The following is a 61,740-nucleotide window of genomic DNA, read 5'->3' on the forward strand; positions in this document are numbered from 1 at the left end:
CCTGGAGGTGTTCAAGGGGGGATTGGACGTGGCACTTGGTGCCATGGTCTAGTCATGAGGTCTGTGGTGACAGGTTGGACTTGATGATCTTTGAGGTCTTGTCCAACCTTAGTGTTACTGTGATACTCTACTGCTTTCTCCTGCATCCATGAGACCAAAATAGCACCTGGAAAGAGCACATAGCAATAGTGACAGAGTAGTCATGTTTGATGGTATGAAGTCATTTTCTAAGCTTTCCAAATGATTCACAGGACTTGCAATTTTTACTACATGAAGTCTCACCCAGCTTAATATGAATTCCAACCTCTCCAGCTCCAATGGTAACAGGAATAGCCATAGGACAAGCACTTGGTTTTGAGCCAAGCTGAATACTGCACTGACCATGAAACTTCAGTTTTCAAGCTAGCTTTGCTGAGGCAGCCTGTAAATAGAGGAAGATAGCAGCATGCTGCTGAGAGATAACATGAGCAGCACCAAGAATCCCTGCAGCACTCCAAGCTGGGAGATGCCCTGTACAACATACCCTCTTTTGCAGACAGAATGTTTAACCACCAGGTCCTGTCACTATAGCTCTGTCCTAGCTAACAGAGCCAGAACCCATCCTTCCTCTGGCATTCTGGTGTGAAGTGTTTGCTGCCTGGCAGGATGTGCAACCAGGTATGGCTAAGCAGACACTGCATAAGCCAGGCCTGCTTGTAAAGAAAGCACAATGTAACACAGGTCTGTAGAGGAAGAAAATATGCAACAAGTTTTATTCAGCATAAGTCCACCAGCACAAAGATTACAGGAGTTAGAAAGTGCATTAATAAAAGCTAGTCTTTACCAAAAAGAAAATATATTATTGATTCAAAATATCTTACACTTGAATGATGTAATAACTTATTCTGGGCACCTACTGATTAAGAGAAATACCAAGAGAATGGCTGCTTCACAAGGAAATCTAAACTTCCCCACTGAAGTCTGAGAGTTTAGTAGAGATCACTGAGTCCAGCAGTCTTCCTGGCTTTCTGCATTAACGCCCTCAGCTGGAACTGCTTGCGAGACAGAAGACGTACGTGCTGCAGGAGGAAAGAATAAGGAGAGCTGGCTCTTGGCAAGGGTTTGATACCATTGTAACTACATTGCCATACACATTCTCAAAGCATAACACCTTCCATGACCCAAACAGGATGTTAAGTTTTCTGGAAACACTAAACACATTAGAACACAATACATACATACATACATAGACTAAACCAGGTTGGAAGAGACTAAATGATAATTTCTTGGCTTAAAATGACTTGCAGATGCAATGACTATGGTGTATTTTTTGGGTGATTTTAGGTATTAACTCTGCACATAACTCTCAAAGAAGGAACATATACTGTAAGGTGAAGCCAGACTGATGCATTTCCCATCAGGCACAGCACAATGCTTGTAACAGTAGATAAACAGAACTAGCAGGCTATGCAAGAAGGAAGTTAAAAGCTTCTCTGTAGTGCGCTGTACACTGGATGTTTAAAGCAAAGCTTAGGTGGCAACCTGGGCAAAAGCTCAACTGTTAGAAAAAGGAAGGACCCATGTTACCCAGTGGCCCCAGTACAGACTATGAACACTTCTGCACAGTGACAACATCACCCTGACATACAAATGAATACTTCTATTCCATGTAAAAAAAAAAAAAAAGGTTTTTAATCTTTTCCAAGTAACTTGGTTTTAAGTCTGGTTTTTATTTCATGTGCCATCACCACGCACAGAAGTCCAAATGGAAGGGGATTAGATCAGACATGAAAACTTTCAGGTATTAAGGACAGCAAAGAAAGGGAACAAATTATCTAAGATCTCTGCTAGAGACCCCAAACCAGCTGGTTTTCCCTGCTACCCCCTTATGATTCTAACACTCCATTGGCTGCCTCAGCAGAGGCTTCCACAGGCTGTCTCAATATTCCAATCACCCTTACAGTTAGTCTCTCCTGAAATCAGCATGCAAGCCCAATGGAAAGCTGATGATAAATGACTTTGTCTCCATGCTGCTTTTCCAATTGGTCTTTTATCTTAATCCTGCAATTCCTTTTTTGAAACTTACATTCATCATATAACTATTCATGTTCTTCAGTGAGCTGATCACTAACATTAATAAGCTGAACAAAAGAGTTCAAAGTCCCTGAACACATTTAAAATGAACAAAGTACAAATATCCCAAGAAACCTACCTTCAAAAAGACATCTAGATCTATCACTCCACGTCTCAGTGCTTCTCCAAGATAGAAGATGGTGTCTTCAATTGCATTTTCCTCTGCATATAAGTTCAGGATCTGCTTGTAAAGTGGTGCTGTAGGAATAATAACTTCATCTATGTCATTATTTTCTGACTGGTTTTCCATTTTCTCTAAGGCAGAACTGAGCTCCTCATCCTTCTTCTTGAGAAGTTCAATGTTCTTGTCAACTTCAGCCTAAAAACAATGAAGATGTTTACTTCTAAGGTCACCACTGACATCTTTCATAAGGAGGATGGGGCAACAGTGGAATACTGTTCCTCTACTACTAGCAATGACACCTGTAAGACACATGCAGCACAATGCATCTTATGGTCACTGCTGTGTCTGAACACATGCCCCTCAACTGGGAAAGAGAATATATATCTCATAGAATCATGGAATCAATAAGGTTGAAAAAGACCTGAGAGATCATCAAGTCCAACCTGTCACCCAACACCTCCTGACTACTAAACCATGGCATCAAGTGCCACATCCAAACCCCTCTTGAACACCTCCAGGGAGAATGACTCCACTACCTCCCTGGGCAGCACATTCCATTGGCCAACCAGTCTCTCTGTGAAGAACTTTCTCCTCACCTCAAGCCTAAATTTCCCCTGGCACTGTTTGAGACTGTGTCCTCTTGTTCTGGTGCTCGTTGCCTGGGAGAAGAGACCAACCCCCACGTGGCTCCAACCTCCCTTCAGGTAGTTGTAGAGAGCAATAAGGTCTCCTGTGAGCCTCCTCTTTAGCATTCCCATTATGCTTCATAATTACTTGCATGCTTCTGTTCACTACTAGGAACATTCAGATCCAGAGCAGTGTTTCATCTCAGCTTACCACTTCTTGGTCCAAACGAGTTACCATCTCTTCCAGTTTCTGGTGCCCTTTCTTCAGGTCCTCTTCTGTCCGCTTCAAGGCGTTGAGCTCAGCTTGGGCACGATCCATTTCTTCTTTCATCCTCCATCTCAGCTTATCACTGACTGCTGAGATAAGAGATGCTCGAATGGTATCCTCACTGATAGTTCCATCTCTGCTGGGCCCTGCACAAGAAAATTCACAAGCAGAAAATGAAATCTCTCCTGCACTGGCTTCAGTGTAAAGCCAGCTTGACACCAAAGAGTACTTCAGCAATACAAGATGGCAAAATAGATTGTTCCCCATCATAGTTTTCAGCAGCAGTGAAGAGACAACAAGGGACAAGCATTTTATTCACTGGTTAGGACATCCTGATTAAGGCAAACAATTGTAAATATACCTGTTCCAAATCAAAGCAAAAGAGGTCTGATTTCACTTCAAGAACAGCAGTGTCATGATTTCAGTCATTGCTTACTTTACAAAATTAACTATTCCCTAACAATAAGCCAGAATCATCCATCAGTTCTGCATTGCTCCCACCCCAATATCCCTCACTCTGGGAGGTTTTATACAAGGATCACTTTAATGGCAAAGTAGGACTGAGAAAAATCAAATCAAATCAGAGTACACTTAACAATGCAGGTTTACACAGACGTGCCAACAGATAGGAAGGCACATATAAATACAGCTCAGACAGATTTAATGTATCTTCTTACAGAGCATGAACCCCTAGCATTTTCTGCCACTTCTATAATTAGCCCAGCTTGGGGAAGATTTTATGGCACATAGTGATTGAATACACAGAGCACTGAAACCCTTAACCTTTACTAGGCAGAGTCTGGTTTCAGAAGTGACCTTACAGAGTCATCAAACCAGCTGCATCAGAAAGGTAATTAATGGCAGGTGATTGAACAGAAAAAGGACTGTTTGAAAAACCAGCTATTGTGTAAAACTTAGGCTGCTTTGCTACTCACCAACAGTAGTCACAGGGGGCTGAGAAGGGTAGTACTGAACGCTGGTTGTTGCTGGAAATGGAACACCACCCGGGTAAGGATAGTTTGGGAAGCTGCTTTGACAAAGAAAAGATACACCAACGTTATGTAACTGTTTGTAAAACACCATCCAGGTACATTGACTTTGAGAAGATAAGAACAGTTAACAGGATGACTGCTGAACTGCTTTAGGTAAGCCTAAAAATGTGCCAAATAGGGCTGCAAGATGAAATTCCTTCAGAACTTCTTAGCCCTGCTCTGAAGGATGAAGGAAAGCAAAACTGCTAACTTGGAACTACTGTGAGACAACATAACAGGACAGTCTGCATAGCAGATACATTTGCTATGACTTACAAGCATCTGCATGCAGCTAAGTATTAATTATGGCTATAAGCAAACCAAATGGTCCAGGAGAACAGGCAAAATATCAAAGTAGTACAATCAGTGACTCTCCAGAGAACTGCAGACTTAGTTCTTAAAACCTTTCTGCTCATTCATAAGTGATTGCATAAAAAGTTCTTTGGCTGGTTATTTGTGTACAAGCATTAAGAGCACTTGAAATAAAGATATTTAGGAAGAAAAAAGAAATGCCCTAAGAACTTATCAAACCCCTATTTGTCACTGAGAATCATAGAATGGCAGGGGTTGGAAGGGACTTCTGAAGATCACCGAGTCCAACCTCCCTGTCAAAGCAGGATCATCTAGGGCAGGTCACACAGGAATGTGTCCAGATGGGTCCTGAGAATCTCTAGAGAAAGAGACTCCACAGCCTCTCTGGGCAGCCTGTTCCAGTGCTCCATCACCCTCATTGTAAAGAATTTTTTCCTCAGCTTGAGGTGGAATCTTCCATGTTCTAGTTTGTATCTGTTGCCTTCCTAAAATGTAACATTCTGCCTTCCTAATGCTTACAGGAGCTTAAAATGTGGATGATGAAGATAATGATTATTATTATTTAATTAAAAATGCTCTATATTACAGCAACTCCTCAAATGCTCCCCACAAAATCAGGACATAAGCATATTCACAACAAAAAGGGATTTACTATGATGTGAAAAAATGTAGGTACCCACTAGGAGGCAGCAATCAGCATCTGGCTGTTTGCTAAAACAGAACTACAAGTCTTCTGGAATAGCTTTATTCTCAACTATTACATGATGTACTTAAAGAACAAGTCTTGGTTTGTATTAATGAAAACCTTTGAAAACCATTTTGTGCCCTTTAAATTCTCTTAGGGTGCTCTGAATGAAGTCCACATTTATGCTGGAGTCAAGGGTTGTATTAATCCAGCAATTCAGTGCTCTGAGTTGCCAATTACCCCAAACAACACTAATAAACCCCCCTTAACTGTCAGGGTACATTTCTTTCTATCCCATGTAAACATATGAACCTTATAAACCCAAGTCTGTGAAGGAAGGTAACATCTGGCAGCTGGGCAACAATTTGCAAAGCATGTTTATCACCCAAGTACATTGTATGTGAAGCAGGCAACACCGAGCTAAACCTTTCCCTAATTCTCTTTGGCTGTTCACAAGAATTCAGTCCTCACTTTCACAACCCCTGCTGACACAGCAATTACACAACAAATCTACCATAAGAAAATGTGACTAAGAGTGGATACTCTTCACTGAAACTCTCTTCTATAAATGAGGATGGTTTAGAGGGGTTCTTACCTTGGGTTTGGAGTGCTTCCTGCTGGATAGGCTGGTATTCCACCTGCAATGCCTGGCACATAGGAACCTAAACAAAAGAATCATTTTGCCTGGTTTTACTTTCCAGAAGTTTCATATCTATTAAGATCACATATATAGTAAACTGCATTAAGATGCTTTTCAAAAGGTCTCTTCCAACCTGGTGTGGTCTATTCTATTCTAAAATATACAATGCAGGCCATAGTCTCTACTAAAACTGTACCTGTACTGACACCCAGTGTTCTTGGAACATCAGAAAAGCAGATCACCTCGTGCTCTTACAGGTAGGCTAGAGCTGGACAAGCTAAAAAGTCCCAAATGTTTACCTTCAGCCAGCTATCCCTAATGGTCCCATTTATGTTTTCTATCCTGTTTCTCATGTGTTAAGAAACCAAGACTTCACAATTTCCAGCAGAAACCATTTTTGACTAATGAACAGTACTCCACCTTCTCAGATGGAACACTATGATCTGATTAAAGCTGCATTGCAATGAAACCCAGCACTGTATTCCTGGGATTTTCTGTTTCTCACTTCCCCTTTCCCCCCTACCATCTATTCCAGTCTTTAAAAAAAGAATGCCACCAGAGGTCTAAATAAATAAAATATTTTAGAAGTCTTGAGAATTAAAGAGATAAACAAACAGTTATCTGCATAATCATCATCTTTTTTTTCAGGGTAGCTCTGAAAAGTCACTGGTTGTTCTGAAGGACCTAGGGAAAGCTGTTTGTGTGCTTTGTTTTGTTTTGAAATACAGTTATCTGAATAATCTTTTCTTTTTTCAGGATAGCTCTAATAAGTCACTGGTTGTTCTGAGGGACCTGGGGAAAGCTGCCTGTTTTGTTTTGAAATACAAATGGAATTTTTCCCCTCCCTGCCAGAAGCCAAAACCCCACATTCTTCCAACAAGAGTTCACAAGGATGAAGTACAGCACAGGTGGATTCCTGAGCCAGCAATATAGGAAGTCATTCTAGAGTAGAATGCATCATTTGTTGACAAACTACATGAAGCAACAATCACTTTAGGATATTATTATGAGCAACTGTGGAAATTAGAAGCCATGACCACTTACTAGTTGGTGGACCTGTAGCCTGGTATGGTGAGTAGCCTGATGAAGCAGTGGGCCGAGAAAAGACCGGAGGCTCCTCAGCAAACACAACAATCATCACCTGGATCAGCTCCAGCAAGTCTGACTGGGGCTGTGAGGGTAAGCAAAAATCAAAAGATGGGTGATTTTGCCACAGAAGAGTTTCACAGGCTGCAATAACAAAGTGATGCCATTCCATCAGTTCTCAAAACCCAGCCTGTTATTTCTGAGGTTTAAACAAACAAACAAATGTGTATATTGAACTTCCTTTCTGGATTTCTTTACACACACCAAAGGCAGCCAGCTGCTATTCAAAACAGTAGAGCAAAATACAGCTGCACCAGCATTTACACTCAGAATTAATAGGGCAGCACATGGATCTGTAGCAAGTGTAAGGCAATAAATGACTGAAGGTGACTGTGCAATGATGAATTACAGTAATGTTTAAAATCCTTAAACCCACTCTCCAACAGGAAAAAAGTACAGGTCATTAAGTTTTCAGACATTTAAAGTTCATACAGCATAAAGCTTCAGCAATCTGAGAATTTCAAGTTCCCTATACTTACATATTTCCACTCATGCAGATAAGGAAGATAGATCTTTCCATTTGCATCAACATGCTTCCCAGTCTTTATTGTCATAGAGCTCGTGGGTTTCACAAAACAGATTGGGGGGTTGAAAGGGTATGTGTCCAGCAGCCACAAGCAGATTGGGATGTTGTATGTGTTACCTAGAAAAGACATTTGCAAAGATTTTAAGAGTTATTCCACTATCCTCTTGCATCCAGATTGATGAGAAACTCATAAACCAAATAAATTCAACTGCACAGAGTTAGAAGCTGAAGCCAAAAATCTACTAGCAACACCTAAAGTGCTCATAGTTACAGAATCACAGAATTGTTAGGATTGGAAGGGACTGCAAGGATCACCTAGCTCCAACCCCCCTACCACGGGCAGGGACCCCTCATTCTAGATCAGGCTGCCCAAAGCTACAACCAGCCTGGCCTTAAAAACCTCCAGGGATGAGGCTTCCACCACCTCCCTGGTCAACCTGTTCCAGTGTCTCACCACTATGGCCAGGAACTCAACATTCCTCAGAACAATTTCACTTGGATCCATAATCACCATTGTGCAGAGCTGTACAACACTGAAGCAGCAAAACTCAACATTAAACTTTTATCCAGCAGCAAAATAGCAAAGAATTTCTTTAAAACATTATACTTTTGACAAGTGCAGGATTTCAGGAAAACAGTGATCACAGAAGCAGTGAAGTTGAGCTAGGACAAATCTAAAGAGCTTTTCATGTAATTTGGGACAATAATGCTGCTGGTGATCACAATAACAATTGCATACCTCTGTAAGGCACAGGAATGGTTCCACTGAGGCTCATCAGCTCCCTTGATGAGCCATCATTAAACACTGGAAGGGAACAAACAGCATCTTTAAAGCAAACATCTGCCACATTCATCTCTGCTCAGGTCATTCCCCACCTAAGCATTAGTGTGAGTTTTCAGAAGTGACAGAGACAAATACAGCTTGAAATGTTCTGCTTTAGTACAGTTAGGGACTAGCAAATGACTGTCCACAGTCAGGTAACTGCTTATGAATAACACATTTCTGAGTAAGGAATGACTAATTAGTGCTAAACCACCTTCACTGCAAATAAAACTGTTTCCTCACTCAGGGACAAAGTAAACCATGGTGGAATCACACAAAGTGCACATCACACAAATGGCTGCAAAGGTTAACTCAAACTTATTTAAAACACAACTGTCACTTCAGGATTACAAAGAATTCCCTATGCTTGCTTCAAACAAATATGTCAGTGAGAATACTGGAAATTACTGGGCCACAGGAATTTCTGACAGCATCACTAAAGGTAGTTTTTCTGACAGCATCACTAAAGGTAGTTTAACCACACAGCACCAGACTGAAGAGGAAGAAGTGCCAGATCTCAGTCTTAGTTCACAACCTGCACAGGAACCCTATCCTCAGTTTACTGAGCTGCTGAATTCAATTTTCTCATACTTTCAATCCAACAGATTATATCCTTGGCTCAGTAAATCCACCTCTGCTAACAAGGCTTTCACTTCCCTGACTTCACCTGCAAGTTGCTAGCCATGCTTCAAAGGTAGCTTATCATGTACAACTCTTTTTGTTCTGCAAAGGCAGGCAGAACATGCTGGGACTTAAATGGGGGTCTATACTTCATTATGAATATTAACCTGAAAACCATCTCAGCAGCAATGTAACCATTTCCTTGTTGCTCCTTTTACTGCTCCAAATAACATCAATTATCTGTAAGTGGTTCTATGCTCAGCCTTTCCCCAGCAGCTTAGTAAGAGTTAGGTAACACACAAAATAGGCTTCTGGCTGCAGCTCAGAGCTATCTGGGATTCTGATCCCTATCATTACACAGATTTGTGTACACACTACTCCAGCCACAGTCCTTTTGCTATGCTTTTTGATTTCTCCAGTCACTGCATCCATTTTCAGTTCTGTCACAGCTTCTGACTTGCAGCTACTCAAGTTGAAACTAGTTTTTCTACCTGTTTGTGTACCTTCTTAATGCTTCTCAATCCAGACCTAGAAAGCAGAAGACTATAAAACCTCTGATGATGTATTAGTAAGTTAAATTAGCTCACAGATGAATCCCACAGGTTGAAAGAGGTGGTCAGGAGGATGACCTTAGCAGCTATGCTGGTTCACTGTGTCTTGTGAAACCATGCCCTCAGGCCCTGGAGCTGACCCTAGGTATCATCTTTGTTTAAAGCACTCAAATTTACTCAGAGTCTTTAAAACAGCTAACAGTGACTGTCATGACTCATCTACATTATGAATCCCCTCATCCCAATTTTATAGACACCTGTTTCCTTCATACTCTTAAGGACTGCCACAATTACCTTAAATGACTTGTTCAATGATTTACAGCTCTTTCCAAAGAGAACTCTACAACAAAAAACCTTTGCATGACAGCAAAGCTGAACCTGTAAGACACCAGCAGTCTCAGCACACCAACTAACGTGACATCACTGAGCAACAAACTAGAAGTTAAGCTGCAAAAAGCACCATGTTTTTCAGCACATCACTCAATAGTATAGAAAGCTTATTTTTAGAAAGCAACTGTGTTTCTAAGGAAGTATTAAAGAGCAAGAAGAGAAGCTCAAATTGTTTTCTAGTTTTATTCACCTTTTGCCCCACAAAACCTACTAAATACATCTAAACTATCAGCAATTCAGTAACAGATTTTCCCATGCCCAGACTAACCATATGAATCCATGACAGGTTTGAGGTCCTTGTACTGAGTGATAACACTGGTTGTCTCCTGTACAGTTAGGTCTCTATACTTGTACTGGAAAAGAAAAGAGAAACAGTTACTTTAGACACTAAATTGCCAGTGTAATTTCATTTTGTTTGCTTTTACCCAACAGATTCCATTTATGAGAGTTCACACTGAGATATGAGCCTTCTTCTCCACTGTTATTTTGGAATAAGAATGTATTTCTTAACTGAACACTGCCTATATAAAACTTACCAGACTTTAATAAGCTGTTAAGATGCTTTTAGGGTCCCTATATCAAGTGATCTGGGGAAAGCTACTGCATTTTCATTCATGTTCTACCACAACCAATAGTATCTGAGAGAGGTATGTGGACTTCTAAAACCCCACACCTCCAAACAAGCACCAGTGAAATTCTGAACATGCCTGATAACACAGCTGTCTAGCATCTGAACCTCACAGATATCTTTCACAGCACCTTCCAAAGTATCACAGTATTTGACAATCACTGATGAGTGTTTTCATGTAATTAAGCAACCAGAAGCAGACATTACAAGGTAGAATATTCTATCAGGGATAATATTGGTTTCATCCCCTTCCCTTTACCGGGGGCAGGGAGTAACTCATAGCACAAACCTATAAACTACAGATACAGCACTACAGAATTTAACAGTCTCAGAATTACAGTTCACAGGCAACAAAGGAGATGTTCCTGGGCAACACTAAGCTGGTTTACCATATGGTGAAACTCTTTAGCCTTCTGGCCATTCCTCCTGGTAACTACCACTCAAAAGAAAAGCTAACAATGTTGGCCCTTTGCAATGCTTTTATTATCATAAAATGTAAAAGCCATTTACAATCTTCAGATCTCTTAGGGAACACAGGGAGCATCCTCTTGTTCAACCAAGACAAAGGGCCCAACACAATGAAATGGCTGATGCCCAACATCATCTAGACAAATTAATTCAGGCATTACCCAAGAGCAAAGTGTGGTGCCACAGCTAAAGGTCACTTTTACTAGGACAAACACTCATGAGTTGTGAGCTTTAGAAACTAACTCTTCTTCCTATTCTCTACAGAGATTGACATGGATGCTACTCCTGGGCATGGTAACTCTCAGTTAATGAGCAGAGGTGATTATGTGATGCCCCTTCCCAAAACACCACCTTAGTCTACAAAAAAGCACTTGTGCTTTGGGGGATGCTGTGACTTATCTTCCTGAAATGACCAAGGTAAAGCAGCCATACAGCCAGTCTGCAAAACACTGCTCTGTGGGAAAGCAAACAACCCCTGTAGCAGGGATGCATGTGCAGGGAGGCACCCGTGTAGAGGTCAATCAGTGAGTGGGCCAGGGCAGCCCTAGGATGCTACTGTGATGGAAGGCTGCAGCAAAACATCTCAGCCCCTTCTGGAAAGTGGGTGCAAGACTGGGAGCATGCAGGGGGACGTAACAGAGGAGAGACAACTTTGCTAACATTTGAGTACATTTTTCCACACCACCTAGCAGAAGCGAGAAACGTGGCAGGCACTGTAGAGCAGGGAGACAGAGGTCTGAGAAGCTTTGGTTAGGCCAGCCACAGACTGGCAGCACATACCCACACCACCAAATGTGTTACTACAGTACAAGTGAGAGCACGTCACCAGCTGCTTTGAAAAAAGGGGGTCTTTTTATAGGAGTGCACCTTATGGTGCAGGCTATGGGCTCAGGGAGACTGGCATAATCACTATCAAACCCAGAAATGGCTTCCACAACAGAAGCTCCTAACAGGCACATGGGTTCAGGGTCAGGATTTAACTCCACTTTTGGCACGAGAGTCTCGAGTCAGTTTAGTCAAGGAATAGGTAAAACAAGGCTGGCCTGCCCAGCAGACATCCTGCAAGACTGGTACACAGTGGTTCACAGGGCTGCTAAAATCCAGATCTGATTATCCAGGGGGCTTTTAGAAATTAGGCCCAGCTGAATTTTTTATTTTTTAATAAATGAATTCCTACTTCTCTTGAAACTAAGAAAAGGAGTGCTGCTGCAATTAGTTTTCACACTCGGTGCTGAAGAGTTATTTAGTAGAGGTAAGCTTGTAACATTCCAGCTACTGCTACAAGCAAAATGAAGTGCTGCATCAGAGAGGCTGAGGGAGCTGGGGTTGCTTAGCCTGGAGAAGAGGAGGCTCAGGGGAGACCTTCGTGCTCGCTACAACTACCTGAAGGGAGGTTACAGCCAGGTGGGGGTTGGTCTCTTCTCCTAGGCAACCAGCACCAGAACAAGAGGACACAGTCTCAAGCTGCACCAGGGGAGGTTCAGGCTGGATGTCAGGAAGAAGTTCTTCCCAGAAAGAGTGATTGGCCATTGGGATGTGCTGCCCAGGGAGGTGGTGGAGTCACCATCACTGGAGGTGTTTAGGAAGAGACTGGATGGGGTGCTTGGTGCCATGATTTAGTTGATGAGATGGTGTTGGGTGATAGGTTGGACTTGGTGATCTCAAAGGTCTTTTCCAACCTGGTTTATTCTATTCACTATCAATTTCAGTACTCAGACCCAGTTAAGCACACAACACCAAAGTTCTGTGTATTAAACTGAAGTACAAAGCAGTTTCTCCCAGTGAGAATAATGGCTTTTCTAGATTGTTTCATTGTTTAAAGCACAGAGTGTACTCTCTTGTGCTTACTCCTGTTTTTTCACTCTCAGGAATACTAGAACATGACAAGGTAATCTTCTCTTGTATTCACACAGCAAGTAGGTGAGCATTCCCAGGAAAAAGCATCTCCTAGGAAAAGACAAGATCCTCAGGAAAGACAAGATCCTAGTCATCTCTACAAAGGTGAAGCTGATTCAACTGAATTCTTAGTTCCTAAACTGTTTTCTCCTCCTCCATTCTCAGCTGGCACATGCATCCTCCTCACTTTACATATCAGGAAACAGATCACAGGGAGATGAAGCTTTTCAAGATCACTCAGCAGGTATGCAAGTTACATGAAGTGCCTATGTTCATTCCAACTAGGGTTTAACTCTAACTATTCAACATGGGAAGCATCACAACAGCTTCCCTTTGTAGACCAGAAAGTGCAACTATATTTGAAGAAGAAAAAAAAAAAAAAAAGATAAACACAGTAGTGAAAAGGCAATTTCATACTCATCAGCCACTAAGTACACTGCCTACACAATTGGAGCTTGCCTACACAAAATCAGACAGCAGTATAAAATGGGACAGTGTGGGGAAAGAGCATACAGGACTACCGTTAATTCTGTTTCTTCTGTAGCATGGCAATGAATCATTTAGGGAAAATGGATGTACACACAATCAGTGTGTCAGCCCTCATTTTCAAGCTGCCAAAGCAATTTGCTTAGGATTCCATGCAGGTTAAAGACCCTTTAGTAAGACTTCTTCAGTTTTGATCAGATCCTTGCCTATCACATTTCATTTTAGAATTGTGCAAATACAATGACTGCGTTATTAAAACTAACATCACCACCCAACCTTAAGCCATAACTCCCCCTACGTATTCAGCCTCAGGGGGTTTCGCTTCAAGGCGCTGGACAAAGCCCAGTTTTCAGCTTAAGAGCGGCACAGCTACGCATGGCTCTCTATGATTCGGTGATTAATGATTTACCTTTAAAGAGATTTTCTTGTTTCCTTAAAGAAGGGTCATGAAAATCCCACCCTCGTCCTAGTCAACGAAGTTGAACCCGCCCTCCACCTTCATTTAAATTCAAATGACGCTATACAACCCAATCCACACCGCAGCTCTGATTCACTTCGACGCACGACCACCTCAGCTAAGCAAATGGTTTCTATTCAGCTTTTACTTGGCAATACCCCAACCCACAGCTAAACTTTCGTAGCGGTACAGAGACTGACGTATTTTAGGCTCTGATACACTATACAGCCCTTTACAAAGCATACTTCCCTTTACAAACTAACTCAATTTACAGTCTCCAGGTGACCGGACACAGTCTTTCTACCACTGCTTTGCCTGGCCGACATCCCTAACCCCTTGAGCTCCCCGTAAGCTGCCGGTCCCGAAGAAAGCCGCAGGCCGGCGAATGTCCATGACCGTCTGTGAGGGAGGAAAGGAAGCCGACCGCTCCCGGGGACCAGCGCCTCGGCTGAAGGAGGCACAGGGCCGCGCTCCATCCCCGGCCCACGCCAGGCGCTTCGGCCCCAAGCCGTGGGCAGGACCCCGCTGCCCCCCACCCAGCTGAGACTGCCACCGCCTCGGCCCAGCGGCCGCCGGAGAGGGCGGCGCGCCCGATGCGCCAGGCAAGACGGAGAACAGAGGCGGCCCGCAGCCACCCAAGGCAGGCCAGCGGGGAGAAGGGGCTCTGGGGGTCCCCGACCGCGCCGCTACCTTGGTGAGCATCTTCTTGAGCTGGCTCTCGGAGACCGCCATGGCAGCCGGCCCCTCCTCCGCTCCCGGTGCCGCTGCCACACACCAGTCCGGCCCGGCCGCTTCTCCCCGCCCCTACATAAAAACAGGAAGCGGCTGCGTGCCCGCTTCCGGCAGCGACAGCCGCTTCCGCCCGGCCGTGACGGCACTTCCGGGAAGGGGCAGGTAGTGGGGCGGGCCCGGGCTGGGCCGCGTGCGGGGAGCCGGGCGCGGCCTGCGTGCGGGGCCCGCGCTGCTGGACCCTACCCGGCTCGGCCGAGCCCAGCGGCTCGCAGCCGCGTTCCGCCCTGCCCGCAGCGACCCAGCTTCCCCCAAATACTGCGTGCATCCAAAATACGTCTGAGGGAACGTCTGAAAGTCTCTGTGCAGTGCAGTTTATTGTTAAAAAGTATTGCTGGGCGTTAATTTCGCGTGAGAACCTGAAGTGCCGTTTCCCACCACAGTGAATGAGCTCAGTCCTTTGGTTGGTTTTCAAAGAATATGACACAAACGGGAGCAGTGAGCCACATTTAGTCCCTTTACAGCATCAACAAGAAGCTAAAAAAGAGCCCCCGAAGAGTTTGCAGCTTTATGTGGTTAAAACTATGCACTAAAAATAACCCTTACAATGAAAAACACCTTGACTAGTCACTTCAGAATACGCTCAACAGATCATACACGCCTTGAAAAATAACCAAGCCAAACCATGATTTCATTCTGTTTGTTACAGAGTAAGAGAAAAAACAGTTCAAACCCCAAAGTCTAGTCATGATGTTGGTTGCATTTTGTAATACAGCAGCAAAGTTGGTCACTTGCAGCCATCAATGATCTTGTCCCATCACTGACCACAAAGGGAAAATGGAGTATTTCATGAAAATAAATTTTAAAACCATAAATCTGAATTACTGAAGGTTTTTTCCCTTTCTATTTTATCTTAATTCTGAGATTATATAAACTCAGAATTCCTGTTAGTCTGGCTCTGAAAGATACAACTGGAAGGCACAAAGGAACAGATCTGCTCCAGCACAGATCCTACTCCATCGGTATTTACCCAGTTACACCTCAAAACGACCATGGAATGACATTTCTAAACTCACACAGCAGGAGTGGAGTCCACATCTCTGCCTGCATTGCGATGCTGAGGTACAACCAAGATGAGTGCAGTCTTTTACAAGCACAGTGAATCAAGAAGTTATAACCTCCCCAAAGGCCTTATCTTAGAAAACATCTGCTTTGCCTTGCTTTTCTACCTTGCCTACTGCAAGGAGGGTTACAGGTTGCTTTCTCAAGTAGCTGTAATCTCCTCAGGCTGATGGAGAGCTCATGAACACCAGCTGGATCAAGGCCTGAACTCACAGGTATTTCTGCATGAGGTAACTGTTGGGATTTCACTCTTTATTTGAGGCCCACCCCATCTTCTCCCTTTCAGGAAGAGCATCTGTTCCAGTACTGCACAGGGTAAGAGAGTTGCATGTGTGTACTGAGAACTGCAGATGCTTGAGCACTCTGAACATCCTCACAGGATAAGAGCAAACAATCATGACCAGAAAGTCTCAGACATCATCAGAGATGCACCAAAAATTCATACCCATACTTCAGGTCTGGATACTGCTAATGTCATGCTTTTAGCACTTTGTAATAAGCAACAGTCCATTGACAAAAGAGCACCTGTGATAAGCATGAAAGATCAAACTATAGAATTGCATCCCCCATGCCCTGAGGAGCTGAGTGTGACCATATTCTGGACAAGCCTCTAATGCAGCAGGTGAAAAACATAAGAGTTCAGCTGGAGCTTCTGCAGAGCTGGATAAGCTGCTCTCCTAGACTGTCCCCTAATGAGCTGCAAAGAGCTAACAAAACCCCATGAATCAGGCTACAAGTAGTAACAAAAAACTACAGGCAAAAGTCACCTGGATTTAAGTAAAACATTCTTGCATGTTACCCTGCTCATTTTGGCTCCCAGAAGTGCACCTTTCAAACAAGAAATTACTGTGCAGTGCAGCACTGAATAATTTAAACCCAAATGGAGGAAGCACTTTTTGGAAGCAAAATAAAACACTTTCTTGTTTTATGTGTAAATCCATGTGTACCAAGCAAGCCTTTCTGCCTAGCAGATGCCCAGGTGCAGTGAGCAGACCCCGTGGCTAAGCTAGTGCTTGCTCACAGTTTCAGTTGCTGCTGGAGGTCATGGATTGATCCTGCACTGCTCTGCAGTTTCTCCTGCACTAGCGAATCTTCTTCTAGTTTGACCATTTCAATCACTCCATTGGCTCCAAGAACACAGGGTAGACTTAAAAATACTTCACTGTTTATACTGCAACATCCCTGAAACAAAATGCAAAGATGATTGTCACAGTTACTTATTTCTGCCCTGAAGCATAAAACTACACAACATGACTTGATTACAGGAATTAAGCAAGGATGTTCCATCACAGGGCATGCTTTGTATAGGTCAAATTGCATTTGGTTTAGATCCTGTGCAATGAGTTACTGTATAGAAACTGTACAATAGTACAGTACAAACAAATATTGAACCATGCCATATTTAGAGGGGTTTCCCAAAACAGATACACCAAACCTCTAGCATGCAGGCAAAGCTCATACTACAAAACAGCTTTTCATTTGCCAAATCCAGCTGCTCCAGGGGAGCTGGTCAGAAACCATGAATGTATTTTCCCTCTGGACTCTACCACTTTTGGGAGCATAATCCACTTTTAATATTGGTTTCAGATTAACATAAAAATTGGTTTTTGCTCATTTTTGGACTAGCACTGAAAGCTGTTGTTGGAAGAATGTAACAGAAGTAGTGCTTCTTGAACGGTTACTTTAAATGAGCTGTTTGTGCTGCCAAAATTAATGGTCATACCCAGGATAAAGAATATAATCATGGTGCCAACCAAAAGCTATTAATAACACATTTACCTTTGCCAGAGTGGATACAGAATGAACCTTTCTTTTGTCTTTCAGTATGCTGTCAGCCAAATCAGCAACAGAGAGCCCAACAGACCAAGACCTCTGACCCTTTCCCTTTAAAACTTCCATAGCTCTATATAAACCAGGAAAAGGAGAAAAAACCAATGAAGTTTAGATTTTGATTATTTCTATTTTGGTTTACATGTAAAAGCCAAAAAGACAGGTTAAGTGGACCATATGAGGTTAAAAAAGTGTACTGGAAAGATATGGTTCTGTTTTGGAAAACAACAGAAAAGAATTAAGAACTGCTTTACAGAGTTTGTGTGTATTTTACCCACACTAGTTAACAATTCTCTTTTCTGTCAAGAGGTGTAACTGATATGAGGCTAAATCAGGTAGATTGATCCAAACATGTGCCTTGCTTTGAAGTAAACTGCTTCCACACAAGCTCTTGTCTATTTTTCTGTTGTTTTTAAACACACAAACTGGCACCTGTGATATTCCAGTGTGTATTCTACAAAGCTTGTCTTAGATCACCACAGGCACATTATTATTTCAAACTTCACAAAAACCTGTGGGCCTACTACATGTTTCGAGGGGAATGACAGCCACACAATTTCCTGTACACTCAGTGTGTGAACATTATAGAGCAAACTTTGTCCTCTTCATAGAGAGCTGAAGGAAGAAAAACTCAACTCTGCAATCATCAAGTGTGTCAACATGAAGACAAAACAGACTGCAATGGCATCACCTGTTAGCCACTGTTTCCCTGGAGTTACGAGCAGCCACTGCTTCTGTCTGGTTTGCAGCTAAATTACAACTGGTCCACGATGGCACTAAATAGAAACAACCAACCAACATTTAAATGCACATCTAAACAGTGACTCAAATGAGTACCAGATAAGGTGAGAAACCCCAAACCCAAACCAAACAGTAATGAATACTCACGTGGTCCAAATCTTTCTTCCTCCACAACCACCCAAATGTAGTTGGTGGCCTTCTAAGGTTCCCTAACATGCTAAAATAACTCTCTAGTAGCACCTGGCCAGAACACTTGCTTAACAAGGAAGTAATAGGTAGTAATTCTTACTATGGCAGTAACCTACTATATATTATACCACATTTCCTTCCTCCTCCAGTACCTCTAGCCTATATTCCTGTACCAAATAAAAAGCATTTGAGCTTGTATTTTCTGCTAGTTTTGGGGGTTTGTTTTTTTACTGTGACAAATATCAAATACTTTTGCTACCACTCCAGTTCTACAGTCTTGGGCACAGACTGTGTTATTTAGAACCATTATGATGAGAATCTAGTGCCCTGGTTATGATTATCTCCATTCCTTTTCTTAATTATCCTCTCATAACTCAATTACTTAAGCACTTCCAGGATATTGTAAACTCACAGTCATAATAAAGTGTAACTTTACCTTTGTCTTCCCCTTGTTCACCAATAATCCAAGCATCTTTTGCAGGGACCTGTGCTTTCAAGAGGTTTGCCAGTATATACTGAAATCTCTCTGTATCCAGGTTGGTACCTACTCCAATCACTCTGCTTTTGGGAAATGCACTCAGCTTCCATGACACATATGTCATTACTTCAACTGCATGTGAAAGAAAAAGGCATTGACAATGAAGGACCACTCAAAATTCAGCACAATTGCAAACCTAAGAATTGTGATTACAAAAACCCCAGGACCAACTTCTTCACTTTAAAAAATGTTTTAAGCCTGTAAGAACAGTGGTTTATTTCAACCTAAAACACCAAGTCAGGTGGGGAGGAGGTGAAGAAAATTCACAGCCCACATAAAGTTTTAAGAGAAGACAAGTGAAATTTCCAAATGAGTCACCACACCAAAAGTCTCACATGCTCCTAAATTTAAGTCAGCCAATGTTTAATTTCCTTTCATTTGGCAAGCAGTCTCTTCTCCCTCTCCACAGCCCTAAATAATAGGACAGGCAAGAAGCACTCAAAAAACAGGAAAGGGTTGTCTTCAGTATATTTCCAGGATAGAGAGGCTAGCACTTACTTCTTTCCCTTTTCAGTAATGTTTTTGTTTTGTCTTAGGGTCACAGTATCACTGACCCAATAGATTTAAAGTTTCCACCAAAATGTTGCTGCAATATTTACTATCAAGACTATGTTATGTGTACTAGAAATCACGAGAGGCACAACACACGTGTATCTATCTCTACTGCACAGGAGAAATGTATACAGGACACAACTGACAAGACAACAGCCAATGAATGCTAATCTTGGTGATAGAGCCAGGTTGCAACTAGAAACAGAAACACACAGGAATACATACCTTCATACAAAACAAAGTACACTATTTTCTTTTATCTTGGTAACAGTAAAGAAAAAACCCTCAAAGACAGTGTCCTGCTCAAAGCTGAAAAGGAAAACATCTTTCAGACTAGCAAGAATTTTTGACTGAGTGGGTGCATTTGGTAGTAATGTATTTTCAAACAGGCCAAAGAGAAAGCCAGCTGGGGCACAGAGCATTAGGCCCCAGACTACCATACCTGGGTGAGAAGCGACAAGCAGAACAGAGTTCTGACTGTAGTGGGATACTGTAGGGATAATTCCTCTGAACAAATCCACGTTGCTCTGTATGACATCAAGGTAAGTCTGAGCATTACCCAGAGAATTAACTGTGAGTACCACAACTTTTGAATCAGCTGAAGCAGAAAAATCTGGAAATGTAAAGAAAACATGATTTAAGTATTTGTGTTATTCTATTGTGTTTTGGATGGACAACAAAGAGCTGTCCTAAAGGCAAAACTACAGCATCCAGCTTAATTTGGGATTCTTCAACCCTTGTATCTCCCAGTGTGGAATTTGGGATGCTTCCATAGCACCACAGATCTCCCACAGAATACTGTCCCATTTTGTAGGTGGAAAACATAGAAGGCAGACTGCAAGGGCTCAAGACCAGAGAGCAGAGATCAGAACATATCCAGATGGGGTTAACAGATAAGCTTTGCCAAGATTTCATGGCTAGAGAGAAGAAAACATTTTTATTCCAATTTTTAAAGAGAAGGAAGGACTTTTACTCCTTTATCTGAGGCTTCTATAATTTTGATATTATAGCTCAAAGACATGTAGAAGACCAGGAAAAAAATATATAAACACTCAGTGTAACTTGCTTAGCATTAGTAGCTAAATAACTGAAGCCTTAGGCTGCAAGCTATGTGCTTTCACCTCCTGTATTTCTACGTGAGTCCAATTTCAGCATTAGCCTCTAAACCTGGCAGTATACTCATACCCTTCTACCACTATAAACACAATGAAAAAAGAGGCTGAAATAAAACCAAGGCTAGCTTTGCTGAACCTTCCCAGTTTTACTGTGAAAAGATGACAAAAAGCAAGGAGCTATATAAAGATAACAGCATTTTAAAAACGATGGCCTACATGCCAGAGCTTCTCTGTCTTCCCAGGTGTCCCACTCTCATCAGAATGAGCACATACAGTACAGAACTTGCCCCTGTGCCAGAAAGAACATCTAATACCTTTGCTGATCTCTACATTTGGCAGAGCAAAAATCTCCAAGTCCATGGTCCCTCCTTTTGCTGCACCTTCAGAAAGATCCAAAAGAACCACCTTGTCTGCAGCACCCTGCATGAATAAAAATGATGCAGATCAACAGTAAAACCCAAAACTTGCTCTTGTGGGGTGAGTAATAAAAACCATCATTGCTCCAATTCCAGTGTTTGCTGTACTGTGTATAAAACAAACAAAATTACTGACAAATCACATGAAAAATAATGTAGTGAGTTTAATGAGGAAATAACACATTACAAACCCAAAAAACTCACACCACCATCTCTGAGAGGTTGTAAATGTTGATGTTACTGTTGCCTCTGAGCATATAAAGCACAGACTGTCTATAGACTATCCTTTTCCATGGGACCAGGAGATCCCAATTGGAAGAGGCTACCACTCAGGCAAGAATCCTTTAACTAAGGGTCTCCAAAATACATGATTTCAACATTCAACACTCTTTGCATTTAAAAAGCTGACTGAGAAAACAGGACAGAAACTACCACTTCTGTGTGGCCACACGTGAGCTGAAGAGGCAAATGAGACAAGCAGTGACATGGCTAATAAAACTGCTGAGTTATTTCTACACATCAGGTGCTAAGAACTAGACTGGAAGCCTCTCTGAACTGAGTCTATTGCTATTAGATATAATGATGTACCTTTGCTGCAACTGCAAGCACACAGGCAGTGCCAAGATCTCCAGCTCCAACAACAGTAATCTTGTTAAAACACCCTTCGGTTTTGCCTCCACCAATCTTACTCTTTGCTTTCATGTCAGTCTCTCCTACAGTGAAAAAAACCACCACAGAGTTACGTGCTGGTCTACACTGTATCAATACAAGTATTGCTGCTTCAGAAAGGATCATGGTTGTGCCAGAGTTAAACCAAATTGCTTAAACCTCTTCAAAAGAGAGGTCAAGCTGGACCACTGACAGTTCATCACAACTTGCAAGGTGTAAAACACAAACACTCCTCTCTGGAGAGGAACTTTTTTCACCAAGCAGAAATAACAACAGCAAGAAGCTAGACACTGAGACCATACAACCAATACTCCTTTTGTTATGGTTATAGATATGAATATATAACAATTGTAAAAGATTTCATACTCTGAAGAGACATGAAAAATGGATTTGGATTAAAATGCAGCAATCTGATGTTGTTTAGCCAGTGGTACTGGGAACATAATGATTCTCATTCCAAGTGTAACACAGAGAGATTTTTAACAGAAACATTGATTGCAAATAGGAATTTGAACTGTGCACACATGTGTGTGCTCACAAGTGTGTGTGTATGCAATTACCAGGAGGAGTATCAGGAAAAGGTTAAAAGGAAAGGTTTGCACCAGTTGCCACAGATCATCAAGTCATAGAATTGTTTTGGTTGGAAAAGACCTCTAAGATCATTGAGTGCAACCATCAAAACACCATCCATGATTTCACCAGTGAAGGAAGAAGACTGACCTGAAGAAAATGTGTCAAGATGCAAAACAGAACCAGAGCCAAAAAATACGCAGGTTAGATAAACATAAGAACTGCCACATTCAGGAATTTTGCCCAAGACTTACAACGGGTGAGATAAAGTAATGAGGCAAAAATGCCAGATAGCTTCCACTCCTGAAGGGGATAAAAGACAAAGCCAAAATTAGCTTGTCACCACAGAGCAAGAAGGACCCAAGAGACATGATATGGACTCAGCAGCCAGCACTCCTGTCTTCAGCGTTGCACACCAGTGACTGTGGTCAGTCAGGTCTCGGGCTGGAGACTGTAGATGTGAGAGTGAGTAAGTGAGATCTGAGAGAATGTGTGATTGTGACTGGGTAAAATTAACTTGCTTATAATAAATTCACATTTCCTTTCCACAAGATCTCCCACTGGGCTTTGCTGCAGTTGTTTCCAACAAATGAGTAATACCAAGCCTACAGCACTTTTCAGTGGGCTTAAATATGAATGTCCAAAATTAGCTGCTTACTCAAAGAGAGTATGAGCTCTCTGTTCAAAAAGAGGCACTTTTAATTACAGAAGAAGCACCAAACACTGTGGAAGTACAAGCATTGCATATTAAAATTGTGTAGGCATCTTTGTGATATCAAGAAATAAAACATATGAGAGCACTGCAAACAAATATGTGAAAACATCCATACCTTCAGTAATCTTTGCAATGTAGGAGAGAAGTTCTGATTGCCTGGCTGCATCAGAAGATGACAGAGAATACAAAGGGAGCTCTTCCTCAAATTTTGCAATCATTTCCTTGATTAATCCAATGATAGTTGATTTAGGCTGAAACACAGCAAGACAGAAGACACCCAAACAGTTGACTTTCTGTTTCATGCAGTGCTATCAGCTGTAAGCTGCTGTAGTTTGTAAAGAACCATGGCTATACAAAGTTTAATTAAACTATAAATATAGACCCCCTTAAAGCATCACTTTTTGAGAAGATACTTTCCAAACAGTAGTATGGATTAAAAGGAATTCAACACAAAAGAATGATAAAGTTAACTTTATGAGTGCACCCAGTTTTTGAAGGCAGCAATGAATATATGGAAGCCTTTGATAGAGCCACATCCAGTATTGAAAGTGGGACAAATCACAGCTCAAGGGAAGATAATTCACTCTTCTCAGACAAGCTTAACTGTCCAGAGTTTTGGCAACTGAGTCCTCCTTTGGGTGAACCACAGTGAATGAGTAAGAGTTCCCATGGGAATGGCCTACATCAATAATGCAAAATATATCTCCTCATTACATCATTTTTACTGCTCTGGCAGTCATGGTTATGCAAGTTATTTAGTACAGTGCACAAGATCATTCAGCAAGAGCAGTGGCTTTTGCATCTCAATGGTAATGTTTCAGAGTTCTGCTGAAAGAGACCTACTCCACAGGCAGAAACTTCTACTGAATTTCTTTGAAGGATACTCCACTATTCACAGCAACAAAAGTATCATGAGGCTGAAAGAGACATACTCTTTCATAGAGACAGAAACTTCCACTGAACCTCTTTGAGGGATACTCTACTATTCACAGCCACAAAGTATCATGAGGCTTACTTTGCTTTGTAACAAACCAGTCCCTTTTTTTCTTCAGTTTAGAATAATTCTCCTTACAATTGCTTATAACTTCCTTTACAAAGCTGTAATTTCAAGAGACATAACATTCTGCTTCCCCCTGCATAATCCTTGTAATGAGAAAATGCAGAAAATGAAAAGCCCTGAACCCTACCCACTCCTCTCCATGGATCTCCACGTGATACTATGCTTTATTCCCAAAGACTTCCCTCCCCTGCCAGCCACTCCACCTCTTACATGGCTCCAGTTCTGCAGGTAGGGCAAATAAATCCTGCCTTGAGCATCAACATGCTTTCCCACTGAAATGCCCATGTTTGCAGTTGGCTTCAAGAAGCAGATGGGGGGAGCAAAGGGATGAGAATCCAGAATCCACAGACGAATTGGCATGTTATAGGAATTACCTGGTCAACACAAGAGAAAAGCTGTTACTCACTTCAGCATTGAGAAGAGGCACTGAAAGCCAGGCATGTGTGATTCACACTTCAAACTAACAAAGAAATAAAGCCTGACAGATCACTTTCTAGCTTCATGCTAGTATTTATGTTATTTGGGCTAGTTAATAAAACCAGCTGAGTCTGGATCAACTTGAAATGCTACTGACTTCATACAAAGATCTGTGTGTGTTTTTTTTCCCCCTCTCAGGATATTCTATCAGCCAATGGGACCCCTTTTCCAGGCACAGAACTCTCTTAAAGCTACCCATTTCATACTTATTTCAGGACTCAACAACTGAATCAAAGATGCATGTATGAAGAGCTTTACCTCTGACATCAAGGGCTTTAAGTTAAAACCAAAAATTACCTACTAGCTATTTTTGGACACTGCCCATACAAGCATAGGCCTTGTAGAGTTCATGCAGGCAAAGATTTTGCCTACACTGTCTCAAACTATATGATTTTTCAAATAGTTGATTGACTTATCTAATTAATATCACCTTATTTCAGAATCTGTCTACATGAAGGCACTTGTTTATGCAGTAGGAGTGGCTTTGGCCAGTTCATGCAAAATCCTCTACAGCCCTCTTGTTAAGGTGCTGCACAGTGCACTGTTAAGTGGCACAACCCAATACATTTAACAGTTAGCTTCATTACTGGTAAGGAAATTATATTTGATTTGTCTTACCATACTTTACTGGAACAGTACCACTAAAATTCAGGAGGTCCTTCTGGGATCCATCCTTGAAGGCTGAAATTAAAAATCTGATTTTAAAGAGCAGTAATAAATCCTTTGAAATCTGGCATGGCAACCTCAACCACAACTACCTATATGCAACACTATTTCTTTATTAGAAATCCATTTCACCGCTCCTCAAAGAACTGAGGCCTGTTACAAAGGCCCTCCCTCCCCCTCTAAGATAATTCCTTAATGGAATCCTAATGAAAATGGCATTGGTACAACTAAGCCTATCATTGGTCTGCAAATTCCTTGTCCTGGGTAATTCTGGTGTTGCAGGAACTTTCAGTTAGGCTGAGAGATTTTGGAAGTTACACTTGTTAAGCTAAAGAGAGGAAGGTGCTTTCAGTACAATCATGGGACATGCAAAAATGCTGTTGCATATAAAGAATTTAAAATAACATCAACCATCTACAATGACTGACAAAACAAAATGAAGTTTAGTGAGCTGATTAGGTTTTTGCATGTGTGGATTCTTGGAAGAGCTTTCAAGAGCTGTCACATGGCAAGAGAAATTTCATTGCAGGTTGAAGACAAGACAGGAACACAACTGAAAGATATTCACACTGTTTAAATTCTATTATACACAGCCTCAGTGTATAGCAAAAAAGAATCCCAAATGTTAGTTCAAAGTAACTGTATCATTTCTTACTGTATGTGTTCATGGAGAATGTGAAGTTTGGGTAGGTCTTGTTAACATTCCTTAGTTCTTCTATGGTCAGGTCTCTGAATTTATACTGGAAAAGGGGGAGGGGAAAAAAAGAAGAAAAAAAAAAAGTTTCACTTCAAAAGCTTCTTCTTAATTACCAGAGACAGGGAAAAGGAACTAAGAGAATGTAGTAACATAAAAATGGCAAGGAAATAATTACTTGTAGTATTACAAATAGTTTTGGTGTGAAATAAGTTCTCCAAAAAAGGGATTAAAAAAAAAACAAACAACCAAACATTTCAAAAGTATCCCAAGACTGCTGTTGCTACATTGGAACTCATACTCTGAATATCACTCCTTCTATATCATTTCTTCCCCTTTACACCTGTAGGAGCAGAGGCTTAGTAAAACTTAATCTTCTCTAGACATAATAATTCAACACAATATAAACCTCTTAGAAAAAAAGGAAGCTGTCTTATCACTGACACAATTGCTGTGAAAAAGTCAGACCCACCTGCATACACTTTGGAAGAGTTATCCTAAGATGTTGATTTCCACAAACATATTAAGAAAGTATGTAACTAGCCTCTGGATACGTTGTTCCATATTTAAGCTGTCCCTTCAGAGCTAAGAAAATCCAAAGAAAATAATGCATCCCTCTTTGCCACCTTCAGAAAACCTGTCCACAGATTAAGAAGTACTGATGCTCAAAATGTGAGCTGGAAGAATCAGCAAGAATGGATCACTGCTGCTTCATTTAGACAGTCCCCAGTCACTCTAATACCTTAACTTCCAAGAGTTTTCCAGCCCCAAACACCTGGAAGTTACAAAGAATATTTTCCACTTCCTAGACTAGAGCATCTGCTCTTCATTTTAGGAAGTCTGAAGTCGTCCTGGAAACCTTGCCTAAGCAGACACAAGGGCAGCCTGAAGGTGGCTTGAAGAGCTGCCTGCTGCGCTAGAGTACATCCCACAAAGGCACAGCTAAAATCTACCATCTCTTCAGTAAGACAGAAACAGCAACAGCACTACAGCTATGTGGGTGGCACCATTGTTTTCCACTTTGCACAAGAAAATACAAAGCTGCTGAAAACAAAACACCTTTTAGTTGGCTTCTCCCCATTCAGTCTTCCACCTGCCTTGCAGTCTCGCTGCAAAGTCAAGCAGTAAAAGAACAACAAGCAGGAGTACCCAAACAACGAATGTCTACACTCTTGTATTTAGCACGTTTTCAGAAGTGTGGCTACCTGTGGTTATGACATCAAAGCCATCTTTCCCTAGCTGACCCCTTTCTTACTCGTAATGCAAAATGAGGCATTCCTATTAAGACAGTTTGTTCTTCTCTAAACATGACAAGATGTAAGAGGTGAGTCAGCTACAGCCCTTTCTCATTTTGCACCTAAGATTCCTTGGCATGCCCCAAAATTTAAATACACATACATCATATGGGAATGAAAACTCCCATTACCTCAGAGGGACGCTAGACAGATACATCTGTGCTTCTAAGGCACGGCGAGACTAACGAAAGGACTGTCACAGACAGCCCCACAAGGAAATCACTAACTCTTCATGCAGGGTGAGGTTTCGCTAGCCTGCAGCGTGTCACACGCGTTCCCGTGTCCTGAGCCACAAGGCTAAAGTTATGCCAGGCACAAGTTTAAACTCAGCTGCAGTAAGGGGACGTAAATCCTGCGCCCTGGCCAGAAGTCTTTAACAAGCGGTGACCGCGACACTACAGACGGCCCCGCGCCGCCGAGGGCGCAGGGACCGGGTTCACCTGCCGTCCCCCGGGTCTGCTTGGCTCTCTCAGCGCTGCCCTTCGCGCCCAACACCGCGGCCGGCGACTCGCAGGAACTTGCAGGGGCCCGCCTGGCACAGCCGGTGCAGGGGAGCGGCCCCGTCCCCTCCCGCCAGCCCAGCCCGCGAAGCTGCCGTTTCCCTCAGCGCTCCCGCTTCCCGCCCAGCCGCGCGCCCCCCCAGCCCCGCGCGCACCTTGCCCAGCTGCTTCCGCAGCGCCGGCTCCGAGAACGCCATGGCGGGGCGGGATCGCCTCCCGGCAGCCCTTGCGCCGCGCCCTCAGAGCGCTGTCCCGCTGCCTCCGGCTCTCCCCGACCTGCTCCAAGGGAGCTGCGAACAGAAGGCCTATCGCAGCTTTCCTTCTAATAGACCTGTGAGCGGGAGGTGAATAATCGCTTCAGTACTTTACTGGGAAGGCTGAAAGCGAAGAGCTCTCGGCTGGGTGCCATTTCCCCTTCTGTGTTGCTGGTAATGTGACCAAGTTTCAGGATGCAGCCCCTGGCGAGCGACAGCCTGGGCATCGCGAAACCCAGGGCGAGTGGGACCTCAAATGGGTGAGACAGGGTAAGATACCAAACTTGCCCTGGACTGGCTGTGCACAGAAAATCTGGTGAGAATTGCCTTCCTTCCTGGTGGTCTGTTGGTAGCATTTGGCATATATTCTGATCAAATGAGCTACACAAATTCCCCAAACTGGCAATACACCCAGCTCTTATTTCATTGCAACTCCTTTCTCCATAAAAGCTCACCCTGTGTAATACAGGTCCTCTTACTGACTGAAATGTTATCTTTGAGATTTGCTAGAAAAGTTTAGATGGTTAATAATAGAGCAAAGATGTGTTTTGGTTTCTCAGATGCTAAGGAGAGAGCAAATGGACAGCTTCATGGACTGTGGAGCTAATAAGCTCCACAGAGAGGAAAGTGGCATCATTTTTACTCACTTTCATATCTGAAATACTGCTCTCATTCTTCTGCCTTGCTGGGGGCATCCTCTATCTCTGGGTATGCCAGCTAAGCAGAACCATGGGAAAGGCTTCTCAGTAACACGAAACTACAATTCAGGAAGCATTTCAAAGAACTTTCTGCAGTGGAGAAAACCATGAGTTGTCCAAATTAAGTAATGAGTTATCCAAATTAAGTAATGAGTTGTCCAAATTAAGTAATGAAACAGAAGTTCCAAGCTGAACTTCAGTCAAATGGGCAAAATTTGCACTTCTGAAACATGCTCAAGTGATTGCCTTATACTGGAGTTTGGGGAATAAAAGAAGATAAAATGCAACACAAGTGGCAAGAGCAAGTTTCCTCACAAAACCAAACTGGTTTCAGCTCTGGAAATGTCATGAGTAAGAGCCTTATTTATCTCAGTGCTCGCCTTTGATGTGAATAGCCAGTAAGTCGCCTGTGTGTGTGAACTACACCCTGACTATGTCATAATCATAACTACCGGTTTAAAAGCACCATCCATGCAGGGCTGGATTTAAATCAGCAGTTCTGATGTACATCAGGCCTCGTTGCCAACTGCAGATGGCAGCAAATAGTCTCTCACAAAGGAGTTAATTTTTCCTGCAAGTTTCAGCATCTCTCACCCTGCTCACATAGAGGCTCCCCATAGCCCTGGGCCACATCACACACTACAGCTGCCATCACCGCGCTCCCTTTGTACACGCAGCTAGCAAACAGAAGCCAGACTAATAAAGGGTTTGCTGTTCACTCACATTGGCTGGGGGAAGAGCCAAACGACAACGTGGCACTCTGCAGATTCACCTCATGTGACTGGGCTGCCTCCCTACGTGTCATTTACAGCCATGGTTGACACTGCTGTAAGGGGCTGAAGCCAGACCTCCTGCACATTCCACAGCAATCAAGAAAGTGTGTATTGATTCACGTTAGTGCCCCTTTTGTGCCAAGATAACAATTAACAAGTCCTTTAGCAAGTGCAGAGCAACAGGTGTAGTGCTCTAACAGACATCACTTCTTTGGCAAATTTCATGACATACTGGATGTGTTGAGGGACCACAAAGTATTTATGCAATGCAAGAGCTGAGGTGAGGGGAGAATTACTGTGATAAGAATAGAGATCAGGCCCATAACAAACAATGTACTTTTAGTCATTCAAGGAACTTAACTACCTCTCATGAAGTTCACAAAAAGAGGTTAAATACATTGAGAAGTACAAGGCACTCAAACTCATCCTGTTACACCCACTGTGCTTATGTTCTCATAGTTATTTCAAGTCTGGAATGCTACACTTGTACTTTTCAAGTCAGAATCAAGACCATTCCCTTAACAAGAAAAAAACCCACACCTCACTGAATCCCTTGATTCTCTCTAAATGGTCAATGGTTATCAACTTCCACACATATAGCATGATAGGAGATGGCATCAGGGTACATGCCTTAGCTGAGAGATGTTGAGAAACTGGGCAGAAGTTGCATCCAGAAAAAAACCCAAGTATGAATTTGCTGGTGCAGGGAAAAGGATATTGGTAAAACCTCATGACTCCCATGAAGAACTGCAGAGAAAAATCCCCAAAGCAAATTAAGGACCACATAGTTTGGGAAAACAAAACAATTCATCAGTTTTGGTCAAAGAAGTTAGTGACTAAACCGTAGATCTCTTGTAATTTGAAACAACACTTCAGTTCTACAACCAAAAACTTCCCTCAAACAAGGAAAAAAAGAATAAATATCTTTTTCTCCAGGCCTGAGTGAAATAATGATTGCTTCTGGAGAAGTACTGCTTTACTGGCTGGATTAAGAGAGCTCAAAGTAGACTTGCCCCCAACTCAACATTTGCTTTGAAATAATGAACAATTACAGCTATTAAGAAAAAAAAAAAAAATCAAAAGAGAGACAACCAAGTAAGATTTCATGCCTTCAAAACAAGGTACTCACAGGGCACTGATGAAATGCTAATTTGCAGTATGATTAAAATAATTATTTCAAGCACTGGAGTGTGCAGGCTCTGCTGTTTCAAAGGGAAGGCGGCTGTGCTCGCTGAGGTGTAACTATCTGTCTGGAAGTGGGTGGCAACACTGGCTGCTCAGAACAGTCACTGGGACTGACCTTCACCTGTCAAAGCAGTAAATGGCTCCGCAAGAGACAGCAACTGAAGAGGTTCAGAGTCTTTACACGGGAATAAGAATCTGTCTGTGAAACACTACACCCTAAATGGAAGAGAGTAAAGGCAACTGGTGCATTTGTATCCAGAAGCACTGTAAAATACATGGACCTCCAAATACATACATGTCATAAGCCTAAGCTGCAGGACACACCAACAATCTTCAGAGCTTTTCTGAATGCTTAAGTGCCTCCATTAATTTTTCTTAAGTTCTTGCTGGCTGCTTGAGAACAATTCTTGGGAGAACATTCAGCCTAATCCTGCTGCATGTGACAGCTCAGAGGAAACCAGCAGCAAAGAATTCTGAAAAGTCTTCCATAAAAGTAAACCAATGAGAAATAGCAGGAAAATGTTTAATGCCTGTCATTTATTGTATACATACTCTGCAAAATGGAAATGCATTTGGGGTGTGCAAAGTATACACTTTCTTGACAGCACCAGAATACAGTTAAGCTATGTAGGAGTTGAACCTGATTGATCACATTGTGTAAAAAGACATTGTGCACAAATGATATCCCCCCCAAAGGAGAAAAAAAAAAACACAACCCAAGAAATCATTGCCTAAAACTAGAAGCACCCTTATTTACACACTAACACTTCAATATTGCATCACACCCACTCACCAAAATAAATAGAAGTACATTCATCACAATTTAAACACCAGTCTCTCCATATATTTATTTTCTGACATGTTTTGGTCTCCAGAAATATGCTATATCTAGAAATATGTCTCAGCTAGTAGATTATGTTACAAAAGGCAAAAAAAATAGAAAATTCGTCTTCCTGGATAATATTTTGGACTTTACACAAAAATAAATCCAGATTTCCATAGAGATCTCATATATTTCTTGAAAGGTCTTTATTTTAAAGCACAGCACAGAGTTGCACACTAAGGCTTCCTGTGATATGCAAAACCCTGGCCTCCAAAAGACGTGGCTGTAAAGGGAAGTACAGCTCAAGTGTAAGTACAAGACATCTTCAAAAAGTAGTCATCAAGAGTAAGAAAGTGCCCTTCATCTGATTGAGCATGAGCAGTAAAGAAGTAGCTACTGGAATTGTGCAATCAAAGCCAGACCTGGAAGGGGTTTATGAGAAGTATGTCATTTCACATGACCAAGGGATATAGAATCTGAGCTAGCAGAGACCCACCAAACCTTTTCTGCTCCTACATTCATCGTTGGGGTGTTTTTTTTTGACACAATTTAGTGAAAAAGGCACATGGTCAAACAGTGAATTAAAAAAATCTAAATCCCAAACCAGAATTACACACAATTAAGTCCTAAGCTTAACATTGGATCCTCAGAAACCAATGGAAGCATTCTTCCAGTTTTGCTTCTTCACAAATTCAGATGCACTTTGGACAATTACCGAAGTACTCCCATTAGATTAACACTATTCATCCGGTTTTGGATACAAGGTCAGGAATTAACCCCCCCCAAATTTAGCTCCTTCCTAGCCAGTTTACAAATATGCAGCAAGTGCAAGCACTTTAAAACTCAAAACATTTGATACAAAATTTGCAACCCAATTGTGAGAAAGTACTTGGCTGGAAAATTACAAACGTGTCCTTGAAGAAGTTTTCATACGAAATAGATAAAGTCTAAGCAAGGATCACTCTGTGAGGAAAGAGTTACACAGTGTCTTAGGGAGGCTAGCAGAGTACATTCCAGTCACCACCTAAAAGACAAATGACAAAGTGCTTTACAGATTAGGAAATTTAACCATCTTGCATGTTTCAATAATCAGAAAGGGGTGAAATAATCAGATTTGATTTAATCTTCCTTTATCTGAAATGCAGATTTAGTTCCCAGCTGAACCAATTTTGAATGAATATTTCTTTTGCTTCACAATAGACTTTTTTTTCCCAGCCAGGCAGGCAGCTGCTCATAGCTGACATAGCTGTCTGGGTTGACAGATCCAGAACTTTTCTCCAGCTAAGATGAGTTAAAAAGTAAAACAGCCCAGTAACTTGCTCATGGTCCCAGTATCCACTTTCTTGAATGGATAATTCTAGAACCATAACAGAAAACTTTAGATGGTCTCAATGAAGCAGAAGAAATATAACACACTTCTAGACAAGCAGAGAGGTTGCACTATCTTGCATGGCTTCAAGCACACTGAGAAACAGTTTTTGTTGGTTAATAAAAAAGGTTAAAAATAGAGGAGCAATGATGGTGTCTTCATCTGGGCTCCCTGTCAACTAACACTGAATTAGTTTATAGAATCTATCCCAATAGCTTCCCCTATCAGTGTTTTACTGAGGCAGTGAAATGCTACACCATTGACAGAAAATGTCTTCAAAAGACATGTCTGGTTTTTCTTACATTAAGAGTCAGATGTTTAAATTTCAGCAGCTTCCAAGGTTGCTTCTTGCAGGTTGCCATCTGAACTCCTTCCCAGAAGCAACACTGTTAAAAGTAGTCCCCTGCTAGGAAAGGTTCCTTTGTCATTTTTCTACAGGGTAATTTTTCCTTTTTATTTAACTCCCCAAACACCCAAAGCCCTTTTTGTACTTTGTCAAGTACTTCTAGCATTAAAACATAACAGCCTCAGCAGCTGAAGACAGAGGTACTATCAATGGAGCCCTGGAGCTTGAGGCAAAGCTAAGTAGTGACACTGGTGAGCTTTGAAGGGCAACCTCAGGAAGTCTAGGTAGATGCAACATCAGATTTGAGCTTCAGGCTCTTAGCACAACTCCCATAGACTTCTGTGAACCCTGTGCTGATTGTAAACAAATTACAAGTTACAGAAAGAAACAGTCTTTAAGTGCATAGTTAGAAATAATGTGCAAATATGGGCATTAAGGTAACTGAACTAACTCTCCTGCTGTATGGACCAGTTTAGATTTGGTTTGATGAAATTAATCACAAGTATTAACCACTTAACAGGAAGTTGTTAATATTGAAGAGCTGCAAATACATTCTAATAAACCTTCATCCTGATGTGCTCTCTAAATAGCAAAACCTAATTAGATAAAGGACTGCTTCGCATTTTAAACTCATTGAACTCATCTGATGTTTAATGCAAGAACAAACAAGTGCACTGTACACCATTTGTAAAAGCTGCAGAAGCTGTTAAGTGAATGTGAAGATTGACAGGGCAGGAGGAGGATTCCCAAGCATAGGCTTGAGCCCAAAAGCACAGGCTACACACACTAGGAATTCCTGTTTTCAGGGTGTGTATTTATCATACTGAATTCGGTTGGGATTGGAATGCCAGACACAGCAAAAGCCAACAGTCTTCTGGCCATACCTGTAACGGTACAATTTGCACACGACATGCACTTTTCCATTCAGAAATAAAGAGGTTCAGATTATCTTTATGGGTCCTCAAATCAGAAACTATGCAGCACTTTATTGCTTTGAACATCTGTGGCAATGGCTGAATTTACACCCAAACTGCTTCTCTACAGAAAAGGACATTTCAATACTTTGAGGCTCGGGCTGGGAGACAGAGTAGGGTAATAAAGCAATTTCTGTAAGTCTCAAGAAGTATCAGGGAACAAGAATGTTATTCCTTTCAAGTGAATGCAAAATTGATTGACTGGTATAGGGGCCCAACAGTTCTGAGTCAGTGCATAGCTAGTCAATATTTCTGCTGGCATCTTGAACTGGTTTAATCAATGGAAACATTATTAATTTCATTCCACTTAATATGCATTAGTGCAGTAATTTCTTCATAAAAAACCAACCTTGGTAAGTATTAAAAATAAATATCTTATTTAGGTCAAACTAAACCCTTGCTTTTCAGTACTTTCATCCCTTTAAATACTCTTTTGCCCTCTAACAAGCAAATGGAAACTGAAGTAGAATAAGAGATGTATGGAGGCAGAGGGTAGCAGAAACATGAACAAAGTCAACACCGTAAGTCATTAACGTGTCCTCAGCTTCTTCGACTGTCTCTTGCGTTTTAACTCTTCTTCTTCCCGTCGCAATTCTTCTAAGTCCTCCTGAACACCAAGTCTCAAGCTGCCAAAGAAGATTAAATCTTTTACACACTGCCACAAACAGGAATGTTGACTTCTACCCCTCCCCCAGGAAAAGCAATCCTACAAGTATGACAGCTCATATGAGCTAAAGTTTTAGCTCAGTTCAACTAGCATAAGTTTTCTTTAATTACATCAAGAAGACAGCTTTAAGAAATCAAGAGTCTAATCATTACATTAGAATCGAATGTTTTCAGGCAAAAACTACCCAAAACTTGGTAAACAAATCAAGATTGGAAAAATTGTAATATAGAGGATCATTTTTATTCTGAAAAGTAGTTTCTGAAGCCCATCCATCAGTTCTTGCTGGTATAACTCTTGCATACAAGTCACAGCAGGGCTGACTCAGTTCTCTGAGAGCCACCTAAACCACTGATATTGGTGAGGGAAGGAATGATGTGTCAATCAGAAGGAAAAGATTGCAGCTTTCTAGCTGGAGGCACCATTCAGGTAGCTACAAGCCCAACACAGCTCCTCCCTCAGTCCATCTAACTGCCATGGCTCTGGTGAACAGGCCCATGGAAGAGACTCTGCTAACATGGCATGTTTTAGCTACATTCCTGCATGGTTTCTTCAGCTTCCAAAAGTCAGTGTGTTGAAAGTGATACTTAACAATACCTGCAATGACTGATCTCATCATTAAGTAAGGGCTGCTCTGATACTAGAAATGGGTGTGACAAAGTTACAGCCTAATTTGTAGCCCCACTGAGCGAGTGCATTTGTACATCCATGGTTCATTATGAAACAACATCAGGGAGAGCAGCATACACCTCAGTGCAAAATGTTTGACCACATCACCATGAGGATTCAACTCTTCTGGGCTAAATTGTTCCACTGCAGGCTCATAAACCAACAATTTAGCCTAGTTGTTTATATTTCTGGGCACTGAAACAGATGTTTGGCCATAAATTTGGTGTGTTGGGGGGCTTCTGCAGGCAAAGTTAGTGATCCATGAGAACGAACATACAAGATTTATCTACTGTACTCACCACTGGCTGGCTGAGTTTTTCCTCTCCCTGAGCCTTCTTATTAAAAATGGTAAGGCTTCCTTACCTCTGCTTTACAAAGCAGCAGATACCCACTCTAACTTAGCTCCATGCCTTGAGCAATAAACCAACTCCCCACTTCCTAGCCGAGTTTAAAATCCATGCTTACCTCCTAGCTTCTTCTTTCTGTTGCTCTCTCCAGCTGCTCTCCATGTAACGTAAGGCATAATCACTTTCATCTTTGTATCTGCAAATTAAAATGTTGGCTTTCAGCACACTCAAACCCCATGATAATGTGCAGTTATGAATTCACATCCTTTCTTAGAACAATTACTGTGCCATATACAAATTCTATGCTACAAGCCTTTAAATAGTTTTGTCTGGCAATAAGGTAGAAGAAAGTAACTATTTTAAACAAACCCAGACCCTACATTTTCCAGCAGTTCCTAGTCACACCAAGCTAGAGCCTCTTACTGAGCAGCTAACACTATTGCATGTAGCAGTTTATATTCAGGCAGCCACATCTGATGAATTCTGGAATACTGCAGATGGCTAGAAAGTATTTTAACAGCCAATAATAGGAAAGAGTTGCTATGAACTGTACAGGTGAGACCTTGAAGCTGTGCTTTTTCCCCAGCTGTGTCCTACTCTACCAAATTTTATTGTTCCCCAGAAGAGCACAGCAGGCTGTATGAAAGTCAAGGGCCCTTCTGCACAGAAGCAACTCTGATGCTTGTTAAATTTCTGCAGTGTAAAACCATTTTTGGATACCATCTCTTCCCCTGTTTCTAAGCCACTTTCATTTGCTGATCTCTACTAATTCTGTTGTTCTGCTGCTTGTTCAGCAGTGTCTCAGAACTGGCATTTTTCTTGCCTTTTCCGATCATAGCCAAATATTTCCCGAATATGCTTTGATATTTCTTCTTGGGGTTCCCCTTCATCTTCAATGAAGTCATCCATTTCAGAGTCATATTCATCATCATCATCATCGTCTTCTATTTGTCTCTTGTAACCAATAGGTGGTCTTCCAAGACCTAAATGGCAGAGGAGTGAAAAAAATAATCAATTAATAACATTAATTGAGCAGTGATTTTCCCTGCTGTACCTTGGGCACAGCCATTTTACAGCTCTGGGCTTCAAGGTGGAAAACTCCTGCACTGAGTCAGCTAGCAATTCTCAGAAACTTAGTCAAAGGAAATACTTCCTCTAAGCTGTGCTGTAGAAGATTACTTAAGTATAACCTAAGGCTTCCTGAGGAAAGAACCAGACAGAAATCTATGTTCCTGTTCAAGGTTTTCTAGGCACCTATTTCACACAGAATCACAGAACGTTAGGGGTTGGAAGGGACCTGAAAAAAATCATCCAGTCCAATGCCCCTGCCAGAGCAGGACCATCTAGGGCAGGTCACACAGGAAACCATCCAGGCAGGTTTTAAATGTCTCCACAGAAGGAGACTCCACAACCTTCCTGGGCAGCCTGCTCCAGGGCTCTGTCACCCTCACAGGGAAAAAATGTTTTTACTTATGTTTATGTGGAACCTCCTCTGCTCCAGCTTGCACCCACTGCCCCTTGTCCTGTGACTGGACATCACTGAGCAGAGCCTGCTTCCATCCTCCTGACACTCACCTGTCTATAAACATGAATGAGGGCAGCCCTCAGCCTCCTCTTCCTCAAGCTAAAGAAACCTAGTCCCTCAGCCTTTCCTCAGAAGGGAGAGGTTCCATTCCCTTCAGCATCTTTAAGGCTCTGCACTGGACTCTCTCAAGCAGTTCTCTAAGGTCCTTCTTGAACTGAGGGGCCCAGAACTGGACACAACATTCCAAATGTGGCCTCACCAGGGCAGAACAGAGGGAGAGGAGAACATCTCTCAGCCTACTAACCACACTCCTTCTAATACAGTCCATGCTGTTTGTTCCTGTTCAGGAATGAACTTCTAGAACTGCTTGGTTACTGCTAAGGTCAGTTTGCCAAAACATTTAAATGTCAGTCATGAGTTTGTTGTGTGATTGCAATTTTCACATATCACTTCCACCATCAGTTATTTAAGACACAACAAATCTTTAAAGACTAAGCAAAGCAGTATTTTTCCTTCTAACAGCTCTTGCATACCAACATCCATCACAGGCAGCTTCTTTCATGCAGTTCTTCACTACCCAGCTCTGTATTTCAAGGAATAAGGGCACAAGGAGAAATGATTTTAAGTGTGACGAGGCAGGGGGGGAAAAAAAAAGGCTTTCTACTGTTAAATGCACTCAGTGCACTCTTTAAAAGGCAAAGACAGTGTCTTGTCCAAGTCTTCCTAACTGCATCTGAAATTGTCAAAGACCTCAATTTCAATGTACAAAAATACAAACCAAACAATTAAGAGGAAAAAAAAAATCCTTTACTCTCAATACCTTGTGGATGAAGCACAGGTCTATGCCCTTGGAAAGGTCTCGTTCCATTTATCTGTCCATTGCTAGGCCTTGTGACAAGGTTTTTAGAAGAAATAGTTTCTGATACAACAGTACACTTGGGTTTCACAGCTGCACCCACGCCGCTGCCGGGCCGCCCAGGTCCAGCGCTTGGGCCAACTCCTGGCCTTCCCGGACCTGTTCCCAAGCTGCTGCCTGGGCGCTTGGCTCCTGTGCTTGGATTGATTCCTGGCCTTCCAGGTCCTGTTCCCAAGCTGCTACCTGGTCGCCCAGGTCCTGTGCTTTGACCAGCTCCTGGCCTTCCTGGTCCTGTACCCGTGCTGCTGCCTGGTCGCCCAGGTCCTGCATTTGTGCTGCTGGCTGGCCTTCCTGGTCCGCTGGCCAAGCTGCTGCCTGGTCGCCCCAGTCCCACGCTGGAGCTGCTGCCTGGTCGCCCAGGTCCTGTGCTTGAGCTGCCAGCTGGCCTTCCAGGTCCCACACCTGAGCCACTGCCCAGTCGCCCAGGTCCTGGGTTCGAGCTGCTGCCTGGCCTTCCAGGTCCCATACCGGAACTGCTGCTTGATCGCCCCGGTCCTACACTTGAACTGCCGCCTGGATGTCCAGGCCCTCCTTTTCCTAAGCTGCTGCCTGATCGCTTTGCATTGGAGTTGACCCCGTGCTGAAGGGCTGCAGCAGTTGCTGATTTTGTATGGGTAGGCTTTTTCAGGCCAGATTCTTTCGCAGATGGCAGCTTCTGAGCCCCATTGGCTGCTGGTTTTGAGGGTGGCACGTGAGAGCTTGAGACAGACTTTCCAACACCATTGACAGGTAATTTACCATGGCTGCTACCAGTGGAGCTTTTTAAGGAGCCATTTTGGGAGGTTTTTTCCATTTGATCAAACCTGGAGGCAGATGACCTTGAATGTTTTTCAGTCATTGCTGGTGCTTTGGATTTCTTATCAGTACCACTGAGAGAAGATGACAGGCTGCCTTTTGGTGTGGAATGTTTGTCTAGAGAGCTTTTGTTAAGTTTTGCACTCCCAGGTTCTTTCTGAACAGTCACCTTTTTTGAAGAACTGGATATCCCTGTGTTCTTTACCTCCTTCTCACTTTTTTTATGCATTTCTACTTTTTTGTTTTTGCGTACCAAGAACTCCCTCTCCCTCAATTCTTCTGCTGTTCTGGGTCTCTCTTCTACCTTTTTCACTACTTTGATTTCCACTGGTTCGTGCTGTTTTTTCTCAGCAAGCCTTAAGAGCTCTTCAAAATTCAGAGGTGCTGGTGCCCTTTTGGGAGGAGCCTTTGGTTTCACTGCAGCTTTCGATGGCTTCTCTTCATATTCTTCTTGCTCATACTCAGACTCAGTCTGACTGTATTCAAGTTGCTCAGTTTCATCTTCTGTTACATGCTCAGCCTCTGAGGCCTGAGCAACATTCTCACAAGTCCTCCTCTTTTTAGGCTTCTCTTCAACAGGAATGCCATTATAGCCATAAAAATTATCCTTTGTTCGTGAGGCCATGGCTCTTGCCTTTCTGTCATGTTTCAGTTCAATTCGTCTAGCCAAGAGTTCTTCTTTCTTCCTTCTTTCTTCCAGTGCTATAATAGAAACCCAGGAGAAAGTTAGTGCCTTTGCATACTTTTTATTCCAATTTCTTCCAAACTGATAAACCATTTAGGACAGAATGTAAGCATATCTGGCTAACAGCTATGCAACACAAATCAAAGTGATCGGAGGTCTGCCAACAGGGCAAACTAACCCATCTGAATCAGCTACTCTGACAAACAAAGGCAAACAATTAATCCAAATGCTGCTATTGCAAAACTCAGAGGTGACCGAATCACAGCAGCTCTCAGAATGCTATGAAAACTAAGGAGAATTACTGTGTCAGGAGGTACAGGACTTAGGGGTGGATGGAAGGAGTTCTGAGACTGAGCAGGGGAATTTTGAGACTACACAGAATTTACTATCGCATATTTAAGAGAAGAGGAGGAAAGGGAGAGAATCACAGATTATTGGGGGGGTAGTGGGGAGAAAAGAATTGGAAAACAGGCTGAGTGTGTGTGTAGAGGGGTGCACGGGAGAGACAGAAGCAGCCAACCACCAGAAGCTGCTGGTCACTACATTTGTCTGACAGAACCTTGTGCCTCCAGTCTGTCCTGTGTGCTCACTCAACTGCTTTTAGCTATTTTCTGCATAAACCCATTCTGTAACTCGAGTCACTGTGTGCTCTGCTAACAAAATTTAGGCTGAACTAGCTGGTGAATAGGATGAGAGGTCTGAATGCCAGATACTGGAGAGATCAAGAAAGCAGTGGCCAAATACCAGAAAGTCTTAGGAAAAGCATCAATTCCCAGAAAATGGATTGGATTTATTCCACAGACTTTTTAAAGGACATAATGTAGTGGAAAAACTGTGGCTCAAAGCCTCTGCCTCACAAATTTAAGAGACTACCGATACACTATGTTAAGACACAATAAGGACTCTTTGCACACCAATCAAGCTTTTCAAATTTAAGTCTTCAAAGGTCCAGAATCTCTTGACCTTAACTACTGCTTGATCTCCAACAGCAAGTGCTAGTGTAGCAGATTAATATTAAACTCCTTAGGAAAGCATGCAGATATTCCTAGTCCTTACTCAGTCCTGGCTTTCCCTCAGCATCAGTTATCAGAAACAGATATATAGCTCTATTTGCTAGAGCTTCAAATAAGGTGACAAAGCCTCCTAAAAGTCAGTGAAGGTCTCCCACAGGAAATATTTTGGGCTGTTACCTTTTTTCCTTTTTTCTTCTTCTTGCCGCCTGAGAAACGCTTGCACTGCTGCGGACTCCACACCCTTGACTTTTGGAACCTTTTTGGGAGGGCCAACAGCCAGACTGTACCTTTTCTGTAAAGAACAAAGAAATGTCAGACAAGTTAAAAAATGTAAGCCTGAAAGCTTTTAAGGCTGACAAGTTGGTAACAGGCATGCACTTGACTTCAACCATAGAGACGGTCCAGAAGAAACCATGAGTTCAGCTGAGAGAGTTGTGACAGACACTTGACTCAGCCCTACTTTGTTTCATGCTAAGGAGCAACAGGTCTCATGTCCTTGGGGTGAAGTTGCCAACTAGAAAGGCCCTGGATCAAGTACAAGGGACTGACAGTGTCTTGAAAAAATATTTTGAAATGTGGCTTGGAAACCCAGAAGCAGAAGATGAAAGCACAGCCCTCTCTTGTCTACACTGCTGCCCAGCAGCCAGCTACTTCACCCTGGAAGTATTACCATCAGGATGGGCCCTGTTTGTGCTCTCCTGGAACTGCAGGTGGACTGCATACCAGGTGACCCTTTCCTTCAAGGGAAGGGACCCTTTCCACCTCTCAAGGTCAGATTCCTTGCCTCAGAAAGACATCAATCCCTCCTTATCCAACATAGAGAGATCTTACTAACCACAACAGTCACTTGGCAAGTGACTGACAGCACACTGAATGTTCTCAGATACTACTAATCCATATAGCTACCTAATATTACTCAAGCATTGTATGGATAATTCCATTACACAAACCATTGACCAAGTCTAAGACTATGATTAGGCTCCAAAAGGAGTTAAAAAAGCTGGAGTGGGACAGACAGGATGACCTTGTGACAAAACAGCAGGGTCCTCATTACTCTCTGCATCTCCAGACTCCATGTAAATCATTCTAACTGGATTCAAACTCTACTTTCATTTGTATGTTTTCTCCCATGCAGTAGTTAATAAGGTGACTCCTGTCACCACACCTGTTGAACCTTGACAAATCACAGTTAAAACTTAAAAGTTTCAGTAAGCCCAGTACAAGAATTTCAGCTCAGCCTTAGTCTTTGACCAAGCAGGACACAAAAGCAGACTACAGCCCAAGCTGCCAGAGCCTGCAGGTTTACAGGTCCATGATGGCTTTCAGCTTTTGTCTGAATGCTCATTTCAGTTTCAGGTTATCTTACTCAGTGAAAACAAATAAACTCAAAAAATGGAATTACTCCAAAAGTAATTTGCAACTGACTTCAACAACATAATTAATAGGTTGATCTGAAGCCAGTGATGATGACTGCAGCTCCTGCTACAGTGATCTTAAACAGAAGACTATTACACATGAAGAATTTAGTGATCCAAGCAGCAGTTGACTTGACCAGGTACAGGCTGGCACCCTGGTGTACTTACTTGAGATCACTGGATGAACTGAGGTGAAAGAATACGTAGCATCTGAAGAGAAGCAGCATGCTTTCATATAACACCCTTTTGCTTGGCAGAGGAAACAGCTTCTTTAAGAACATCTTATAAAACCTCCAAAGGCTACAGTGCTGGTGATCCTTATCACAGACAGCATTTACAGTGTGCCATGCTTAGATGTCTGACCAGTGTTGACCCTCTTAGGTTCCAGCAGCTAAGCAGATGTCATCTGTGCTATCCCCTTTTTTCCTTCCCCTGTTCTCTCCAGTAACTGTTATTTTAGTGTTAGGAGTCCCAGTGCCTTTCCTCCTGGAATATATAATGAACACTTGCACTAGTGTGCTACACCTGTTCAGACATTGCCTTTCCTAAATGTACCAATTATCAGACTGGGATTTAGAATGATAAATGGAAAGAAACAAAAGCTTTTTGATCTTCTTCCTACAGACAGAATAGAGAAGATAAAGCAATGAGAAGAACAGAGATCATTGCAGAGATGAATACAATAGAAGCCAGTTAAACCCAGAAGCACATAGAATGCAGAATACATTTAGAAAAAGCCCTACTCTAGTTGAGGGTTGTGTGTTTGGTTTAGCAGTAAATGAACAGACTATAACCTAAAAATCAAGATTTAACACATGGAAATTTGCAATCTCTCCCAAATGAAAGAGCTGTGAAATGGAGTCCCAGATGAAAACAGTAATAAAAGTCAGTATTCCCACAAATACCTTCATACCCTCATTTAGCTTTTTGAAACCTAAATCAAAAATTACACAAATATCTGGTAAAGCTACTACAGCTAAATGTTCTGCAAGTAATTACAACTCAGAAATTACACCACCAAAACGATAGACTGCCCAACATGCACTGCAGTAGTAAAACCTGACTTGTTGGGTCATCACATTAAAGTCCTACTACACTTAAGCTCACTTACCAAGGTTCACTTCTGCACAGCAGTCTACCACAACCTGAGATCTGATTTTGTACATCCTCATCACTCAGACTTTCCAACCCAGAACACTTTTTGGTGTTTACAATTGAAATCACTAGATTTGAAGGTCATAGCTAGGACTATTTAAAGGATAAGATAGCTGAAGCCAAGCCCCTCTCTCCTGGGAAGCTGAGGTCCTTCCCTCCCCAACTTACACCAAAAGTATTCCAAGACCAAACTGTTGAGGAAACCCAAACCACAACGCACCACTGTCTCTCACTGTTTGCTCACATGTAGCACGTGACTCAGTGGCCCAAGCTCATCTGGCATGCTCTATCTAAATCAAAACAGACAGAAGCAAAGCACTCCATACATTATGAGAAATCCCTTCAGAAACAGGCTGAAGGGAATTAGTACCTTAAAAACAATCTGAGGTACTCTGTAGCACACTCAATATTCACACAGGTAGCAATGCAAGATGTGAGTGATCAATTCTGCCAAACCTGCTTCTCAAGTCAAGCACTTGTGCAACTCATTTTTGCTAGGGGTTTGCACATACCATGTAAAGACTTGTGCTGTCCAGTGTGGACAACTTGCAGAGGTCTCACAGGGTGGGAGGGGTTTGTCTGCTTTTCACTAGCCAGATGTGACCCCTGTTTGTTGCAACACTCTTCCTGTTCTTCCTTACCATTCTACCAAGGCATGAAGCCTTATTCAATGGGGAATCCCCGTTTCCCCTTTTAATGTCCTTTCTGATAACATCACCTATGGTTCATTTACCCACTCAACCCACACACACATTGTTTGCCTCACTGCTCTCAGTGCTCTAATACTAGTTCCTCAACAGGCAGCTTTCCAAACTGCAAGTAGCCATTTGCGTTACCTGCACAGGGACCTCAGCTGTTGCCCTGTGCTGGTACTTTCAGGCTTCTGCTGCATGTCTTATCACTGTCCACTCTGCAGACATCATGCTGGGGTTATCAGCAGCTCACTTTGCCATTAAGACCTTAGAATGCATGCACATAATGCTTTCCTAACTACCATTATCACTGTCTAATGATAGCCAAGTCACTGGCAGTTGCAGTAGCTCAAATGGAATCTATCATATAGCACAAACAAAGATTTGCTAAAGCCTTGGGCCACAGGCACTGAACTTAGGTTGAACTTCCACTTGGTTTTCTGAAAGAAACCTTGAGACCAGAGCATCCCATGAAAAAGAGGGTAACAACTGTTAAGAAAAGCTGCATCCTGCCAAAAAAGATAGCCACATTCACCAGCAGAGGTTGTACCCTTGAGATAAGAGGAAGAACAGCCCAAGAAGGCCTCAGACCCAAATGTCCCTAAAGAGTCACGTGATGGGAGGGGAGCTTAGACTAAGCCTAGAGATTTCTTTGTTCAGGCTCCCTCTCTGGATGCACCCAGTCAAGCTGGGTTGTGGGATATATATATATATATATACACACACATATATATATTTAGGTTTTTTGGTGTTATTTTGTTCTGGTTTGTTTTTCTTTCTGTATCATCTAACAAGTGATTGTTATAAGATTTGAAGCCTGAGACCGTGCTACAGGAAACCCAAGGTAATGAAACTTTAATTTTAAACAGTTACCAAGCATGCTTGAATTTGTTTCAGACTCTTCAGGTTCTAGCAACCCCTACCAAGAGAAAAAGCACTACTGAAAAGAGGATCTTAACTGCCAGCTCATACTGTTGTCCCCTCCCCAAACCAAGTTAACAGACTCATATCATTTTACTCCAAAAGTTGCAAAAATGATGTCAAGATTTCACAATTGCTGTCACAACACCCAAGCTGAACCATTAGCTGGAAAAACTGCAGAATGTTCTCCTGTTAAGTGTTGCTTTACACAGTAAAACATTAAAAGCATACTTTGTGCTTTCCTTTCTGTACACGTTTTACTCCATATGCTTACGGCCTCCTGGAACTTCGCTATCAAGCTGGGTCAAGAGTAAAGCCCTCCTCAGCCCTTGCCACCTATTTACATCTCAGTTCCCCTGTGGATGCTGACAAAATACAAAACATTCCTAGGCCTTGTTTTGAGACAAGTTTTAACCACATAAGTGCACACCATATAGGAGTCTCTCACTGCAATCTACTTCACTGCCACTCTCCCAGTTTCTCTTGCTAGGCTTCTCTTGCCCACGGGCAAGTGCTCCATGGTTTGTAGATCACAATGCTATGAGCAAGCTCCTCTGAACAAACTCTGGGATTTTGCTACTGTTTTACTTCACAAACACTGGTAACTCCTCTACAAACTCCAAGTACTTCAGCTTCACTGGAGGCTACTTTGTAAGGAAGCAGACTCACTGTATCACACTGACTTAAAATGGGACTTCAGCAAGTGCTGACGTGGATGACAAAATGTTTCAGTTTTGGGTCCCCTCTTTGTGGTTAAATGCTATTCAGTATCAGCTTTTTTGGTAAGTTCTGTACACCACAGATTCCTCCTCACTTAAAAGGAGCAGGGAGCTAAATGAAGCCATTTATAATAAATCATTTATGCCAAGAGAAATCAGGTGAAATAAAAGAATGACTTGGTTCCAACTCTGCTCAGGGGTTTTGAAGAAACTGCACCAGAATTTCATACTTGGGAGAATATTTTTCCATGGAAACATCTCACAGTGCTTCACCACATCCATCATGCCACATAAAACTCACAGTGTAACAGAGTGGGCCAATTTCACCCCAAAAGGGTGACAGAAACTTTTTATACCTTACTGAAATCAACATTAAATCTCACAACCAGCATCATGCCTAAGGGAAGCAAGATGACACTGGCAATCTGACGACCTGCTAACAGGGCCACATGTAACAAGATACACAGAGAGCACCGGAGCCCCCGTGGAACACGCTGAGAAAAACGACGGCTCTCCTCAGCGGCGGCTATGAAGATTGTTAGCAACACATCATTAACAGCTTGTACCCTAGTTCACAGATGTGCTGTTGTATTTAGAAACAAAACCTGATGCAGCCTAATAGGGAACTGAAAGGCTGATTTCAGCAAGGTCCCTTTTGAATCTGGATTTCCATAGGGAGATGAACAAGCAGATCCGTTTTCACAGGGACATGATGCAACACTCATTCTGTGCAGGTTTCTCATCATACAAGACCCTATCATTTCTTCAATGGAGTTTCTCTATGCTTTCCACTTTTGAGGCATATATACTACTTGTAGATGTTACTCTGTTTGTTGTTAAAACAGATGTGGAATATTCAGTTTAGCACACTGAAATTTAACATAACCTTCTCAAAGGGAAGTTTAAGGGGTTATGTTGATTGATGCAGGAGTGATCATTTCTAGAAACCTGGTAACTACATACCAGTGAATTTTGTAGCTAGTCTGTAGGGTGTTTTTAATGGAAATAATTACATTCTTCCTGTAAGAACTTACTCTATGTACTAGCTTTAATCTAATGGAGTCACTTTGATGTCCATTGATCAGAAAGCCTCCATGGGCCCTTCTTTTTAAGCCTGACATCTGCAGATAACCCCAAGCAGTGAAAAGCACAGCTCCACTTTTGCTCAGAGACTAAAGCCAACTTTACAGTTAAAAGCTGCACTGATGTGCTACGACAGTAAGAAACCAAAGTGCATCAGCCATGGATTCAATTGCACTCTCGCTCCATGAGTTAATCAGGTAAGCAGAGCCTAATCCTGCCTTTTCTAGAGGGAGTAAGGGCACCCTCACCCATTGCACAACTAGCAGGATTGCCTCCCTCCACCATCACATCTGCAACAGAGAGCACGACAGATACATCATCAGTTCATCATCACAGTTTATAACTACTGGTGACAGTGTGGCAGAGTACATTAAAACTGCATGAGAAAGCCAAGGGGAAAATACATTTGAAGCATCTAAAGAGCTACAACCACCCAAATGACAACTTTGTGTAACACTGAAGCCACCAAGCAGGCAGTTTAATATCTTAAATTATTTATATATTTGATACTTCCATTATTTACGTTACAAACCATATTGTGTCAGAGACAAGCTAGATCAGGCTAAATATCAAAGACTACATTTTATAAGCTTTTCAAAACATGATGGAATCTGACAAACTTACACCTACCTACCATATGGCTGGTCCATATTATCAACTGGTCACAACATTTGTGGACATTGCCAGAATTTTATTGGTGATATGAAGACACTGAGGATACTCTCAATTCTTGAGTGTCTCCCTTTCAGCAGTATCAGCCCTAAAGAGTGGAGTGATTCTGGGTTTCCCCCCCCCACCCTGTATTTTACATTAAAAACCTGCTGCTCCTCTCATTTACAGTGGTTTAAGCAAGCTAATCATGGAAACACACAACTCCAGCACTCAGGTAAAGAACAGACAGCAGCTGTCTCTAGCTGGTGGCTACCAGGGAGAAAATATTTTTTATTCAAATAAGTACCCACAACTTATAATTTGGGTCCTGCCAAAGGAATGAAACCCAGTGCGTTAATGTACCAAAAGGCCACACACCCTTCCTACTGCCAGCCTTCATTCAAACAGGCAAAAGGCTTATTTCACATTGAATTAACAAACCTGATAGCTTAAGTTAAAACACCAACTGCTGAAACACAGACTACAGAACAACATTCAGAATAACCCAAACGCCTTCCACCAATCAACTCCACGTAGTTGTCACAGGCAACGAAGTATCCTTAGCGATATGGATAGGAAGGTGTTGGACAATGCGGCTCATTCACCCCAAAAAACTTGTCACTCTTTGTCTCCGACCCGCATTTGAGACGTGGCAGACTTCTGTTTTCAGAGCAAACAAAAGGACTTACCCGACTTTCAGCCACAACCGCTGCCTTCCCCTGCAGCACCAGGTTAGCTCTCGGGATCTCGCTATTTTCGGCGACCAGAAGGCGCAAACCCCGCTGCCCCTTCCCAGCTCCAAGGGTGCGGGGACCTGTTGACAGGAGGAGCCCCGCTTCGCCCCCCGGCACACAGTCGCTTCTCCAGCTCCCAAAAGCGCATATCTCCGGCCGGCGCGGCGAGAGGCCCGGCCTGGCCCGGATGAGCAGGCTCCGCAAGTGTCACTCGGGCTCGCAACCGACTTTCCCCGGGCGGGTGCCCAGATCAGGAGACAAACCCAAGCAAGCCCATCAATGTCCCGTGAGGGGAACGCGGCGTAGCCGGGCCCGCCAGCCCCCGTACAGTCCGGCGCGGCCCTAAGCCGCCGGCAACTGCGGTCCCGAAGACCACCGTTGAGTGCGGGCAACCCGGACGCCGCCGCCCCGACGATTGTAACGGTCACCGTGCCCCGGCCTCACCGCACCATTAGCCCCCCCACAGCCCCCTCAGCTCACCGGCACCGAGTTCAGGCCCTGCTGCTCCGAGGCCATCACGAGAATATTGCGGAAATCCATGGCTGGCTGCGGGAGAGGGTGAGGCAGCCGTCCCGCACCTCCCCGCTCTTCTCCGGCCCCGGCAGCCCACCACCCGCCCACCTCCGCCGCGCCGCTCGACTCCTCTCGCTTCCGGCCCCCGTCGCCTATCCTTTATATCACCTCGCCGCGCGCCGGCGTCACAGCGTCCGCGCGTCACTTCCTGTGTGACAAGCGCGCGGCCGCAGGAAGCATGTCCGCTGGGGCAGCTCGGTGGTGCCTCGCCGGCAGCGCGCCGCCGGCAGCGCGCCTCCGCCAGCCCCGCCGCACTGGCGGGGCCCGGCGCTGCGGCGGGGCTGGCCTAAATAAGGGCTTCCGGGACCGCCCTCGGCCGACATTTGGCACTGCTGTGGCGTTGGGGCTGGGGTTCGTTCCCAGAGAAACGCGTTGTCAGCCCCCCGGCCTCATGGAGACGTGTCAGCAAACCAACGCACGTGGCTCCGCTTATTCGTTTGCTTATCTATCTATCTAAGCTCTCAATGTTCGAGTGTCAAGGAGGTCGGTGGGGATGTGAGGGGGAAAGCCTTTGGAAGCTCTCCCTGACACCTGCTCCCGTCCCTCTCGCATTCCCGGCCACCTTCCACCGCCTGCTCAGGCTGAACGCCTGCAACAAGGGTCGGGTGCTCGGGGACTCGGTCTCTGCAGAGATCTTAAGCGAGGCTTGACAAGCGGTGCTTGGCTCCCAGGGATGGTGTCACAGCCACAGCAGCAGTGCGCTCCTGGCCGCATGGGTAAACAGGGCTCCTTCGGAGCGGCCAAACCAAACGTTCTGCGTGTATCCAAATATTTTCCCAAGCCTCTGACATCCCGGAAAACTCTGCAAGAACACTAGGTGATTGAAGACTCTTCTCTTGCATCGGCTGTCAGCTCTCTTCCTATCTGATATCCATTCGACAAAAACTCCTGAGCTCTACACTGCTATTCATAGGAACCTGGGCATGGAAAGGAAGCTTTTTTCCTCCAATTTATCCATTTTTAACATAAATTCTTCTTTAACAGTGCTATTACTTGACCTCTAGCTTCCAGAACTTTGAGGTTCTTCCTTTTCCAGTCTCCTTTTGCCTTTTCACTGCCCTCTCCATCATTTTTCTATAGCTGAAATTCATTTCTAGGTACAGCTCTAAGCCACGTGGCAGCCTGGTGCAAAGACACCCAGTGTGGTCCTAGCTGAGGGCAGGAACAAGACGTTTGAGTGAGGCACTGCAGGGGTTAATTCACGGGGCTTTTGTAGTCCTTGAACCACGGGAGATGTGACAGTTGTTTCTGTAACATTAGCTGTGGTATCTCTGCTCTGTGCTCCTCCTGATCTCCCACTGTTTTCTACTGGTCCACAGTCCTGTCTTAACCCCTTGTCCTCTCAAAGTTTAATCTTTCTCTTATAATTCTCATCCTACATAAACCACTGCACTGACTTTCTCCTTCTGACTCAGACCTTGATCACCTCTTCTGGTTTCCACCCTCTTGATGTTATTGCTTTGAATTTTTGGTTTAATTATTTTTTCATTCTCGGACTTCCCAGTCAGTCTCCCTCACTGGCAGTGAGTGGTTCACCACTTTTTCTCTCATTTTTAGCATTCTGTTACTCCCTGTGGTACCATCAAGAAGGACATGATGCCATTATCTGCCACCCCATCACTGCTGTGGTGTTTCTTTAATCGGAATTTCCCTGCTCTGTCTTGAATTTCTTGTATCTCCACTGCGCCCTTCCTTGAGAGGCCTTTTAGCGTGACTCAGATTCCTGTAGAACAACACCAGCATTGACAGAGTGATGATTGTTGCTCTTTGGCTTTTATGTTTGCTTACTTTGGTCGGTGTTAGAGCTGGCAGGAACACTTAGCTAAATGCAGCCTTTATTTGGCTGACTGCAGCCCCGAAGATGAGTGGAGAAAATCTCTCCCTGCACCCAAAAGGAGAGTTAGGACCAGGCCAGGGGATGGCATTGCAGTTGTTTGTTGCACAGCACATTTTGGAAACCCTTAACCACAGTCATTGCCTTGCCCTGTGTATGACAATACTGTGATAGCAGATGTCCTTCAGCCAAGGAGATTGACACCTGTGCTGGGGCAATGGGAGTGATGACAGCACTGTGTAAATGTATGCTGCTGGCAATTTGTAGGGCAAGTGACACTGTGTCAGGATTCCCACTTGCACCCATGGCACTTCAGCCCACATCTAGCATGTGTTAAAATGCCAACACAACGCTTTGATGTGGTCCAGCCTGTCTCTGGCAGATGTGCAACAACAAATGGGAAACTCAGTGCTCTGTATGCCTACAGCTCTGTCCTCCCTCAAGCTGAAATCACTTCTTAATTTGTATCTGCTCTTCATAGCCTTTGCATATGCTTATGGTGTGATGGACTGGTGCTGACCAGGCTTGCCAGGACTCCCAACACAGCTGGGCTGTCAGCAGCAAGAGGAGAAACAACTTTTGTGCTTTTAACCAAACTGGTATTTCTGCTAAATGAAAACCAAGATGGAAAATTCTTCTTCCTCTTTTTGTAACCCTGAGTCTGGGCATATTACATCTCAAACTTCCTTTGAAAGAATTGTTAAAGTCAGAGAATTTAATCATACCTCTTCCAGAAAGCCAAACTCCTCTCAGATCTCCCAAGGACCTGCAGTTTCTGGCTCTGGAAGAGTCCAGATTGATTTATTGGGTTTGTGTATAGTGTTTTTTCTTAAGCAAGAATTTGGTTAACTTTGGGGTTTTATTATCTTCCTAATGTGGGACCAGAGGAAAACAACTCAGAACAATAAAAGGCAGTGTTCTACCAGAAAGTGTCTTCATGGCAAGTCTTTTTATCAGCTGTATTCAACAACAGTTTTTCAGCTCAGCCATGCACACTTCAGGCACGTGACAAATCCTATTAAGGGAAGTGTGTTTAAAGGATTAAATTCTTAATTGCAGGCTGTCTGCAGAGGTCAAATAGCAAAGGCTGTTCAGAGCCTGAGTTTTAGCATTTTCTGAATGAGAAACATGGTGTGAGTTTTCCTTTCCCCTTTTCATCCTGCATCCTTTCTGCAGCAAGTTCAGTGGGTGCCCTACTGTGGCCTTGTATTAACGCTCTAGATCATCAGCCTTTGGCAGGGCTGGCAGCATGTGCTCAAAAGAAGCCTAGGACTTGGAAAACACAGATCTGAACAAATCAGGTTTGTAGAAGGTGGTGCCAGTCTACTTTATAGCTGCTTCTGTTTTGAACTATTAACTACTATGATTATCCCCCCCTCCCAAATGATCTATTGAACAGAAATTGAAAGCAAGAGTCTCAGGATGATAATGAGCTGGCATTGACAATGTGTAATTTAGATATCTAGCTTAGATGTCTAAATTATGACCTTTGGCTCCAGAGAGGAGTACCAGAAAAACAGGGATGGGAATTGTCTCCTTCCTCCCACCCAAAAAGCAGGATTGTTTCTATTTGGGTAATTTCTGGCAGACACTGGTCTAATCTGCACTTGATTTACTCAAAACTCAAGGCTGCTGTAATCTCTCCTGCTCTTTATGAGAAGGCACTTTCTAACATCTCCCCCAGACTTCTGTTCAGCAGATGAGATGAGCTTATCACCCTCTGCCTTAGAAACAGAGGGCACTTATTTAGGGGCCCAGCTGTGGTGGTGTGCAATCCCTGCCCCCAGCCTGCCCCTTATTTCCTGTAGCCCTGCCCAAGTGATAACCACCAGTGGGGATGGAATGGGTGTGTCTGGTCACCTGGACTCAAAGGAGACAGATAACATTGTGCCAGACAAGGGGTAATTGTCCCCCCTTACCATGGTGCTGGCAGAAACTACCATCTACAGTTGATATGTAAATAAACCCCGGGCTGCATCAAAAGCAGTGTGACCAGCAGGGCAAGGGAGGTGATTTCCCCCCTCTGCTCTGCTCTCCTAAGACCCTGCCTGGAGTTCTGCATCCAGTTCTGGTGCCCCATAAGAAGCCTCTGTCTGCATTTTGTCTGAGCTCCCAACTATGAGACCAAGTATTTGCATGGAATATCAGCTCTGAGAAAATGGCATTTCAGGTGCATGGAAGGCCACAGTGGGCAGCTGTGAGCACACAGAGGTGGATACAGAGATACCTGCCTTCTGCCAGCGCTGTAGTTTGACCAGGTGTCCCTCTCCGTCCCCATCTCGCACATCCCCAGAAGGATGTAGTGCAGTGTCACTGCCAGCTGCTCTTCAGCGAGCCAGCTCATGTGGTCAACAGGAGACTGTCCTTTCTGCCTAGGAGCAAAGAGAGAAGCAAGAGGTGAGCATTGAAAGCAACACTGAGAACGACTGAGTTGAGAAATGAAGGCACTAGCCCATGGCAGTCACTGGTGGGCTGGGGCAAATGGGAGTCCCATGGGACTTTTACTCCAGCAGAGATAAGGAAGTCATTATCCCATTCTACTCAATGCTTGTCAGGCTACACCTGAAGCACTGTGTTCAGTCTTGGGTCCCCACTATCCTAAAAAGAGAGAAGGGCCAAAAAGGTGATCCAAGGACTGGGAAGCTGCTATGTGAGGAACAGCTAAGAGAAATGGGTTTGTACAGTCTCGATCAAAACAAGGCTTGGGGACACCTTATAACCATGTTCCAGTACTTAAAGGGTGGCTACAAAGAAGATGGAGACTCCCTTCTGACAAGGAATCACACAGAAAAGATGAGAGGTAAGGGGTACAAGTAGTTGCTCCTGGGGAGATTCTGATTAGACACGAGGAAAATTTTCACAAGATCAAGCAGCCATTGGACCAACTTCCCCAGGGAAGTGGTGGAGTCCCCAGCATGGGGCAGTCTTCAGCTGGACAGGATGCTGGGCCACCTAATCTAGACCATACTTTTCCCAAGAAGGGCTGGACCAGGCAGTTCCTGAGATCCCTTCCAACTCAGTGTTTCGTGTCTCTTAATTCTTCTCCGTGCTCCCTGGTTCGGGTCGCGTTTATGACAGCAGATGGCGGTGGTGTCTTTAGCAGAGCAGCAGCTCTACGCGTGTTGGAAACACCGCACAACAGCATGTTCAGACAAGCATCTGTGACCCTTTCCTGGTGCCAGCCGTTGTTGTTCATGTTGGCTGCTTCTCAGGCACTTTTGTACACAATGTCTTCTGTGCTGGGAGGCTCAGCAAAGTCTCCCACCCCACCCCGAGCTTTCCAGGAGGAGGTAATTCCACAGAACGCCGCTGAGAGAGAAGTAAACAAGAAATAGAGCATACCAAAGATTGATCTATTTTCCTGAAAGTATTGGAAGCCCTTCATAATCTGAGAAATGTGTGCTGCCACATGCAGTTGCAGATGGTTGTGGCATCTGAAGCAGATCACATGAGTTGTACATTTTCACATCTCTCTCTGGAGCCAAAGCCTTTTCGTTTCGAACACTTAGGGAAATATTTGGCATTAATTCCCCAACAGTGCTGTGAGCCTGATTTGAAGTTCTACCTCAGTTTTGGGCTCTGTGGCATTTCTGAAAGCTAGGCTTCTAGCTGCTTGTAGGGATCTCTGCTGTATTGCACAGGAACAGAAAACCAGCTGAATAAGCTGCCAAATGAAAACAACCTAAAATGAACTGTTTCTGCTCCCCTACCTATTGCACCTCTTCATCTTGTCCTCTCCCTGCCTTGAAGAAACTCATGCCCAGATTACCAAGTACCTCCCACTCTCCAAGAATAACAAATCCAATTTCTTTAGTGTATTATCAGGGAACAAGATTCAGACTCGAAGACACAAACTCCTGCACCTCTCTGTCACATCAGTGTTATCCTGAGTGTTTCCTTCACTTGTGTTCAGCTAATGTAGCAAAGTTCAATGTAAAACCACACAGAAAGGCAAGTTTGTTTTACTTTAAACTGATTTCACACCTACTTTCTCTCACAGACTGTTCTCACTCCTCCTTTCATGTGCATGAGGATGGAGATGTGGTGTGCCCAAGCTCTGTGTTGCAAGCTAGGAGCTGATGGTGACCCAGCACAGACAGTGCCTTCACTGTCAGTGTGTAGACCCTAAACATGGCACACAGAACTGGCTACTAATAACAGGATCCATCAACAGTCCCAGACAAGGCAAAGTTAATGAATTAGGTCCAGGAGCCATCCAGGAATAGCAGGAGATGGGACCAGGGACAAGGCTTAAATCAAGGCTGCAGTGTAGGTCCAAGGTCCACCAAGCAGATGCCTCTAGAAACAAGTTTGCTCCACTACACATCCAGGAATTAGGACCGCAGAAAAACTGCCTCCAACACAGGTCTGAGATGCACCCAGGAGGCAGCCCTTGGTTTTGAAGGTGCCCTCAGAAGCTGCACATGCCATTCTCTTGCCCCTTCTTGGTTTTCACACTTGCACCCTGGCATTCATACCTCATTCCTGCCAACCTTAATGTTTCTATGTCAAATCCCTGTGGGTGTACAGTCACGGGAGAGGCTGTACCATCACTGTCTTTATCTGGTGGCCAGGTTCAAAACAACTCAGTGCAAAACAACGCTTCAGTCATCATCAGGAAGCTCATCAAAAGCTAGTGCAGACTGAAACAAGCAGTGTAAGATGTTACCTCTGAAACAGAATTGAGCAAACAGGCTGCTGCCTCCTACATGAGCTCTGTCTTTTGAGTGTAGCCCCCATATTGAGCACTTCACAGTAGTGTAATCTCACACACAATTTTCTCAGCATGGTTCTCTGCAGTGATAAGCTGTATTTACCATGCAGTTAGCATAGTCAAAAATCAAGAGTGTTATATTTAAAGCTAATACAATGAATTCTTGATTATCATCTACTGGTAAAGCTGGCTGTGTGCAGTCTGCTGAGCCTCGGTGCAGGGATTGTGGACTGCAGCAGCCTTCCAGTACCTGAAGGTGGGTCTACAGGAAGGCTGGGGAGGGACTGTTTGCAAGGGCAGGTGGTGACAGGACAAGGGGCAATGGTTTTTAAACTAGGGCAGGGGAGATTCAGACTGGACATTAGGAGGAAGTTCTTTACTATGAGAGTGGTGGAAGACTGGGACAGGTTGCCCAGGGAGGTGGTGTAAGCCCCATCCCTGGAGACATTCAAGGTCAGGCTTGATGGGGCTCTGAACAACCTGATCTAGTTAAGGATGTCCCTGATGACTGCAGGGGGGCTGGGCTAGATGACCTTTAAAGGTTCTTTCCAACACAAACCATTCTGTGATTCTATGAACTTTGAGAGAAAAACTGCGTGGGGCATTGTAATGAACGATACAATCGCTCCCAACTCTCCCCCCACTAAACTACCTCATGAAGAGTTGCCCACTGGCCACCATTTTATCCCTGGTGCAAAAATCTAAAGGAAAAGCAATCCATTTTGTCAGAGCATACCTTGGGCACATCTAATTCCATTCCAATAAACGAGCAGCACAAAGCAGATTTGAGCTTACCATCAAACACCGCCAGAAAGGTCAGATTTGCAGCAAGCAGAAATCAACATTCTTGCATGGCTTAAGTGGATTTATGCCCATTTATACCAGGCAAGAATCTGGCTCATTACCACTGGATGAACTACAAATAGGGTGTCAAGCAGGAGTCTTGAGTTTTAACACTTAGTTCCTTGACTTAAGCTTAAATCAGATTCTAAACACTTTGAAGACTTTTTTGTTCGCCATAACTGAGGAGGAAGTTAGCCTGGAAGTTGGTTGAATTCCCTCTCTTCAATGTAAGATTTTCAGACAAGGTCTGTGCATTGTTATTAAACAGCTTGAGCAGAATGAATTGTTGTCAGCTTTTCCAGTGCCTACATTTCAGGTTTTGAAATGCAGCCTTTAAGGGCAACATAAATAACACAAAATGAGCTGATCGATTGCCCGAGGTTGTGATGATTTGGTGGTGCTCAGCAGGAGATGATTTGGTGTCAGAGGCTCATTCCCCTTTGAAGCACTCTCCTTCAGATAGTGTTGTGTGAATATTTAACAGCCTGCAGCACACACAAATTGAGCAGAGTGCAGCACAGGGAGGAGTGAGCCCGTGCTAGGATCTGCACAGAATTGCAGGAGAGGCTGAATGATCATCTGCCAGGGTTCTACATTCAGCATGGTTACATCATGCTTTTCTTGGAGCAGGCTTCCCACAAACATTTGTGGATGGTCTAAGCCAGCACAGCCGCTGAGAGAAGAAACCTCTGCTCTGCCTGCATTGCTGGCTTTTCCATCACCCCTTATTTGTGCTGGCATCAGGATCTGTACAATTGCACAATGAAGCCAACCAGGAACCATTCAGCTGGAAGCAAACCTAACAACAACAACAAGTTAGTTCCCCTAAGGCCACTACTTTCAGCACTGCAGCCAGACTGTTGTTCATTGAACTCTGCTCTCCCAGTGTGCTGGAGAAGAAGGTTAAGGTCACTGCTCTGCAGCAGGATGGCTACCTGCCATTTTCCCTGTTCGGTGGGCTCAAGTGGAGCTGGGACAATGGATTCCAGTCCCAAAACAGTGACTCCTTGCCCCTCAGCAGGGCTGGAAGGAGGAGAGGTAGTGACATGGAGGAGGGAAGCCTGGGCCATGGGGAATATCCCTGCTGGGCAAAGATGGAGGAGATCACAGATCAAGCACTTGACCTATAGGATCTCCTCCTTGATACCGGCCAGGCTCTGGCAAAGTCAGATTTGGTTTGTGAAACACAAAAATTGCTCAGCAATTTCCCCCCTCCCTAGGTTTCAGCTGATGAATAATGAATGCTTTTATGCTGTACCATTCTCTTCACTTCCTTTGCTGTTACTAAAGTTGTCTGACTTAGAGAGGTTTTTCTCCTCTCAGCTTGGTGTCTGTAGCCAGACCCCCTAGCAAAGTCAGACTCCTGGGTATGAATGTGAGAAGTCCCAATGCTTACTGCATACAGCTAAGAGGAGTGAAGGCTTCTGAAAAAGTATCATTATTTGAACAGAAAGGTCCTTTTTTAACCAGCAAATGTCTTCTAGGGTATTTCTACTGAAGCACTGGAAAACCCCAGCATATTTAGAAGCAGAACAGCCTAGCTGCAGAACTGTGCTGTGGTATCTCAGAATCTTCAAGGAGGTCTGTGGCTGGAAGGGAGACTACAGAGACAGGACAAGGAGTCCTGTTGATGAGCAAGCAGGAACACCCTCTGGGGATCCCTTGCCCACCTGGGTCTGTCTTTTAGATGAATCAGAAAGCAGAGGCCACTTCCACTTACAGATGTCAGATCTCTCTCAGTATTTCCCACGATCACAGGAGTTCTAGTCTTCACGTCTGTCTTTGCTAAAAGCTGCTCTTACTAATTCTGCTTCCTTTGTATAAATTCCCTGGCAGTTTTCAGTTCAGTTAGTTAAATAAACCATCATTTCCTGCCTCAAATGTCAACTATTGTGGCCCAGGGTTCCCTAAGGGTCTCGCTGCCTTAAGATCAGCTGCTTCGCAATCTAGGCACATTCTCCCCCTTCTTTAAAGCATTTTCTCTGCTTTTTCACATGAGGACTTCCCCTGCACAGGAAATCCAGGCTTTAACAGTAAAGATAATAGGCAAGTCATTCTCTTCAGCATCAGAGGGATTGCAGGAAGCAGTGCAGCTATGGCACTGAATCCTAGATTGGGCAAGATTCAGTTCATGTCACTCAAAGGAGACATTCTTTGGTTGGTGGTTCAAATGCTTGAGAGGCATTGCAAGTTATGAATTGAGACTTGTCCTCTCTTCTGGGGAGCTGGAGTCCTTTACCATGCTACATATTTGTGGGGCTCTCTTCCCAGGCTGCCTCCATACCTGGGTTTCTGCATTTCTGCTTTCATGGTAAACAACCCTGAAAGCTTCTGAAGATAACTTTGGACTTTTCTCAACAGGTGGGGAGGTCAGGGCTCCTTTATCAGGCAAACTGCTGACCCAACCACAGTGTACAAACAGCTGCAGGTTTTGAGGCTGCAGTTAAAATGTTAACTCTTTCCTGAGAATTAGCATGCTAGAGGTGGAGAATTGATACCCTTCTTCCTGATGAATAATAACTGTCTCAACTACATTGCAAATGCTACCCAGCATCTGGTTAATAAATGCCACTTCTTCCTGAAGGTGCTGCTGTGTTTGAGCAGGGGAAGGAGGGATACTGATTCCTGTTGGGCCTAATGCTAGAGAAATGAAATGTCTGACATAAACTAAGAAGCTTCTTCATCTGCTTGTTCAGCAGCACACGGTTCAGCTGGTGTGCAGGTCCTCTCCTGCCAACCAGTCCTCTGGTGTCCATTTGGATCCACACAACACTTCTGCTGGGAGCAAAGGCCACAGATTTGTTTGCATGTTTTGAAACTTGACGTAAGCAGCCAGCACTACTCAGAACACTGATGGTGACTCCTACATAATGCAACAGTAACACTGCCCTCCAGAAGCAGTGGGGTCCCTTTCTTGAGCAGGAGAACACTCCACTCTTGACCATTTTTCCAAGAGCCCAGATATTCATGAAGGTGCCAGGTACAGGCTGTCCTGTGGAGGGACTTGCAGAGTGCCCAGGGTGCTGGCTGTAAAGCTGGGCAGCTGTCCACCTGTGTAGCAAGGTAAGGAGGTCTTGTGCCCTCTGAGAAATCACCAGGCTTGGGTGTTAGAACAGCCTCTGCCTGCTCCTTACCTCCAGGTCCTGTGTGTGTGTGGTTTGTGTGAGGAGCACAGTGCAAATTGTGATGGTTTGTTTATACAGTCACACAGTTAAAATTAAAGGTCAAATCCCAAGCTCTTAGCCAAGTGTCTGTTTCACAACCTAGATCATGTTGGGTAACTGCTCTGTCAGTGGGAGATCTCACTGACTTCTGCAGTTAACTGAGTGGTTTACACCCTGTTGTTGGCCAGGCCTCTGTCAGGTGGGAAAAAGAAGATCTTCCTGATGTCTGCTTTTGTCCCACATCTCCCCCAAGTCCACACAAAAGAGCAAGCCATTGGATCTTCCAATTTATGCTTTTTGAACCTAAAGTGGTGAGAACCTCCTGATGTGCAGAGCAGAGTGAGCTCTCTGGTGCTGGCCATGCCCTGCTCCTGCCCTGCTGCTTCTTCTTCTCTACAAGTATTCAACTTTCTTTCCCTCACTCTGGCTGTCTTCAGTTTTATGTCACCTCTGGCAGCTGTCATATAATACATGAGCTGCTGTGACACTAATGCAAACAAAACCCACTAATGGCAGCATCTTTCCTTCCAAGTTTGAGTGTTTACAGAAACTTGGCTCCTTCTTGAATCTTCCAATTAAAAACCCCTCACCAAAACCCACGCAGAAGCCCCCTCTCACTTGTGCAGTGTAGGGTAAAAGGCAAATGTATCCATGTAAATGCTTACATTGCTGTACACATGAACATCATCACAGAAAAACTTGGTGCCAGTTTTACTGGCCTGTAAATTCCATTGTGTATGGTTTGGGAGCTTCTCCTTGAGGAGTGCCTGTAAACACTTAGGGAGGAGACTTATCTCTATTTGGAATAAAAGGAAAAGTTTACAACCTGCCTTGTGCCCCAGAAATCTGGCTCTGGAGATAAAGCTGGGGTATGGGATTGCTACTGACATCTCATCTTGTTTACCTATTTGTCTGAAATCCAGGGCAGCAAATCTCTTTCAGCTAAGCTGGGCCACCTTTAAGCCTTTGCTGATAATGGCTGGGGCAAATTCACAACTGTGACTTTTAATGAGCACAACTGATGGCTCTGAGGAGCTTGAGAAGCTGCCAGATCGGTTTGTCTCTGTGTCCCATCAGGGGCTGTTACATCTCATTTGTTTGGGGTTTTTTTTCTCATCTCTGTTAAATTGATTTTTTGGGGCCGTTTTGTTTGGCAGTCTTGCTGAAGCACTGCAAAGTGGACACGAGATGGGAACAATGCTAAGCAACCAGATGCAAAATAGACTGGGGCCATAAGTGAATGTATTTGTTTTTTTCACTGTTTAAACATGATTTACCAGCTGGGAAACTGTCTTGCAGGTTATATTGCAGTTCCATTAAACTAATCCAGAGCACAAACACATCACACAATGTGGTCTTACAAACATAGCTCACACAAATACCCCTGTGTGCAGGAAGTGATATGGCAGGAATGGCTTAGGTGACAGTCACTGGAGACACAGATGGTAACAAAGGGCTGTCTAAGAGCAATGGGATATTAGGTCAGATATGTCCCATCTCGGTAAGGCAACATTCTCCCCATGTGTGAGGGATTTCCATCCACCTATCAGCAGCTGCCATGAGATCCTGTGGGATCACTGGAGCGCTGGCAGAGCCAGAGATGGAGTTGGGATGAAGAAAGAGATGAGAAAAGTGCCAGGAAAGAGGGGCTGATGAGAGGACTTCAGCCAAATTTGTGCCATAAGCACTAAATTAAAGGCCCTAAATACAGGCAGCTAAACCCCAAAAGCCCTGTCATGAGACACTGTTCTGCTTACTTCTTGAGTTGCACAGCCTGGCTCTTCTCATGATATTTGTCCTGCCACACTGTTGGGCTGTCAGTGTTGTCCTGTTGCTCTGCTCCATCAGCCAAGAAATCTCTGCCACTCCTCTAGTGACGAGGAAGATGAGGACTGTTAGAGAGCAGAGAAACAGAGGCTACCTTCTGCACTGCTGTTGTTTATACTGATGCAGTTACTTGGACAAGTAACTTCAGGTAGGCACCACTTGAAAAGACTGAGGGAAGGCCATTAATTGTAGAGTTCTCCATTGCAGCCCTACCCTACTGCCTGGCATCCTGCCTATAAATGTTGCCTTTCCTTGCACAAATCCAAACCCTGCATGCTTTTCCTACAAAAGCCTCTTCTTTTCCTGGGCTGAGAAAGAGAACAGGCCAAGCAGAATGCCACAAATTGTGTCACTAGGTGGGATAATGTCACCTAGGCTTTTGCTTGCTGGCTGTGAAACTGCTGCTGTTTGCAATACCATAAGGGAATTTCTGAGGCAGCACAGCTCATTATTTTGCCCCATTTTGGCCTCTTCTGTGTCTAGTTTGACATGTACAAGATTAAACACCTCCACCCCCACTATTTTAGTCTTCCCCTTACTTCCTTCAGCCTTATCCCCACCTCTTGTTGCTGTCCTGTCCCTCCTGGACCAACACCTTGGCTTCATGGTTGCTCTCCTGTCCCAGACAGGCCATCTCTTTAGCTTAGTTACCCAGAGGACAGCAGCAGGGAAGTGAGCAAAGCATTGGCTCTACCACTGCCAACCGAGCTG

The 61,740-nt window shown here is 43.6% G+C and overlaps 3 protein-coding genes across 4 annotated transcripts; all 3 read right to left on the minus strand.

Annotated features, from left to right (window-relative positions):
• Positions 1-715: 715 nt before the first annotated feature.
• On the minus strand, positions 716-14,620 carry TSG101 (tumor susceptibility 101). Of its 2 annotated transcripts, none has more exons than XM_054171979.1 (10): positions 14,481-14,620; positions 10,124-10,208; positions 8,210-8,275; positions 7,424-7,587; positions 6,843-6,969; positions 5,754-5,820; positions 4,066-4,160; positions 3,074-3,276; positions 2,192-2,431; positions 716-1,058 (listed from the first exon to the last, which is right to left on the minus strand). In XM_054171979.1, exons 1-10 carry the CDS (start codon positions 14,520-14,522, stop codon positions 969-971), a joined length of 1,179 nt encoding a protein of 392 aa, XP_054027954.1. In that variant the 5' UTR covers positions 14,523-14,620; the 3' UTR covers positions 716-968. The 2 variants fall into 2 exon arrangements, with proteins under 2 accessions (XP_054027954.1, XP_054027955.1); XM_054171980.1 differs by having other exon boundaries at positions 717-1,058; positions 4,066-4,157; positions 14,481-14,619.
• Positions 14,621-15,528: 908 nt separating this feature from the next.
• Positions 15,529-27,883, minus strand: UEVLD (UEV and lactate/malate dehyrogenase domains). Its single transcript, XM_054171897.1, has 12 exons — positions 27,824-27,883; positions 25,835-25,919; positions 25,132-25,194; positions 24,247-24,410; positions 23,092-23,227; positions 21,611-21,735; positions 20,921-21,026; positions 19,934-20,104; positions 18,838-19,011; positions 18,163-18,247; positions 17,421-17,544; positions 15,529-16,823 (listed from the first exon to the last, which is right to left on the minus strand). Exons 1-12 carry the CDS (start codon positions 27,863-27,865, stop codon positions 16,659-16,661), a joined length of 1,440 nt encoding a protein of 479 aa, XP_054027872.1. The 5' UTR covers positions 27,866-27,883; the 3' UTR covers positions 15,529-16,658.
• A 4,273-nt stretch (positions 27,884-32,156) lies between these two features.
• On the minus strand, positions 32,157-48,676 carry SPTY2D1 (SPT2 chromatin protein domain containing 1). Its single transcript, XM_054171786.1, has 6 exons — positions 48,555-48,676; positions 40,882-40,996; positions 38,116-39,708; positions 36,594-36,753; positions 35,889-35,966; positions 32,157-34,716 (listed from the first exon to the last, which is right to left on the minus strand). Exons 1-6 carry the CDS (start codon positions 48,612-48,614, stop codon positions 34,620-34,622), a joined length of 2,103 nt encoding a protein of 700 aa, XP_054027761.1. The 5' UTR covers positions 48,615-48,676; the 3' UTR covers positions 32,157-34,619.
• Positions 48,677-61,740: the final 13,064 nt, after the last annotated feature.

Source organism: Dryobates pubescens, chromosome 22 (assembly GCF_014839835.1).
Source record: "Dryobates pubescens isolate bDryPub1 chromosome 22, bDryPub1.pri, whole genome shotgun sequence".
NCBI lineage: Eukaryota > Metazoa > Chordata > Aves > Piciformes > Picidae > Dryobates > Dryobates pubescens.

Coding starts and splice junctions, on each gene's coding strand:
- TSG101 (XM_054171979.1), bottom strand. CDS start 14,522: ATGGCGGTCTCCGAGAGCCAGCTCAAGAAGATGCTCACCAAG. Junction 10,209..14,480: donor TCAAGAAGATGCTCACCAAG/GTAGCGGCGCGG, acceptor TTTCTTTTCCAG/TACAAGTATAGAGACCTAAC. Junction 7,588..8,209: donor CATTCCTGTGCCTTACAGAG/GTATGCAATTGT, acceptor TGTCTTTTCTAG/GTAACACATACAACATCCCA.
- UEVLD (XM_054171897.1), bottom strand. CDS start 27,865: ATGGCGTTCTCGGAGCCGGCGCTGCGGAAGCAGCTGGGCAAG. Junction 20,105..20,920: donor AAATGTAGAGATCAGCAAAG/GTATTAGATGTT, acceptor TTACATTTCCAG/ATTTTTCTGCTTCAGCTGAT. Junction 18,248..18,837: donor TGAACAAGGGGAAGACAAAG/GTAAAGTTACAC, acceptor GTTTCTATTTAG/TGCCATCGTGGACCAGTTGT.
- SPTY2D1 (XM_054171786.1), bottom strand. CDS start 48,614: ATGGATTTCCGCAATATTCTCGTGATGGCCTCGGAGCAGCAGGGCCTG. Junction 40,997..48,554: donor AGGGCCTGAACTCGGTGCCG/GTGAGCTGAGGG, acceptor TGTTCTTTACAG/AAAAGGTACAGTCTGGCTGT. Junction 34,717..35,888: donor CAGAAAGAAGAAGCTAGGAG/GTAAGCATGGAT, acceptor CTTCTTTGGCAG/CTTGAGACTTGGTGTTCAGG.